General features: G+C 34.5%; 1 protein-coding gene and 1 non-coding gene across 2 annotated transcripts; both read right to left on the reverse strand.

Moving 5' to 3' along the window:
- Positions 1-351: 351 nt before the first annotated feature.
- On the reverse strand, positions 352-12,775 carry LOC116124130 (CSC1-like protein ERD4). Its single transcript, XM_031409838.1, is given in 7 exon segments — positions 352-919; positions 1,085-1,340; positions 1,680-2,524; positions 10,093-10,368; positions 10,518-10,684; positions 12,329-12,418; positions 12,421-12,775. Coding segments are annotated over 7 exon segments (2,187 nt in total). The 5' UTR covers positions 12,596-12,775; the 3' UTR covers positions 352-541.
- Positions 12,776-28,220: 15,445 nt separating this feature from the next.
- On the reverse strand, positions 28,221-28,327 carry LOC116124140. Its single transcript, XR_004127170.1, has one exon. It is a non-coding gene; the product is annotated as a small nucleolar RNA R71 (small nucleolar RNA).
- Between the last annotated feature and the right edge of the window lie 43,762 nt (positions 28,328-72,089).

Below are 72,089 nucleotides of genomic sequence, written 5' to 3' on the forward strand. Positions count from 1 at the left end.
GAAGAAAAAAGTACTTTCTGCTCTGATACCATGAACGAATAGAGGAAGAAAAAGTTTCTAAATAATGCTCTTAACTTTCATTTATTTACAAGAGAGTTTATATACAAAGCTTAGCTCATTAATTACTGACTAACTAACTACTTAAGTAACTAATCCAACTAATTAAACCTGACTAATTAACAACTTAACAAACCAGCTAAAAACGTGTGTTAAAACTGATAACTGTTGAATTACATAAATACCCCTTCCAGTTAATTCCTAAAAATCATAGCTACTACATCCATAATTTACTATTGATAAAGATAAAAAATTATCAACTTGCTGATTAATTAATTAGGTAGCTGGGCCTGGTTGGCAATAATTAGGTAAGGCAATTAATATTTAGGAAATGACACTATACAAGCCAATAATTTGTATAGAAATCAAAGTTGTTCGTAGCATTCCCCCAACACAAAATAATATTACAAACAACTCAGCGACATGGTCTCTATCAACAAATAATTAATCTAAAGTTCTCACAAGTTCAGCTACTACCTTTACATCAAACAAACGACCCTGACCGTGAAACTTGAGATAATGCGTCTTCAAACTGCTCATCATCAGCCTTTTCATAGCTCAAGCTTGGTGGAATGTAGGACCTGAACACCTGCTCCATGTTAGGCGTTTCCTTCAGTTCGTGGCAAGCAACTTCAAGGGCCGTGTTGCTGAAAGATCTATAGAATTTCTTGCTACAAACATAGGCAAAGAGCAAGGACAATATCGGAAGTGGAATTATAAGTGGAGTAAAATGGAATTTCTTCACCCCAAAGTAACCGAACATGGTAACCTGGTAGAGTAGCAGCGAGGCAACAACTCGCGCAAAAATGTGTGGCCAAATCCTTCCATAGCTCTCATATGATGGAACATATACTTTGAGTGCCTGTTTGTTAAACAACAAAAATAGATAGAAAGATTTCAGTGTGATTGTTTAGGTGGGAAAAGGAGAACTAGAATTCATCGTTTTCCCTTCGACAAGGAAACAAGTATGACAAACAAGAACAAGAAACTAGAAAAATAAAACTAAGTAACAGAGAATGAGAATTACCTGATTCCTAAGGATAAGCCATCCCAGGGCAAAGTACACAACACCAAATGGGATAATCATAGGAGCTATGACAGAGTAGCAGAGGACAAGTGTGACGACAAGCATGTCCTTAGGAATTCTAGTTCCATAACTAAGATCTCCGGGAAGCCAAGCTTCTTTCACCTCAGCTTCAGTCTTGCAAAGATACTTCCTTTTCAGATGAAATATAATGAGAGGAACTATTCGAGATAATTCATGCCCATGGCCAACAAAAAACCTGGGATCCGTTGCACATGGAAAAGTTAAAAAAAAATTCCTAGTAAATAAAATTAATGCAAAAATACTCTAGTACTAGAAAAGATGACACGTGCAAGAAATAAGATTGATCATAAGTTATACAAAAGATGAAAAAAATCAAGAAAAGAAGAAACAGAACATGAAGAGAAATTTTTTTATTTAAACTAACTGGCGTTGCAGGATTGAAGTGCTATATGGTTCTTGGAGGTCAGTGCGTTAAAAAGTAACCTAACTTGATTTTCCATGTCTTTCGAAAAATCTAAAAGGAAAAAGATGCACTTAAAAAAATAAAATGATAATATATAAGATTTAATCTTACTTCAGAGCCACAAAGGTCAGAAAGAAGGTTGCATTCACAGGAAGGCCATTTGCTAGTACGTCGATGATGGAGTTCGGATCCCCCTCAAGGTTCTTGAGAGTACTGAAAAGTGTCCCACCCACAGTGACGCCGATAAAAGCATTAAGCACATCAAAATAGAAATATTTTCCTGATGCAGCCCTTACTGCATGACTCTCGGAAGGAATCCCCTCAGCCTTTGATAGAAACAATAGAAACTTGGGTAACAGAGCCAAAAACACTATAAGTGCAATCTGGGGGAGATAAGCTTCCAAAACTGTCTTAATTGCATGTAATTTCACAACTGGCTTTACAAATGGAAGAATTTTCTTTAGATTATCCAGGGTTGTCAATGCAGAAATAAACCCAATTGGAATCATCTAAAACAGAATGGTCAGGGCCACGATAAAGTAAATCAAAGATTGCCTTGTCTGCCTTTCAAAATACTTGGTTTTTAGGTTAGTCCACAATATTTCGCGGGCTTCAGGTGCATCCGTCACAGTCCATGTGTCAACTATTTGGGCATGAAGACTCTGAGCTGCAGAGGCTGCAGACACCCTACTGGTGAAGAAGACTAGAGCAGCACCTAGCTGCTTCTCTCGGAGAGTGACCTTTTGTTCGGCTTCCAGTTTTGGAGTTAATTCACTTATCTTCTCCTTATAGTATTCTATTGCATCAACCTTTTTACCAGTGAGACCAAAGCAGCCTGTTCTGGTGGTCGGTCTTGTTCCTTCTAGCTTGCCAGTTTTTTTCGACTCTGCATATATTGCTTCTGTACGTGCAAGCTTCTTTTTGTATCCTTCCAACTCCTCATAAATTTTGTTAACCTAAGTGGAACCAACCAATGTAAACTTAAAATGAGCAACAGAAAAGAGAACAACATATAGTACAGTTCACATTACTAAGGGAAATAATCATCTAATCTACAGAAAAGAGAACAACAATTAGTACAGTTCACATGACTAAGGGAAATAATCATCTAATCTACAAAATCAACATTTTTTTCTTTTATGGCATCTAGAATATTATTTCCTGTAAAAACGTTATTATATTCATATCCTAGACTTGAATATAGTAATTCAAAAGACTGAAAACTATGAAACAACAATAAAGAAGTAAATCCAATGGTAGAAATACGAAAAAATCACATACAAAACAAACTTGATTCAAGCACATGTATGGAAACTTGAAATGATGCTCATATAAAAACAGTACGAAAGCAGATGTATTTGAGAGTTTTCAAAGGATGAAGAAAGAAAGAGTAAAAGAAAGCTTTGTAAAATCTTGTAAGTCTGGTATATTCGACTTAACACTGTACAAGGGATTAGCTTCTCTTTTATATTAAGAGAAAGAGAGATGAGCTGAGCTGAGCTTTAGTAAAGATAAACAGTGACAGCAAAGGAGAGAACATCAAAACGACACCACTTTGATGATTCCTAAAAGCTGAAATTACACAAATGACCTTTGACTAATATTCCCCCTTAAACCATACTATCTCTTCTTAGAACAATTAATTCTGATCATCTTGTGGCTAACATTCCCCCGCAATCCATACTATCTCTTCTTGGATTAATTTCAGCTCTCGCAATGCTGCAAAACAATTCTGGACAGCAACCAGTTGCAAAACAATTCTGGACAGCAGTAAACAACCAACTCTTGGATTAAACTAAACTCAGCTCTTCCAAGCAAATTCTGCAATTCTGCAAACAATTCCGCATTTCAACAGCAAACAATTCTACAATTGTGTAGACAATTCTGCATTTCAACAGCAAACAATTCTGCAATTTGTGCAGACAAATCTGCATTTCAACAGCAAACAATTCTGCAATTTATGCAGACAATTCTGCACAGCAAACAATTCTGCAATTCTGCAAACAAACAATTCTGCATTTCTGCACAGCAAACAATTCTGCAATTCTGCAATGCAACTGCAAACAATTCTGCATTCAACAATCAATCAACCCTTCAACAGCAAGCAAACAATTCTGCATTCACCAATCAATCAACCCTTCAACAGCAAATAAACAATTCTGCAATTCTGCAATGCAACAGCAAACAATTCTGCATTCAACAATCAATCAACTCTGAACAAAACACTTATAAACTGCCAACTCTGAAACCTATCATACTGTAGTTAATTCTTTCTTTCTTCTACTGATCTGATCATATTTAATTTCATTTTCAATTCTTGAAACTGAGCAGCAGATAGTGGCTTGGTTAAAATGTCAGCAATCTGAAGTTTTGAAGGCACATATTGCACCGAAAGTTTCTTAGCTAGCACTTGATCCCTTAAGTAGTGAGCATCAATCTCAATATGCTTTGTGCGTGCATGAAATACAGGATTGGCTACCAATGCTCCAGCACTGATGTTATCACACCAGATTACTGGTGAAGAGCTCAAGACAACTCCTAATTCAGAGAACAAGTTGTCTAGCCAGGCTAGTTCAGTAGCTGTGTGTGCAAGTGCTCTGTACTCAGCTTCTGTTGAGGATAAAGCCATCACTTTTTGCTTCCGAGAACTCCATTGAATCAGGTTGGGACCTAAGAAAACATAGTACCCACTTGTGGATCTCCGATCATCTAAGTTACTTCCTCAATCAGCATCGGCATAACACTCTATGCTTATAAAAGTAGCTGGTCTGAAATGTAACCCATGAAACTGAGTGCCTTTGATGTATCTTAGCACTCTTTTACATGCCTGCCACTGAAGTTCAGAAGGTGCTTAAAGATATTGACTAAGCTTATTTACCGTAAAGCTTATGTCTGGCCGAGTTAAAGTCAAATATTGTAAAGCTCCGATGGTGCTTCTATAGAGACTAGGATCCGAAAATAACTCACTGTCACCTATAAACAACTTGTTTCCAATAGTCATATGTGTTGGACAAGGATGAGCATCTTGCATTTTTGTTTTAACAAGAAAATCAGTGATATATTTAGTTTGTTTTAGGTGAAGCCCTTTTGAATTTCTTGTTGCTTCCAATCCCAAGAAATAAGAAACTGATCCAAGACTTTTTAATGCAAACTGGTGATTCAATCCTTCAATAAGTTGCTGAATTGATGATGTGTTTGAATCAGTAACAAGTATGTCATCCACATAAATAAGGACATACAAAAATTGAGAATTATCCTTGTAGATGAACAAACTTGAGTCAGAAATCGAGTTCACAAATTTTCTGTCTAGCAAGGCTTGCTTAAGTTTTTCAAACCAAGCCCTTGAGGCTTGTTTAAGACCATAAAGAGCCTTTCTAAGCTTGTACGCATGAAAGGGATACTGAAAACTCTCAAAACCTTCAGGTTGTTTCATAAAGACTGTTTCACTTAGAGAGTCATTGAGGAAAGCATTATTTATATCAATTTGTTGTATATCCCATCCTTTGGAGACAGCAAGAGAAAAAATAAAGCGGATAGTTGAAGGTTTAATAACAGGGCTGAAGGTTTCAAAGTAATTCAATCCTAGAGTTTGTTGGAATCCTTTGGCTACTAATCTAGCCTTATATTTTTGTAAACTCCCATCAGCATGAAACTTGGTTCTAAAGACCCATTTGTTGCCAACACTATTCATATTTGATGTTTTAGGAACTAATACCCAAGATTCATTGGCCATAAAAGCATTAAACTCTGTCTGCATTGCCTTATTCTAGTCAGGATGAGCTAGTGCTTTTGTTACTATGGAAGGTTCTGAATGAGCAGGTAGTGGAGGAGAAGGTTTTGAAATGATAAGTGCAGTGGTATTTTAAGATGGTGGCTGAAGAGCATCAGTGTGTTGGGAGGCTATAGGTTCAGTATTAATGAGGTGATCATCAGTGTTTTGGGAGGCTGTAGGTTTAGTATTAATGAGGTGAGCATCAATGTTTTTGGAGGCTGTAGGTTCAAGATTAATAAAGTGGGGGAAAGGGTGAGGTACTAAGGGCTTGTTGGGAGGCTGTCTTGGCTCTAGTTTGCATGGGATGTGTATTGGTGGAAGAGATGTTCAATGGGTGTTTTTCAGTAGGGAACTGTGATGAGTGCAAGTCAATAACAAGTGGGTAACTAGGTGAACTCCTTTGTGTCTGACCTGTGTGTGTCAAATGAGAGAAAGAGGTGAGATCAACGACTAAAGGACAATTTAATAGAGTTGAAGAAGATGTAGTGGGCATGCATAATGAGGTGCTAGGATTAGGATTATGATTAGGATTAGTATTCAGAATAGGATTAGGTGCACGAGTGGGACTGTCACCAAAGAAAACAGGTGATATTAATGAGTGTATAGGATTAGGATGGTGTAAGGATGAATTGGAACAAGGAGATAAAGTCGTTGAAGGATGAAACAAAGGAGAAAAAGATGACTTACCAACTATTGAAGAAGGATTTGGTGGAGACCAATCCTCTGCAAGAGCAACTTGTGGCCTATTATCAGTTACTGATTGAATTGAAACAAAAGGAAAACTGGAGACTAAAGACTTAAGACATGAAGAAATGGAAGATGCTGAAGAATTTTGAAGGTTTTAAGGAGTGGAAGGCTTGGACACATCAGAACAGAAACCGAAAGCAAAGGGAATTTTTGTTTCATTAAATTGAACACTAGGTGTAATAAAAACTTTACCATCAGAGTTGAGACATTTATAACCCTTGTTCAAGACTATAACCAACAAAAACACACTTGGAAGAATGAAAACTAAACTTGTGTTTTTGAAAATCTCTTAAGTATGGAAAACAAGCACACCCAAAAACTTTAAGAGTTGAGTAAAGAGGCTCACGGCAAAACAAAGTTTGATATGGAGAGATAAAATTCAGAATTGATGTAGGCAGTCTATTTATGAGAAATACAGCAGAATCAAAAGCTAACCACAAAAAATGTAAAGGCATGAATGCATGTGCAAGAAGTGTAAGGCCAGTTTCAGCAATATGTCTATGTTTTCTTTCACTGCTACCATTTTGTTGGTGAACATAAGCACAAGAGTGCCTAAAAAGTATGCCAGCATTAGTTAGGTAAGGGATTAAACCCTTGTATTCAGCTCCCTGATCAGATTGTAAACATTTCAACTTATAATTGAATTTTCTTTCAACAAAATGATGAAACTTAATAAAAACAGAGTGAACTTCAACCTTAGTTCTTAAAGGAAACATCCATGTGTATCTAATATAATCATCAATGAAGTGTGTATAGTATTTAAAATCTTCTAACGAAGCGACAGGGGCTAGACCCCAAATATCACTATGAACAATTTCAAGTGGTTGAGTTGCTCTATTATGTGAATTAGGAAAAGGATTTTTGTGTATCTTGCCCAATTTGCAAGCATCACAAAAACCTAATGAAGAGTTGAAATTAGCTTTGTTTGAAGTTTTAAGTATCTTAACCAGAATTTTGTTTAAGATTTCTGCATAAGGATGACCAAGTCTATTGTGCCAAAGTATTAAAGAATTATCCTTAGTATTGGTGACTTGAAAAGTTGAAGGTGTGTGAGATGTTATGCCATGGATATGATCTAAATTTGTTGAGTGTGAGTTTAATTGCTCCATTGTTGGTAAAACAGTAGACTAAGTATGTAGAATAGTGGAGTAAGAGTTATTAGTAAGTTGTGTACTCAAAGGTAAACTTTCAAATGAAGAAGTGGGTTGTGTGTGAAATGTAGCAGTATCAAAACTAATTGCTGGTGTGATTAAACAATCAGAACTGAGAAACTCAGTGGGTTGTGAACTCTAGAAAACTGAACCCAAACTAAGTGGCTGTGTGTTATGAGAAACTAAACCAGAATTAGATGACTGTATGACTGAATGAAGAGAATGCAAATGATGTCTATCAAGAGAATGCGAATGACAATTTTCAGCATGCAAAGAACAATTTTCAACAACTTTGTCTGGAGTTGAATGTAAAACAGTTGAATGAAGATTATGTAAAACAAAACAAGAATTAGCAGATGCATTTCTTTTATTCATATCAAAGGAATTCTTCTTACAAGTACAGAATCAACAACCATGGCATTAGAGTTGACAGACTTCAATTGTGAAGAATTACATGGATTATGTTCAGATACATTGGATTGACAATCAACAGCACCTAAGTTGACAAACTTATTACCAACAATAGTAACTTGCAACTCAATTTTATTGTTCTTACAAGCCTTTAAGTTGACAGACTTATCACCTAGGGAAGTAACAACTGATTTGGGAGCTAAGAAAACAGAGGACTTAAGCTGAGAATGAGCAAACTCAGGACTAAATGGTTGACTAGTAGGAACATGTAACTAATATAGGCCTGTTTTAAGTCCTCCCTGCAGAAGCACTGCCCTAGTAGCCTTGTCCTTAACAGTGCAACAGTTAGAGTCAAATTCAACAACAACACTATTATCTTGAGTGAGTTTAGAAATACTAAGAAGATTTTTGGTTATCCTAGGCACACAAAACATTTTTTAAGAAAATGCATTTAGATTGAAGAGAACTAGGTAAAAGAGAGAAACCAACATGAGATATATTTAAGGACTCACCACTGCCTACTTGCAATTGATCACTCCCATCATAGCTCTTACTGATAGCAAGCTGGTTAAGATCTGAGGTAACATGGTTAGTAGCACCTGAATCCATGTACTAGGCTGGATCAGGTGGAGTTGTTGAGTTAATGATCATAGGTGTGAGAGTAGAGGACTAAGGAAAGGAAGATGAATGTGTAGTGTAATAGGCTTGGTTTGGTGAGTTAAATTGTTGTTGGGAACAGTGAGTGCTGGCTGTTGTTGGGGAAAAAGTGGTGAGTTTTGTAGGTTGGGCTGTGAAGACTGATTAAACTGTGAAGAAGGATGGGTATGTTGAGAAAAGTGTTGTCAATTCAGTCCATAGGGGTTAGTTGTCGGATGAGATGGTTGAAAGCTATTGGAAGGTTTGTTATTGTATTGGGGAAAAACAGGATCAAAACCAAATTGGTGATTGGGTGAACTAAGTTGGTGAGGTGGAACTCCATTGTAAGTTGAGTTACGTTACTGGTAGCACCGCACTATAGTATGACCTATTTTGCTGCAAACTTGACAGACTGGTTTGCCTTTATTGGTTGCTCGGCCTCTGCCTCTATTCATTGTGTTAAAGCCGGGTGGTTGATAAGTAGAAAAAGAACCATACTGACCAAATAAGTTCACCTGTTTAGGTAAAATGTAGTGAAGAAGGGGTGGATTGGGGAAACTAGCAGGAGAGTATAAAAGGGAAGTTGTGAGATTTGTGGTAAAGGTGTTGGTAACTGATTTGTGTGAGACGGTGAGATAGGGAAGCTAGATGATACTGTCCCTGTGGTGACAGATAAAGGTTTATTGGTGGAGGTGTTTAGTAAGGCAACATGTGTTGAACTTAGTGGAAAATCAGGGGAGTTGAACTTCTCTAATCTCATCTCATACTTCTGTAATAGGTACTGATCGCTTCCTGTAGAATGACTGAGTCAAATTTTGACTCAATTCTAGAAGTCAGATTAACAACGACAGCATGAAACTCCGGACCTAAACCATCTAATACATGTTGAAGCAACTCATCATCTGTGATTATGTGACCACTGGCCGATAGGCTCTCAGCAATACTTCTCATTTTCTTAATGTAATCACTAACACTAAGATTTCTTTTTTGTGTATTTTGAATCAAGTTCTTCAAATTTAGAGCTCTAGCTTTAGATTCAGTTAAGAATTCATGTTCTAATGCAAATCAAATCTTAGTAGCAGATTTACATTTAGAAACATTACTGAATATACACTCTGAAATTGAAGCTAAAAGCCAAGTAACAAGGAACTTATCTGTTTTCTTCCAAGCAACGTAGGCTGGATTGATCTTTTCTTTGGCTAGGGTTTCCTTCAAATTATTCACACTCAAATCAGATGAGGACTCTCCATTAGAGCCAATCAAAGGTTCGGGACAAGGATCAAGACCGGTCAAGTGTTCCTCAAGTTCGTGAGCTCCTACAGTAGATAACGCTTGAGATTGCCAAAATTGATAGTTATCTCTGTAATTGTCCCTTGTCAATTTTGGACTAATCACTTGGAAACTTGATGAAAAGGCAGAAGAGTGAAAACCAGTGGAATTGCTAATCAATTTCTCCATATTATTAGAGGATTGGAATTTTCCAAGAATCTTAGACATAGACGTGTGTCTTTGGCTTTGATACCATGAGAGTTTTCAAAGGATGAAGAAAGAAAGAGTAAAAGAAAGCTTTGTAAAATCTTGTAAGTCTGGTATATTCAACTTAACATTGTACAAGGGATTAGCTTCTCTTTTATATTAAGAGAAAGAGAGCTGAGCTGAGCTTTAATAAAGATAAACAGTGACAGCAAAAGAGAGAACATCAAAACGACACCACTTTGATATTTCTTAAAAGCTGAAATTGCACAAATGACCTTTGACTAACAGTATTCAAGCAGATGTTGGGACGATGAGGAAGTTAATAACACACCTCTTTGTTGTTTGTGACCACCATTGATCTGTAAAATGTATCAGGATAGATAGCTTTAAAATACGAATCAACCTGTTCCTTTATGGATTGACCTTTAGGAACAGGAGGTAAGTCTCTAAAAAGAACAGCAAATTGCTGAGGTCTCACTTCAGGGGACATCAAAGCGTTCGCTCTCAGAACAGAAACATGTTTGTATGCTTTCCATAACAGGTAATAGGAAACAAAAGAAACCCAGTAAACAGATAAAAGGAATCCCCACAACCTTGAACTATTCTCCTGCACATAAAACAAGAAACACAATTTTGAGTACCAATATCATTCTCAGTTAATAATGATCTTAGCCACATTATGTCAATAACTCACAAAAAAACAACAAAGAGAAGAAACCAATTAACACTAGCTCATGAAGAAGTTGTAAAGCTTACTTGGACATTTCCCATGGACAACTTGTCAAGATTGCTAAAAGTCCCGTTGCTTGTGGTAGTCCCATTGCTTTTAGCTGCGGCCGTCTTCCTTATACTGTCATCAGTTGCAGCAACTGGTAGAAGAACTGGTAGCAGAATAATGCCAGACAAAACAAATATCCCCAACACTGACACATGAAATAAGAAATTAGAATGCTACCTATCTGAATGTATATCTTCTTGTAAAGTTCATAGTCAAACAATGCAATTTCATAACTGATGACTTTACTGTTCGACTAATTACATCAAAAGTTTCATGAATATACCGTATGGCAATTTTTTTTTTTCTTTTTTGGGAGAGTATAGCGCACTATGTACATTTAGTTGAACACTTCTTGATTGGATTTAATAGCGATTCTCATAAATGGACAACGCATTTATCTATCTATCCTCCACAAACTTGTTGAAAAAAATAAACAACTCATTCCAAAAATGGATTCCAAATATGCAAGGTTAAGACTATTCCAAATATGCAAGGGGTGTTTAGTAAATTAACAAATCTAAGAGAGTATTTTTGTTAATTTTCAAATTCTACTATAGTAAAACCTCTCTATAATTATAACGGTGAGATTAACTAAATTTATTACTACGAGAAGGTTACAACTTAATAGATATGTAATTACAAAAAAAATTTATTTCATAATTCATTTTTTAGTAATACAACATTAGGATTTCAATTCATATTTTAATAGCATTAGGGTTTCAATTCAGCATTTCAATTGGCTACTTTTGAAATTGATAGAAGATTTTGTCCTAGAACCAACAAAGATAAGTAACCTTGATGAAATTGTAAATATAATTGCTACATGGTCAATTGATGTGAAGCTATAAACAATTGCCAATTGTTTTAAGCATTGCAAAATTAGGACCTTTGATATCGATGAATTGCAAGTTATAAATAACTGGATGAGGAAAATCAATGTCATTGTAAAATTAAGTAATCAGGTTCGACAACTTCACTACACTAATTGAATGGATATTAATGTTGTTATCAATCATCTAAATGAGCAACAAGTCATGTATGCTTTAACTGAAGAAGAAATTATTTTTATAATTAGACAAGAAGAGAAAGGAAATAATCATGAGGATGATAGTATGGAAATACAAAAAGTTTAGTGCCAAGAAGCTCTAAACATACTTAAAAAGCTAGAATATTTTGGCTTCAACAAGAAAATATTTATGCTAGCGAGTAATGTACCCACAAGTTAAAAGATGTAGTAACAACTCTAAAGAATAACTCATTGTTTCAAATAACTTTAGATAAATATTTTATTTCATTTTAAACTTTTAATGTAACATATCATTTTTTTTTTGCAATGTGGAGTTTATTTTTATTTATAACTATCTCAAATTGAGAATATAATTTTTTATTATTATGCAGAGTTTATTCCCATATAGAGTATCACTATAGAGAGGTTTTACTGTAATAACCACTCAACTCTTATTTTTTCAAAAATTTGATCCAAAATAATAAAACAAACAAAATTTCCTTGGCCTAAGGACTCCTTTTCTCATCTTCAAGCTAAGCATTTTCACAGATGTTTATAACTGCTTTTGTATAGCAAAGGGAGAGGAAGACCAAATAAAATAGACTAATTCACGAAATACAGACAATAAAACCCCTGAAAAATTCAAATTTCCATTCCGTAAATCATGAAACACAGTGAAATAGTCAAATTTTCCTCCCAAAGTAAACAAAAACCTTAAAAAAATCACAAAATTAAAAAATAAAAAATTAATTTAAAAGAGAGAGAGAGAGAGAAGAGACAAACCAGTGCTCATAAAAACAAAGTAAACAGCAGTGTCAAAGCCAGATATGTCAATAACATCTTGCTCGGAAGAAGACATGACCTCCCGGATCAAGCGAAGGGATTCCGGGAAGCGGAACCCTCCCATGGATCCAAACCTTTCAAGATCCGATTGGGATAATAAACGACGACGTTTCCTGGTTTCCTGGAGAGCCACGTGAAAAGGAGCATCAAAATTACGAAAATTATAAAGGAAGTCCCCAAGGACGTCAAGAACGAACCGAAATCCATCTCTCTCCTTCAGCTCTCTGCTCAGTGACTTTGCTTTGCTTAGCTTAGCTTTGAGTTATTTGTTTGGAAAGAGCAGTCAAAGTAGCCGTTGAGGAGACATTGAAGAAGGTAAATTAAAATGGTGATGGTTACAGGGATTTAAACAAATGAAAATGAATTGGGGGGGCCTGGTTCTTGCTTTAAATGTGACAATGCCAACACTGAAGAAACACGCACGAAATATCTCAAGTGTTTGATTATTTATTAGCTGTATTTTTTTTTTTTTTTTTTTCTATTTTCTTTGGTTCTGATTTTATTTTTTCTGAGTTTTTCAGAGTGACCAAGAAAGCCGATTTTAAGGGAGAGAGAAAAGGTGATGAGCTTGAGGGCTAAAGTGGAGATTCCCCAGACACCCCTGAGTTTTAGAATTAAACACTTACACCCTTATAATCGAAATATATTTTTCTAAACAGTTGCACTATAATAAAAATTAAAGTAGACAACAAATAAAATACAAGTTTTGGGAAACTGTTAAAGTTTAATATTTTTAAATCATTTAGGGTGCGTTTGGTTTATTATTTTGGATATGATTTTGGGAATAATATTGGATAGTTGGATAAGGGAGTATTACGAGATAAAATTTAAAAATTTAAGAAAAAGCCCCAAGGTTTGCTAATTTAATTAAATACCCTAATATATAAAATGACAAAAACACCCCCACCACCTGCAATGCCAGATTCCGGCCACCGCCTTCGGAATCTGGCCAGAAAATCGTGTTACGACACAGACTGGTCGGATCTGTGTCGTAACACGTCGTTATGGCCTTTTTCGGCCAGATCCACCACGGATCTGGCCGAAAAAGGTTAGATCTACGGCCTGTTGTGCCCTCGACGGCCGAAAAAGGCCAAAACAACGGCCATCTTTGGCCGTCATTTTCGGTCAACGATGGTCATTTCTTTGGCCGTCGTTCACGGCTAGATCTGGCCTTTTTCGGCCGGATCCATGGTGGATCTGGTCGGAAAAGGCCAAATCGGTGAACTTCCTGCCATTTCTGGTCGGCAAGTAGACCGTTGTACAGATTCCAGCTACCATCGACGGTGGTTGCCGGAATCTAGCAAGTATGGGTCGCGGGGGTGTTTTTGATAATTTTTAAACTTTTTTCAAGGTGTATTTGATGAAATTAATAACCTTATGGGGTCTAAAAGTAATTAAAAGAATAAGGTAATATTTCTGGAATAATGTACCAAACATTATTTGGAGAATAGGATTAGGAATATGGATAAAAATAATAAGCTAAACGTGCCCTTAATATATTTACTATTTTGACCATGTGACAAATGTCATATATCAACTTTTATAAAAGACAAAATAAGGGTGTATTAATCATTATACCCAAGATTTTATGTAGAATTTTTCTCAAATATTTGTCAATCATAAGGGTATAAATTTTTTATTTCGAAAATTATGGGTTTTCTGGTTCGTTCACTAAACTTCAGGGGTTCACAGAAAGCCTCAGCTAAAGTGAGTGAACTTACGTACTGTGAGGGAGCACCACATTTTTTTTACGTCATTCCACTTTAATACAAAAAACAAAACACCATTTCACTTATTTAAGCCACATTTTTTATTTTAAAGTTTTTTAATTTAATGTTAACAGGAATTTTGCAACTGTTCAGGACAATAATGTTGCAATTTGTCAGGACAATAAATTAACAAGTCTGAATTTTTAACAGATTTTTTACTTTCGTTTTATTCTTCATTTGATTTGTGTTTCTACCAGAATTGTTTCTAAATGAGTAATTAATTTTAATTTCTTAAATTTACTCGCAATCAAGACTGGATGCAGCAAATTTATATTGAGGGTCGATGTGCATATAATCAAATAAAAATAATATTAGATAATTGAATTGATTTGATCTGTGCTTTTGATGTGTCAAATCTGACTGGATCTTATTCTTTATACATAATAAGAGTTAAGAGCCACGAATGTGATGATAGTCCTCTTGCTACAATAATATATGTATAGCCTACAAATGGAACATATTACAAATGTCAAATCCCATAATACCATATACAATAAATGAATTATTATTATTTTGAAAAACTAGCCAACTTCAAGTTGGTTTTTTTTTTTTTTTTAGCCGGGATTATCCAGACCAACTTATGCACACCTCAGTTAATCTTTTAAGGCTTTGAAGTTAACAACCGGATAAGCTTCTAATGGCCTTTCTTATTAGGGGTTGAAGTAAACGAATTCAACCTCTTGAATAATACACCTAAAAATTTTAGTTGATCGTTTAATTACCAAATGGTGGTTTTTAGAAAAGAAAAATATAACAAGGGAAAATGAAATTGGGTAATGTTATATTGCAATTGGCTAACAATATTAAGTATCATAGAATGTTAACAAGATTATAGCTAAATAGCAAGAAAAATGGAATCCATGTTTCTAAGCCAAACCTTAAATCTTCATAAAGAAAGAAAAATATATGATACATATTAGGGCTGCAAAAAAAAAAACCAAAAACTAAACCGAAAAGGAAAATCGGACCAAATCGAATCGAAAAATCAGTTTTCCGGATTAATGGGTTTGGTTTCCAAAAATAACTCAAAAAAATTTCTGATTGGACTAACAGTTTAAAGGCAATATTAAACCGGTTAACCGAAACCGGTTTTAAAAACTAGTTTTGAAAAAAATATATATATATCCCTACTTTTTTCCCCCCACTTTTTCTTGGGTCTCCTTGCACATTTTCTTAGGTCTGCTTCTCAACTCAATTATTTTTCTTTTCGTCTTCTTCTCCTTTCACTGCTTCCTCTTTCTTTTCCAGACTTTTGCTTTTTCTTCATCGTCTTTTTCTCTTCCGCTCCTTCACCAATTTTCTTTTTCTTTTTCGTCTTTTTCTCTTCCTCTCCTTCTCCACTTTTCCTTTTCTTTTTTGTCTTCTTCTCCTTTCACTTTCACTTTCCTATTTCTTTTTCTTTTTCGTCTTCTCCTTCACTACTTTTCTATTTGGATTTGGATAAGAGAATGCCATGATTGGACTTCAGCATTCTTCTTCTTCGATGGTTTGGTATATTTTTAGCTTTAGGGTTTGTTTGGAAGCTTTGCGTCTGCATTTTTGTTTATGAGATGTCTCAAGCTGTGAGACTGATTCTGTGCATCTCAAGTGTTGGTTTGTTTATTATGTAAGCGTTGGATTGTGATTTGGGGTATTTGAAATCGACAGCTGTGAGGTGGCCATTTGGTGTCCTTGCTATTCTAAGAATCTAAAGAGTCCAACTTCAATTTTTTTTTTTTTAAATTGGTTTATAAACCGGTTAATTGATAACTGAAGCGATAATTCGGTTCGGTTAATAAGCGATTTAAAGGATAATCCGGTTTGGTTTTGGTTCAGATTATCCTTTAAACCGAAAAACCGATTTGGTTTAAAAAGTGTCCGATCTGATTCGGTTAACAGATTCCACACCCCTAGGTCCCCCTAGCGGACGAGTTTTAGTCTTGTGAGGGTTTACAGCGATGTTACCCACAAATATCCTACAAAACCTAACTAATACACCGTGAAGCACACCAAAAATTAAAACAATAGTTTCCAGATTAATCCATAGAAATGTCTTAGAAATTGCATACACGCACAGCAAAGAAAATAATCAAACATCACTTCAATTCCAAGAATATCCTAAACATCAATTTCACCTTTGCTCTCAACTCTCTAATCATCCATCAATCCACAGTCTGTCGATCCTAACACCAGAAATAATTTCATATGCAACATCCATAGACTTAAACTTGATCCCATTAATTATGAAATAAGAGTAAAACTCTATAAGGACAAACTCAATATGCCTATCTTTCAAACCGCTCTCCACTAATGTAGAACAATCACACAAGTTTAGATCAGTAGGACTTTATTAATCTTATAATGTTTAGGCTAAGATATTGGGTTATAAAAGAACGAAAAAGAATCAAACAAAATAAAAGGATAATCTCACTTGTTCGTTACATAAACACTCCAAGCATATCACATTCTCTCCAAACATCCCAAACCTTTGCTGCATCTCTCTTCCTAACCACATTTGCATTTACACACTTTCCATACTTCCTTGATTTATTCATTTTTTATCATTTGCCTCAATAGCCTCAAAAAAATTTGTTAGAGATCAAACTTCAAAGGGATCGATGGTTTTAACCCTTTTTTTTTTAGTATTTTTTTGTTGATTATTATTTATTTTCCTTTAAAAAAAGAGTGGATATTTACCATAGCAGGTTGATTAGGAAGAAGATGATATATGAGGTCCATTTTATTGTTGAAAGTTTTAAAGAAGTTGTCACATATATTGCCTTTTGTGACTCGACAACCGAAAGCAAACCATAAATTTGATCATTCTGGGGATGATAATATACTCTTTAATTTAATATATTTGACGGTTCTAAAATCTTCAATATAGATATTTTACATTTGGAAGTCCTAAGATCTTCAATATAGATTTTGGTAAAATTTAGGTGAGAGTCTATGATGTTTGGTAGGAGAGAAAATGATCAGGGAAAATGAGAGAAAGTTGAAGAAACACACAACGAGAGAAAAATCTTACTTCTAGTAATTAAACCTAAGCCTACTGTGAAGTTACAATTTGCATGTATCCCTATTAACACCATAGCATATGTTAGAAACGTTATTAATTTGCTAAGAAAATAACGGAAAACCAACCCATCTGAAAAAAAAAAAAAAAAAAAAATTAAATATCCCTATATCAAAATGAAGTGAAATAAAAAAAGTGAAATTACTTTTTTGATTTTATGTTTTTAAATTTAAAAATAAAAATAGTTATTCTTTCTTTCATGTAAAAATAAAAATTCATTTTTTAAAATTTAAAACCGGTTTTTCTCCTTTTTATTTAAATTGTTTTATTATGTTTAGTTTTTCTTATTTTATTATTATTTTTAATATTTAAACTTTAAAATTAAACAATTTTTTTTCAATATTCCACGTAATTATTTTTTTAGTTTTTAAATTTAAAATTGAAAGATAAAACCAAAAAACTAAGGGTATCTAAGTCTTTTTATTGTTTTCATTTGAAATTAACATCTAGTGTCCCCAAATCGAACAAAGTTACTATTTAGTACCCCTACATTGTGCAAATTTGAATTAGTGTCTCTTTTGTCCCTAATTTGAACAAAGTTACTATTTATTGTATTTAGTATCCCTAAATTTTGGGAATAATATTGGATAGTTGGATAGATGAGTATTACGAGGTAAAATTTAAAAATTTAAGAAAAAGCCCCTAGGTTTGCTAATTTAATTAAATACCCTAATATATAAAATGACAAAAACACCCCCACCACTTGCAATGCCAGATTCCAGCCACCACCGTCGGAATCTGGCCAGAAAATCGTGTTACGACACAGACCAGTCGGATCTGTATCGTAACGCATCGGTATGGCCTTTTTTGGCCAGATCCACCACGGATCTGGCCGAAAAAGGTCAGATCTACGGCCTATTGTGCCCGTGACAGCTGAAAAAGGCCAAAACGACGGCCATCTTTGGCCGTCAGTGACGGCCAAAGATATGACCGTCATTTTCGGTCAACGATGGCCAAGATTTGGCCGTCGTTGACCTCAACGACGGCCAACGACGGCCAAAGAAATGGCCGTCGTTCACGGCCAGATTTAAAGGTGGAAAAGTAACCTGCCCGGCCCGGCCGCCGGCAGGTTACTTTGTTTGGCGGGCCAGGCCAACCCGCCCCCCAGCAAAGGCAGGCCGGGTTAGGCCCGCCATTTTCTCCAAAATAGTTGGCCCGCCCGGCCCGTTAGCCCTAACCCGCCGGGTTAGCCCGATTTTCCTTTTTTTTTTTTTTGTTTTTTTATTTAACTTTTCAAATAAATAATTATAAATATAATTGTTTTTAATTAACTTTTCAAATATCAATAATTCAATTCAATTTTTTTGTTTGTTAACATTTCAAATATTAATTCAATTTTGATACAATAAAATTATAATATAAGAAAAATTATTCATTTATCAAAAAATAAAATAAGAAATTATAACAATTATTGCCTCGTTAAAAACCTCACCAAGAAAAACCCAATGGGAGAAAAACTTGGTAAAGAAAAAAGAGTGCAATAATTGACAATTAATTTACAAATTACATTTTACAAAACAACTAAATTGGGGGTGGTTCACTAGGACCTCCCTCATCTGTATCATCTATATTACAAAATTGAAATGATTCTACTAAAGTATTGTCGATAACCTCGTATTGATCTTGATGGCGCGATCGTTCCCAATCTCGAAGACATGTGAGGACTTCAATCATTTTTGGAGCAAGTTTAGTCCTCCTTTCATTTAAAATCCTTCCACTTGCACTAAATGTTTGTTCGGATGAGACGGTTGAGACAGGAACAGCGAAAACATCCAAGGCAAGTCTTGATAATACCGGAAAAATACATTTTCTGGCTCTCCAATACTCTAAGATATCAAAGTGACCTGTTGAAAACATTTCGGGGGTTGCCAAATATTGTTGAAGTTCATTACTCTGCGACTCCATGGAGGACAGTATATTAGTAGTTGTTATTGTTGTTGTTGTTGATGGTGCTTCTGAAGAGGAGGTTGCGGCTGTGCTTCGGATTCAGGTCCTCTTCGGCCTATTCAGTGCATTCCAAGAGTATAAGTCTTCATTTGTTGTTTCTTCTGCTACAGCTTCTCTGGATATTTCGCCTCTTTGCGACTGCGGGTTCCCATACCTGTTTTCATATTGGAAATATACTTCGAAAAGACTATTTTTTACCTCTCCTATTTGATTGACATATGATTCGGTTTGTAAATTTTCACTTAAATTGTCAAAACCATTTTCTAAACGTGCTAATTTAATTCTAGGATCAAATATAGCACCTAAACAATAAAGAAAAGGAATGGGTTTCCAATATTTCAAAAAAAAAAATTTCATTGCCTTTATTGGTGCATGTAAAATTTCATTGTCTTTGTTTTTTGTAAATAACTCGGAAATTTTTATAATTGTATGTATTACCAATGGACTAGTAGGATAATACACACCAGAAAGTTGTAAAGTGGATTGGTAAAAACATTTGAGAAAAGAATGAAATACTTTAGCTATCTTCCAATCATTTTCTACCAAATAATGAGGACCTCTATTATTTGCTACAAAATAACTAATTATATTAGCATAAGGTAAACATGAATCAAGCATTAAATAAGTACTATTCCATCTAACAGGCATATCTAATGCAAAAGTTCTAGGAGACATATTTGATTTTATACAAGCTTCTTGAAATTCAGCATTTCTTTTATTACTATCAGTAATCCAAGCTAAAGATTCCCTAATTCTATCAATATTTTTTTTTAATTGTTTTCATACCACTTTTCACAATTAAATTAATAACATGACATGCACAACATTGGTGAAAAAACTTCAAATTGTTATATAAAGGATAATTAGTTTGAAAAAAATATATAGCTTTACTATTAGAACTTGTATTATCTAAAGTTAAACTTATCACTTTATCAATAATATCATAATCTTCTAAAACTTCAATAATTTTATTATAGATTTCTAAACCACCCAGATCTGGCCTTTTCCGGCCGGATCCATGGTGGATCTGGCCGGAAAAGGCCAGATCGATGAACTTCCGGCCATTTCTGGTCAGCAAGTAGACCGTTGTACAGATTCCGGCAACCATTGACGGTGATTGCAGGAATCTAGCAAGTATGGGTTACGGGGGTGTTTTTGATAATTTTTAAACTTTTTTTTCAGGGTGTATTTGATGAAATTAATAACCTTATGAGGTCTAAAAGTAATTAAAAGAACAGGGTAATATTTCTGGAATAATGTGCCAAATATTATTTGGAGAATAGGATTAGGAATATGGATAAAAATAATAATCTAAATGTGCCCTTAATATATTTACTACTTTGACCATGTGACAAATGTCATATATCAACTTTTATAAAAGACAAAATAAGGGTGTATTAATCATTATACCCAAGATTTTATGTAGAATTTTTCTCAAATATTTGTCAATCATAAGGGTATAAATTTTTTATTTCGAAAACTATGGGTTTTCTGGTTCGGTCACTAAACTTCAGGGGTTTACAGAAAGCCTCAGCTAAAGTGAGTGAACCTACGTACTGTGAGTCTGTGAGGGAGCACCACATTTGTTTTACCTCATTCCACTTTAATACAAAAAACAAAACACCATTTCACTTATTTAAGCCACATTTTTTATTTTAAAGTTTTTTAATTTAATGTTAACAGGGATTTTGCAACTGTTCAGGACAATAATGTTGCAATTTGTCAGGACAATAAACTAACAAGTCTGAATTTTTAACAGATTTTTTACTTTCGTTTTATTCTTCGTTTGATTTGTGTGTCTACCAGAATTGTTTATAAATGAGTAACTAATTTTAATTTCTTAAATTTACCCGCAATCAAGAGTGGATGCAGCAAATTTATATTGAGGGTCCATGTTCATATAATCAAATAAAAATAATATTAGATAATGGAATTGATGTGAGCTGTGCTTTTGATGTGTCAAATGTGACTGGATCTTATTCTTTATAAATTATAAGAGTTAAGAGCCACGAATGTGATGATAGTCCTCTTGCCACAATAATTTATGTATAGCCTACAAATGGAACATATTACAAATGTCAAATGTCGAATCCCATAATACCATATACAATAAATGAATTATTATTATTTTGGAAAACTAGCCAACTTCAAGTTATTATTTTTTTTTTTTCCAATTGGAAGTACCCAAGCTAACTTATACACATTTCAATTAATTTCTTAAGACTTTAAAGTTAACAATCGGATAAACTTCTAGTGACCCGTCTTATTAGGGGTTGAGGTAAACGAACTCAACATCTTGAATAATATATTCAAAAATTTTAATTGATCGTTCAATCACCAAATGATGGTTTTTAGAAAAGAAAAATATAACAAGGAAAAATGAAATTCGGTAATGTTATATTGTAATTGGCTAACAATATTAAGGATCATAGAATGTTAAAAAGATTATAGCTAAATAGTAAGAAAAATGGAATCCATGTTTTCAAGCCAAACCTTAAATCTTCGTAAAGGAAGGAAAATATATGATACATATTAGAGCTGCCAAAAAAAAAAAAAAAAAAAAACAAACAAACTGAACCGAACATGAAAATCGGTTTTTTGGATTGTTTCGATTTTCAAAAATAACTAACCGAATTTTTGATTTGACTAACGGTTTAAGGGTAATGTTAAACCTGTTAACTGAAAACCAGTTTTGAAAAAAAAATATATTATCTCTGCTTTTTCCCCCCACTTTTTCTTGGGTATGCAGACTCCAATCTGCTTCTCCTGCACATTTTCTTAGGTCTACTTCTCCACTCAATTATTGTTCTTTTCGTCTCTTCTTCTTTCACTGCTTCCTCTTTCTTTTCAAGACTTTTGTTTTTCTTTATCGTCTTTTTCTCATCCTCTCCTTCACCAATTTCCTTTTTCCTTTTCGTCTTTTCCTCTTCCTGCCCTTCTCCACTTTTCCTTTTCATTTTTGTCTTCTTGCCCTTTCACTTTCCTGTTTCTTTTTCTTTATCGTCTTTTTCTCTTCCTCTCCTTCACCAACTTCCTTTTCCTTTTTCGTCTTTTTCTCTTCCTCTCCTTCTCCACTTTTCCTTTCCTTTTTGGTCTTCTTCTCCTTTCACTTTCACTTTCCTGTTTCTTTTTCTTTTTCGTCTTCTCTATTTCTTCTCCTTCATTACTTTTCTGTTTGGATTTAGATAAGAAGCGAGAAGAGAACGCCATGATTGGCCTTCAACATTCTTATTCTTCGATAGTTTGGTATATTTTTAGTTTTAGAGTTTGTTTAAAAGCTCTGCATTTGCATTTTTATTTATGAGATGTCTCAATCTGTGAGATTGATTCTGTGCATCTCAAGTGTTGGTTTGTTTGTTATGTAAGCATTGAATTGTGATTTGGGGTATTTGAAATCGACGGCTGTGAAATGGCCATTTGGTGTCCTTGCTATTCTAAGAATCTAAAGAGTCCAGCTTCAACTTTTTGTAAAATCGGTTTATAAACCGGTTAACCGATAACTGAAGAAATAATTCGGTTATGTTAATAAGCGATTCAAAGGATAATTCGGTTTGGATTATCCTTAGAACCGAAAGACCGGTTCGGTTAAAAAGGTGTGCAATCCAGTTCGGTTAACCGGATTTCCACACCCCTATGTCCCCTTAGTGGATGAGTTTTAGTCTTGTGAGGGTTTACAGCGATGTTACCCACAAATATCCTACAAAACCTATCTAACTCATCTTGAAGCACACCGAAAATTAAAACAATAGTTTCCAGATTAATCCATACAAATGTCTTAGAAATTGCATACACACATAGCAAAGAAAATAATCAAACATCACTTCAATTCTAAGAACATCCTAAATATTAATTTCACCTTTGCTCTCAACTCTCTAATCATTCATCAATCCATAGTCTGTCGATCCTAACACCAGAAATAATTTCATATGCAACATCTATAGACATAAACTTGATCCCATTAATTATGAAATAAAAGTAAAACTCTATAAGGACAAACTCAATATGCCTATCTTTCAAACCACTCTCCACTAATGTAGAACAATCACACAACTTTAGATCAGTAGGACTCTATTAATCTTATAATGTTTAGGCTAGGGTATTGAGTTATAAAAGAACGAAAAAAAAAATCAAACAAAATAAAAGGATTAGTCTCACTTGTTCATTACATAAACACTCCAAGCATATCACATTCTCTCTAAACATCCCAAAACTTTGCAGCATCTCTCTTCCTAACCACATTTGCATTTACACACTTTCCATTCTTCCTTGATTTATTCATTTTTTATCATTTGCCTCAATAGCCTCAAAAAATTTTGTTAGAGATCAAACTTCAAAGGAGAGAGATACACTACCTTCTTTCACAGTTCATCAAGAAATTACTCATGAAATCAGGTATGTATTACATCTTTCATAAATAGTGAAAACTCATCAAGTTTCAGATTATAAGATTTATGTTTATGTGATTTAGGGTATATAAATATAATTATATTATTGATTCTTTACTATTGATGAAATTGTAATTAAGTTTTACATGACTGCCACTTCCTCGATTCCTCCTCCTTTGCTTGTAAAGATAAATTTCAAACTGAAGCCGCTTTCTTTTTCTTCTCATCCTTCGCTCATTTATTCTGCATTTGTGTCATCTTTCAAAATTCAACTACTTAAACTGCCACTATTGATCCTATCGAAAGTATACTATTGATCCTATCAAAGGTACATTCTCTTACTTCTTTTAAGCAATATAATAATAATAAATTAATAAAAACACTTAGGAGAAAGTGATTCTCAAAAGTGCTTTTTGATTGCTGAGCAAGCTTAGTTAGCTGCATATCAAGAAACTGTTCCTTTTTTTAACCCCTTTTTTTTAGTATTTTTTTGTTGATTATTTATTTATTTTCCTTTAAAAAAAGAGTAGATATTTACCATAGCAGGTTGATTGGGAAGAAGATGATATATGAGGTCCATTTTATTGTTGAAAGTTTTAAAGAAGTTGCCACATATATTGCCCTGCATGACTTGACAACCGAAAGCAAACCATAAATTTGATCATTCTGGAGATAATAATATACTCTTTAATTTAATATATTTGACGGTTCTAAAATCTTCAATATAGATATTTTACATTTGGAAGTCCTAAGATCTTCAATATAGATTTTGGTAAAATTTAGGTGAGAGTCTATGATGTTTGGTAGGAGAGAAAATGATTAGGGAAAATGAGAGAAAGTTGAAGAAACACACAACGAGAGAAAAATGTTACTTCTATTAATTAAACCTAAGTCTACTGTGAAGTTACAATTTGCATGTACCCCTATTAACACCATAGCATATGCTAGAAACGTTATTAATTTGCTAAGAATATATATATATATCAAAATGAAGTGAAATAAAAAAAGTGAAATTACTTTTTTTACTTTATGTTTTTAATTTATTTTTAGTTTTTAAATCTAAAAATAAAAATAGTTGTTCTTTCCTTCATGTAAAAATAAAAATTCATTTTTTAAAATTTAAAACCGGTTTTTCTCCTTTTTACTTAAATTGTTTTATTATGTTTAGTTTTTCTTATTTTATTATTATTTTTAATATTTAAAATTTAAAAGTAAACAATTTTTGTTAAATATTTCACTTAATTATTTTTTTAGTTTTTAAATTTAAAATTGAAAGACTAAAACCAAAAAACTACGGGTATCTAAGTCTTTTTATTGTCTTCATTTAAAATTAACATCTAGTGTCCCTAAATCGAACAAAGTTACTATTTAGTACCCCTAAATTGTGCAAATTGGAATTAGTGTCCGTTTTGTCCCTAATTTGATTGAAGTTACTATTTAGTAACCCTGAATTGAACAAATTTTTTTATTTCTTAAAAAAGTTGTACCTAAATTGATAATATTCCTCCCTATAAATATAATTAACAAATTACAGCGACCAAAATGATGGGACAATAACAATTTCCTTCAGTAACACTTTAATCAAGTGTAGTTTTTAAATAATTTTGGTCCCTGAGATTTGCTTAAGTAACAATTTCATCATGAGATTTCCTAAAATCTAAAGATGGATTGGATTGGATTGATTTTTGTGGATAATGGATTGGATTAGGGATTATCCAATCCATAAATTTTAATATGTATGTTTAATCTAATTTTTGTATTTTAAGCTAAGTAATTAGTCAAAATACAAATTTTCCTTCATAGTAATTTGTATTTTAATAAGTATTTAAAAATATATTCTGATAATATTAATTATTAACAGCTATCGGGCAATTACTATCGTTGACCAATACTCAACCACCGTTGACCGATGGTCAAAAGCAGCACATTGGCACCACCTTTCGCCTAGTGTAGATCAGACTTCTCTGATCTATAGGAATCTGGTTTAATCACTGGATTTCGATACTTATTTTGGTCGTAGAAGGTGTTGAAATATTCCATCACCTTTTGTGGCCAAAATTGATGCCATAATCGGATTCCTATAAATCAGTTTGTTTCGATCTTAATGGAACTAGATTTGTTGCTAGTGGGCCACCTTTGACCTGCATTGACCGCTAGTCAACGATGGTTGAACTATCGTTGACTGGCAGTTTACCATGGCTAATGAAGCCAAAAACCATTGTTATTTCAAATTTTTTTAATTTATAAAAAAATTATGATGAATTGAATATTGAATATCTAGGATGCGTTTGTTTTAGTATTTTGAATAGTATTTTTGATAAAATAAGAGTTGGATAATAATAACGAGGTAGGATTTGAAAATTAACAAAAACACTCCCTAGGTTTGTTAATTTACTAAACATCTCTATAATAAAAAACATTAAAAATGATAAAAACACCCCCATCCACCCATTCAATACTGGCAGTCTGCCACCACTGCCGAAGGGTGGCCAGAGTCATCGCATCGACGTACGACCGACTAGATTTGGCCAGTCGTGCATCGACTATATATATATATTTTTTATACACATATTTTTATCTTGTAAGTCTTTGATTTCTTTATGACAGTGTTCAAGTAATTCTTTATTCATTTGCATGGGTCTAGTTTTTGTTGGTGATAATCCTAGGATTATACTATTTTATCCATGCTTTTTGGCTGGATTTTGGATACTTCTTCTTAAATTTGTGCCTGAATTGCAACTTAATTTCATATATTTTACGTTTCAGGCCAAAACGTGCAGTTAGAGCAAAACAAAGCAGAATCGAGTTTCTGGACCCAGAATCAAATGAATTTTAGAAATCGGGAAAATTTTGATTTGAATTGGAAGCACTATGAAGCTTGTTCCTATTGGGGATCACTAAGATTGAAGATTCAAGCAAAGAAGCAAGCGAAGGAAAGTTTCGTAATTTCAAAAAAGTTTAGAAAAGTTTGCTGCAGCAAGAAAGTCTCGGGTCAGATAGTTCAATAAAATCCAACTCGATGCCATGGCGAAGTTTATTCTTCACCGCGGCAAAAACTGCAAATTTTCAATTTATTAAAACTGTGAGTTATAATTGTATTAGGGGAGTCTTAGGGTTTTAGGGTCAACTATTTAAGGAGGATTTGTTCATTTTCTAAGGGGTTCGACACTGTTTGGAGAAAAGAAGAGAGAAATTGGAGATTGGAAGCCTTTGGGTTCATCAAATAGGGAAGATTTTATTCTTTTTCCGTTTTTCTAGCACATTGAACTTTGTTCTTACCTCTTTTCTTAGGATTTGTTTTATTTTTAGTATGAACTAAGTCACTTTTGGGTTAGGATTTTGAGGTAATTGGGATTTTAATATCTAATTTATAAATTGATGTTGTTTTCACATTCTATTGGTTTGGATTATGTATTTATTCTTTTTTAATTGCAATTAATTGTTGAGCATGTTAAGACTGAGAAGTGATTCATGTATTAGCTTCTTAGAGTAAATACCATTGACTGATTGAACGCTAGAGATAGGTTCGGAGATCCATGAAATCAAATTAGGATTCAACTTAGCTTAATGGACTTGGAACTATTAACCTTCAATTTGTAGAGTGCGGAAGCTTAGTAGGGACAAGTAGCAGAATATAGCTTGAGAACGTGTATTCTATAGATTAGGATGTCCGATTTATAATCCTTGCTTGTGAACTTAGAAGGAACAGAAATCGCAGACTAAACCAGAAAGTCCTAGTGAAGTCAAAACCCTAACCGCTTTGTCTTGAATTGATATTTTCTTGAATTGTTTTTGCCTTCATTAGTTAGATTTTAAATTACGTTGTTGATTTTGTTTTAACTTTAGCTTAGTTGTCTCCTGCAAATCCAACCATTTTTCATTTACTCCAACTTGATACAAATTAGGAAAATTAGTACTTGACACGCAATCCTCGTGGGAACGATACTTTACTCATCATTCTATTACTTGTTGCGACTAGTGCACTTGCTACACATTGCCTGTTGTACAAACACGCATCAAGTTTTTGGCATCGTTGCCGAGGATTGTTTTTATGTTAATATTGAATTTTTCTTTTTTTTTTAGCTAGATTGAAGTTTAATTTTAGTTTTAATTGTTTTCTAGTTTAATTTTGCTATTTCTTTTCTGTTCGCTTGTGATCTCACAGTCTCTTTCTTTCTGTGTAGTTTATGCGAAGAGCTAGATGTCATCCAGTGGTTCTTATTGATCCAAAGATTGAAAGAACTGGAAGAAGACTTAACAGAGAGAGAAGAGAACGAGAGGCGATAGTTATTGATATGGCTGAAAATAGAACGTTAAGGGAATTCTCAGTGCCCTCGGTTGATGGTAGTGGTCCAAGTATGACTAGACCACCGGTGCAAGCCAACAATTTTGAAATAAAGCCAGCAATCATCCAAATGATCCAACAATCGATACAATTTGGGGGAGATCCAAAGGAAGACCCAAATTTACACATTGCAAACTTCTTAGAGATTTGCGACACATTCAAGGCAAATGCAGTGTCGGATGATACCATCAGGTTAAGACTATTTCCATTCTCGTTAAGAGATAAAGCAAAGGGATAGTTAATGACACTACAAGCAAGAACAATCACCACCTCGAATGAATTGGCACAAAAGTTCCTGACTAAATATTTCCCACCAGCAAAATCTGCAAGAATGAGAAACGACATCAAATCATTTCTGCAAGAAGAGAATGAGTCACTTTATGAAGCTTGGGAAAGATATAAGGAACTGTTGAGAAAGTGTCCACACCATGGTTTTCCGGTTTGGATGCAAGTCCAAACGTTTTATAATGGGTTGAAGATAAATGTGTAAACAATGGTGGATGTAGCAGCTAGAGGAGCATTGCAAAACAAGACACCTGAAGAAGCTTATGAGTTACTTGAAGTCCTAGCAAGTAACAACTATCAGAGACATAATGAGAGAATGCATTAAAAGAAGTCTATGGGTATTCATGAAGTTGATGCTTACATGGCCATTTCAATCCAACTTACAACACTTCAAAAGCATTTAGGAGGTATGCAGGTAAATTATATTCAAACACCTCAAATGACAAGTGATTTTTGTGCAGGTAACCATGCTAGCAATGAATGCCAAGAGGGGAATACCTTTGCTTCAGCTTTATCATCATCAGAACAAGTCAACTATTTGGCAAGGAATCAGAGACAACAAAACAATCCTTTCTCCAACACGTACAATCCTAGTTGTAAAAATCATCCAAATCTATCTTGGGGCAATCAGAATAATCAATGGAACCAAAGAAATGCACCAAAAAATCAAGTTGGGGTAAATCATCAACCAGGGGATCAAAGATTGTCAAAATTGGAAGATATGTTCGAGAAGTTCATGCAAGAGACCACAGGTTTCATGAGTGAGACGAGGGCAAATTTCAGAAACCAGGGGGCTTCCATTCGAAACTTAGAGGTACAAATGGGGCAAATAGCCAAAAAGCTAAATGAGCGACCACAAGGTTCCCTACCAAGTAATACAGTGACAAATCCACGAGAACAAGCAAATGCAATAACTTTACGAAGTGGAACAATTTTGGAAGGTGTTGAACAAAAAGGGAAGGATGAGAACCCACCAAGTAAAGCAAAAGAAGAATCCGATGAAGAATTCGAGGAAGAAGTATGATTGAAAAGAAGCCAACGAGTCCCAGAGAAGAAGAACCGAAGAAGGAAGAGAGGCCAAAAAAAGAAAAATTGCCATTTCATGAGATACCATCGGAGTTGGCACATCATACCCGTCTTGTTCCTTTTCCTTAGAGACTCGGAAAGAAAAATCAGGATAAGTAGTTCATGAAATTCCTTGAGGTATTTAAAAAACTACAAATTAACATTCCTTTTACAGATGCCTTGCAGCAGATGCCGAGCTACGCAAAATTCCTCAAGGAAATTCTGTCAAACAAAAGGAAGTTGGAAGAGGAGGAAACAATGATGCTTTAGAGGAGTGCAGTGCCATTCTACAAAAGAAGCTGCCACCAAAACTCAAGGATCCAAGGAGCTTCACTATCCCTTGTGTTACAGGAGATATTACATTCAATAGAGTTTTATGTGATCTAGGTGCAAACATTAATCTAATGCATTTTTCTGTTTTCAAGAGACTAGGGATTGGTGAATGAAGCCTACAACCATGTCTTTGCAACTTGTAGGTAGATCCATCAAGCATCCAAGGGCCATAGTTGAAGATGTACGGGTTAAGGTGGACAAAGTCATCTTTCCTGCAAACTTTGTCGTGTTGGATATGGAAGAGGACAAGGAAATGCCTCCAATCTTGGGACGACCATTTCTTGCCACCGGAAGAGCCTTAATTGATGTACAAGAAGGAAAATTGCTCTTAAGGGTCCAAGATGAAATGGTGACATTCAATGTCTTTGAGGCCATGAAATTTCCATCAGAGTCAGATTCATGCTTTAGTGTAGACTTGGTGGATAGACTGCTAGCATATGCTATCGAAGAGAACACCTCTCAACTACCTTTAAAAACTTGCATTGCCCAATAAAAAACAACCGAGGTGGATGAGCCGGTGAAGAATGAATGTGCTAGGCTTTTGGAAACACTTCAACCGATGAATGCAAGCTAAGATGCAGAATTTGAAGATTTTGACATAGAAAAAAAAAAAGAAAAGGCAAGAACCGAAGAACCTCCAAAACTTGAATTAAAGCCTTTACCATCTCACCTTAAATATGTATATCTTGGTGAATCAGAATCCTTTCTAGTGATCATCAATGCAAAGTTGAGTAAACTAGAGGAAGAGAGGTTGATTCGGGTGTTAAGAGAGCATAGATCAGCAATTGGATGGACCATATCGGACATTAAAGGCATCTCTCCATCTTTTTGTATGCACAAGATACTCATGGAAGATGATGTCAAACCTAGGGTGCAACCGCAATGGAGATTGAATCCTTCCATGAAGGAAGTGGTGAAACTCTTAGATGCAGGCATCATCTACCCTATTTCAAATAGTCCTTGGGTGAGCCTGGTGCAAGTGGTTCCAAAGAAAGGAGGTATCACGATAATAAAGAATGACAACAATGAATTGATACCAACTAGGACAGTCATGGGTTGGAGGTTGTGCATCGACTACAAAAAACTGAATGAAGCAACAAGAAATGATCATTTTCCACTTCCTTTCATCGATCAAATGTGAGAAAGACTAGCGGGGCATGCTTATTATTGTTTCTTGGATGGCTTTTCAAGCTATAATCAGATTGTCATTGCTCCTGAAGATCAAGAGAAGACTACATTCACTTGTCCCTATGGTACATTTGCCTACAGAAGGATGCCTTTTGGGTTGTGCAATGCACCGACCACATTCCAACGATACATGATGTCAATTTTCAGTGACATGGTGGAGCGGTTCATAGAAGTCTTCATGGATGGCTTCTTTGTTTTTGGTTTTTCTTTCGATAATTGCTTGTCTAACCTTTCATTTGTTTTTCAGCGATGTCAAGATACAAATTTGGTGCTCAATTGGGAGAAGTGTCACTTCATGGTTCAAGAATGAATAGTACTCAGTCACCGAATTTCAAAGGATGACATTGAAGTGAATCGAGCCAAAACAGAAGTGATTGAGAAGCTGCATCACCTGCAAACGTCAAGGTAGTCCAGAGTTTCCTGGGGGATGCGAGGTTCTTGTAATACTTTCTTTCTAGCTAGTATACTCGTAAAATAATCAATAAAACTCATTAAAAAAATATATATGAAATTACACATATGAACGAGTAATAAAGTATGGGCCCATATTTAATTTTTCTTTATATACAAATATTTACAAAATATACTCAAAATAGAAACTTGATAGTGTAGCCCAATCCTTCCACTGTGTGATGTTTTGAGTGACTACAACTCACCTATTACCTGCAAAAACATCAAAAACAATGGAGTGAGCACTAATTGCTTAGTAAGTAAACCCACTATGCTATCATTCTCTCCGTTGCTTAAATCCTGAATTTTCTTTCCTTACAACCAATTCCCCGAGTATTCTTTATTCTTTCTCTGTTCTTTCTCTATTCTTTCTTGTTCTTTCTCTATTTTTCTCACTGTTTTTCTCTCAATTTTCTAATTTTTCACTACTCATGATAATGAGCATGGTATTATGCATTTTCATGATGCAAATGCACAAATGCGTAAATTATGCATTTTCTTTCTATTTTTCTTATTCTGTTTTCTGTTTCTTATTCTTTATTTCTTTCTTTCGTTTCTAGTCTTTCTTTCTTTTCTATTCTTTCTTTCTTTTCTTTTCTTTTCTTTCTTTTCTTTTCTATTCTTTCTTTTCTTGCCGATCGGACTCGGTTGAGGCATGGATTTGGAGCCTTGGCCATGTGACTAAATTCTCTAATTCTGGGTACAGTCTTCATCCACACACACTTCTAATGGACTGTACAATTCTTCTTTCTGAATTCTGAGGCTACTCACTAAAGGCAGCGTGCATGTGGGACTATGTCACTCACGGGCTCCCCATCGCAACAACCTTCTCTTCTTTTTATCTTTTTACACTTCTTTAGCTAAAAATTCAGATTTGAATATCTTTGATATTCTCATTTCTTTCTATTTTCTCATCAACATATTTTAGTGCTTTTTCATGCTTTTATGAAGATGTATACATATAGATGGTTTCATGCTTATAATTCTTTCTAAATGCAAATGTTTAAATGCAAGGATGCCATATAGCATAAAAATAAGTTTCTCTCTACCATCTACAACTCATATCAATTCATAAATGAATAAAACTCATGCATACACTTCTCTTGGACATTTCATCAAACATATTGCATGCATACAAACTCTAATTTGACTACAATTCTATCTCTTTCTCAAGCCACCAATATTTGGAGTAAAACTCCCTTAAACAATTACCAAACCTGTCCAAAACAATACACTCCCAAAAATTCTACTCAACTCTTTCCAACTTCAACCAAACTTCAATTAATCATCATATAACCAAAACTACTTCTCATGACTAAATTCTATTCATCAATAATCATCAGACTCATCAATAATTCATCAATTTCATCAACAATTCTCAAAATCATAAGCATATACATGTATGTAAAATCTCTACACACTAGATTTCTCAAATCATAACTTGGGTGGGATTTACTTACCTTTGATATGAGCAATCCAACCCTTTAAGAACCTTCTTTGATCAAACTCTCTTCCTCTTAAATCCTATAAGCGCAAACCATCAAAATTCAACACTTTAAAAATGAAAAATCACTTCTTAGTGCAAGGATCTTACCTAAAGTTGCTTGGGATTGAAAATCCACTCAAAAATACATAAAACCTATGAATTTCCTTTGAAGAAGAATTGAAGAATTTGAGAGAATATGGAGGTGAAAGTGGCGTGAAAATGGGTAAGAGTGGCTAGGGTTTCACTCTTCAATTTGATATAACATAAAAATATATATATTAGTTTCCCATTTTGCCCTTGCACTTTCTTTAAAATTCCATCTATGTCCCTTACTCAATTACCATAATGCCCTCATTTTTATTGCATTCTCCATGAAATTTTGTCTCTTTTCACTCCCCACTTTGTCAACTAATTTTGAGTGAAAAGACCATTTTACCCTTAATACAAGTTTAAGGCATTTTCTTCACATTTTCTCAAAATAACTTTAGCAAAAATCAACTAAAGGTATAAGAGCATAAATTAAATTACGTACCTCCATGTGGGCGTTACAGTTCTATAGATGGTTTATAAAGGATTTCTCCAAAACTTCTAAACCCCTTTGATATTTGTTGATTAAGGATGCCTCTTTTGATTTTGATGATGAATGCATACGTGCTTTTCAAACTCTTAAGAAATTATTAGTGTCTGCACCCATTATTACAGTTCCCAATTGGGAACTCCCCTTTGAATTGACGTGTGATGCTAGTAATTTTTCATTAGGAGTAGTTTTAGGACAAAGGAAGAACAAAGTTTTGCATGTAATTCAGTATGCTAGCAAGACACTAACCAATGCAATAGTTGAATTACACCACCACTGAAAAAGAGCTATTAGCCGTTGTTTTTGCATTTGACAAATTTCGTTCTTATTTGCTAGGTGCTAAGGTGATTGTCTACATGGACCACTCAACGCTCAAACATCTGTTGGCAAAGCAAAAGGAAAAACCAAGGCTAATAAGATGGATCCTACTACTGCAAAGTTTGAATTGGAGATCCGAGACAAAAAAGGGTCAGAAAATGTGGTGGCAGATCATCTATCAAAGATTGAACAACCGGCATAAGGAAGTGGTGAGGAAACTCAAATCAAGGAGACATTTTCGGATGAGCAATTGATGAGAGTTGAAGAAGCACCTTGGTATGTAGATGTTGCAAATCACTTATCATCAAGAGTGCTTCCAAGTAGCATGACTTTCCAGCAAAAGAAGAAATTCTTCTCTGACTTGAAATTTTATTTTTGGGAAGATCAGTTTTTGTATAAACACTGTGCAGATCATATGATACAAAGGTGTGTCCCTGAAGAGGAAATGGAAAGTATTCTAAGGCATTGTCATGAGAAGGAAGTCGGTTGTCACTTTGGAGGAACTAGAACAGTAGCCAAGGTCCTTCAATCTAGATTTTATTAGCCAACTCTATTCAAGGATGCTTTCCGGGTGGTTCAAGAATGTGAACAATGTCAACGCAGTGGAAATATTTCAAGGAGAGACGAGATGCAAACATATTAGTCATTAAACCTTTTGATGTTTGGGGGATAGACTTCATGGGCCCTTTTTCGAATTCAAATGGGAATTTGTACATCTTGGTGCTATTGACTATGTGTCAAAATGAGTGGAAGCAGTGGCATTACCATCCAATGATGCCAAAGTGGTGGTTAACTTGGTGAGGAAGAACATTTTCTCAAGATTTGGGGTACCACGGGCAATCATTAATGATGGTGGAACTCATTTTTGCAATAGGCAATTTGATGCTCTTCTGCGAAAATACAAAGTGACCCATAGAGTTGCTTCACCATACCGCCCTCAGTCTAGTGGGCAAGTAGAGCTTTCAAAGAGGGAACTGAAAAGAATTCTTGAAAAGACGGTTAATGCATCCAGGAAGGACTGGTCACGAAAGTTGGATGATGCATTAAGGGCATACCGTAATGCGTTTAAGACTCCAATTGGTATGTCCCTATTCTGTTTGGTGTATGGGAAGGCATGTCACTTGCCGGTGGAACTTGTCCATAAGGCATATTGGGCAGTTAAGCAGCTAAACATGGATTTACAAGCTGAGAAAGAATGCTGAAATTGAATGAACTTGATGAGTGTCGTCATGAAGCTTATGAAAATGCTCGAATTTACAAAGAAAAGACCAAGATGTGGCATGACAAACATATAAGGAAGATAACTTTGAAGTGGACCAAAAAGTACTGCTTTACAATTCTAGACTTAGGCTCTTTCCTGGAAACTTAAGTCTAGATGGTCCAAACCCTTCATAGTCACCCAAGTCCACCCATACGGAGCTATTGAGATCTCCCATGAGGAAAAGGGTACATTTAAGGTGAATGGGTAGTGCTTGAAGCCACACATTGATGGGGCGTTGAGTTGCAAGTCACTGCCCATCAAACTCGACATTCCAGAATGAGATTCCTCAAGAAAGTCGAGCTTCCGACTATAGACAAGCGCTTCTTGGGAGGCAACCCAATCATTCTGATTTTTAGTGCTTTTCATTTGTTTTTATGATTATTTGACTTAGGAAATAGCTTAATTTCATTTTCCTGTTATTTTTCAGGTGACTGATCGAAAATTGGAGTGAAGTAAAAATTTTCCAAATTTCGCCACGGCGAGGAAAAAACTTTGTCGTGGCAGTAAACTCACTACCAGATTCGTAATTGGAGACCTCAAGCCTTTGTCGCGGCAAAGAATAAACTTTGCCGTGGCGATAAACTCTCGATGATCTAAGTTCTAAAATTTTCCAAATTTCGCCGTGGTGAGAAAAAAAGTTCGCCGCAGCATTGAGCAAAATCAAGAACTTCACCACGACGAAGTCCAATTTCTATATAAACTCGTGTCACTCTCCCATTTTTTCACAAGCAAGCGAAAAGACTCCAAGAACTAAACACTTCCACCTTCAATCTAGATCGTTTCCAGTAAACATTCTTCTCACTACTCCACTCCTAAACTCTCATAAACACTAAATCATCTCAATTTTTCAAGGATTGTGCAAGAATTTGTGGAAACCCTCAGTTGACTAAAATTTGGGGATCTTCCAATTTGGGCAGAAATTGGCAAATCAAAGGTGAATCCGAGGTGGGCAAGGTACGAATTGATGTATCTAGCTTTGATATTCAATCAATTTCAGTTTATACTTCCTTTATATTTAAGAATTGATTGAAGTGTTAGAGTAGATGCCCCAGAGCCAATCAATTATTGTGGAATTGACTATTTGTAATGTTCATTAATCAATAAAAGGCATTTTATTCTATATCGCGTAAATCATTATTATTGCAATATGTATTGATATATGTCCTTAGAATGGTAGAACCGTGATGAGGGTATCAAGTGTTTCAAATCTTGAGTGAGAACCCTATGAGCACATATGGTGGCCATTCTAGAAACATCCGTAGCCCTAGTATTATTCTAAAGTAAGGGCACAAATAATACGGTAAGGCTATCATAGTGTTGAACGACCTTGTCGAAAGGCAGTGACTGATCTCACTTGTCAAGGTTGTTTGGTGAACAACCTAGTGCAACACATGGGTGCTTGCTATAGGCGATTATACCGCAGCAAGTTCACTGGACCGACCCACCAGAGAATTCCATATGGATGGTAACCCCAGTGTCTATGGAACAAATCCTCTAATGAATGGTGGTGCATGTGATCCTTAGACTTGAGATCACTGGAGCGCCTTGTGCACCAATTGGTGTAGTTTGACACTAGCCTAACGTAGTTCTTTTCAGAGCTGTCAATACAGTGGTGATTGGCTGCATCAAGGAGTGTATCAAGACTATGGTGGATTGACAAAGGATTCATCCCTCCCGAGTACGGGAGAAGTTATCTCACGGCGCAATTCAGTATATGGCAATGACACTAAAACTGTGGCCACAGTGGGATTGAGTTGTTGCTCTATCCAGTTTATAATACGGGTCATTGGTCCAGAAACTGAATACATAATATCGAGAGTAACCGAAGGTTGACACTATTTCTATGCCTTCGTCTCGTCAAGATAACGTATGATAAAAGGATCGAATTGCACGGTAACCATATCGTTGACAGGTAGCTACTTTGCTGAATCCGAATCTATTGGGTGGCCATGATGCCTGGCTAGGGGCTAATCTTGGTCTGTGTATTAGTGAAACGATTAATTGGTGTTAATCGCAATACTATACACTGCCAATATGATGAGGAGCCTATGGGTCACACACATAGAAGATAATTTAAGATCCAAGAAGAAAGAAGGGCATTTTCATCTTTTAAGGTGAAAGGGTATTTTGGTAATTTCACAGTGCAATTAAATTTGTTGAGGTCGTAGCCTTTATTTAATTTGTTAGAAAAATTAAATAAGTGAAATTACGTTTAAATATGTGTTCGCACATATTTAAATATATTATCATTATTGTTAAATGTTAATATATATTAAACATATATATTAATTGATTTTAATTGAAATAATGATGGAAAATAAAAATATCAAATTAGGAGTGTTTGGTAACATGGGGTGTTTGGGTTGGAGCCCAAGCCTATTCTATATGGGAATAGGGCAACTTGATTTACTATAAAAGAAAAGTGTGTGTTAATTGAAAAATTAATTGATTTCTTTTTGAAATTAAAACACACACAGCCCTTCTCTTTCACTCCCACGGCAGAAACACCTTTTGCCTAAAAAATCAATTCAATTGATTTCCTTTCTTTTTAATCTTGAAGCCAAAGAGGATCTAGCAAATCCCTATTTGGTTCTTTTGAGATTGTCTTCGTGTGGACTACATGGGTTCGATCCTACACTTGGATCGGTAGCAAAACATTCGTTGACAAATTTGGAGAAGCCTCCAATGTGCGTTTGTTTTTCTTAAACTCAGATTTATTTTTCTGCAGATTTTACTTTAATATGAATTGTAAAATTATACCCTTGATCTTGGCCCATGTAAACGATCCTTGTATTATTTTTTTTTTTGGTTCCGCTCTGTATACAAGACCGTTTACTAACATGAAGTGCTTGAGTTTGAATTGTTGCAAGTTGTGAGGTGAATTTGGGTTGAAAATTGTGGAGTTTGAGGAAGTGTGGTTTTGTAATTTCGAAGTTGATTGATTGCGTTTGAAAGATTGGTGATTTTTGGGTGTAAGTGTCAATTTCAAAAACTTAGGATGAAGTTAGGAAGTGATTTTGGGTTGAGAAATTATGCATTAGTGTTGAATTTTCGAATTGAATCGCTGAGTTTGGGGGTAGATTTTAGTGAACATTATTGAAAGACGAAATGCCACTCAAATCTGTTCCCCAAGGTAAGGGCAAACAAGTCGATAATAGATTTGCAAATGAGAAGGCTAGACAGCGTTACGAAGCAATAATTCAAAAAAAGGACAAAGGTTTTATTGTCGAGAGAGGATTGACCACTGTCAATGCAAAACCATGGAGTGAAGGGAGAGGTAGGGAAATCTTTCTGCGTGAATTGAAGCATTTAGCCATAAAGCCAATTGTAAGAGAGTTTTATGCAAACTTCTCTGAGTGTGAGCTTGGGCATGTATATGTGAGGGGTATTAAGGTGTCGTTTAGTGCAAAAATCATTAATGAATTATACCAAATTGATCCAATTGACCATGATGAGTATGTAGAATTCAAGGCTAAGGAGATTAACCATGATGAGATTCTTAGGGCTATTGAAAAGTCAGGTACCTCTTAGGAAATTTTGAAGAAGGGAAGAAGAAGCATAAAAGGGACCAATTTGATCCCCATGGCTAGAGTTTGGCAATACTTTGTCTGTGCGAGGGTGGTTCTAGAAACACACTACAGTTCAGTGGCTTATGAGTGAGCACTCTTACTTTATGCCATTACCACTAGAAAGAAGATGGATGTGGGGAATATCATAATGGAGAATATAAGGCATGCAGCCAAACCAAGGAGAGCGAGCTTTGCCTTCCCACATCTCATCACTGAGATTTGCACTCAAACGGGAGTAAAGAAGGCAGATGATTAACCACTTCTTCATCCTGCCCCAGTCCTCGACCAAGCCTATTATTTCAAGCTCCTAGAGTGTCCTACCAGTGGAGGAACCAGCTCTAGCTCGAAAAGACCAAGAACCACAACAATTGCCACAACACCTATTTCAACATCCACAACAAGGGAGTTGTTGCAACAAATCTTGGAAAAAGTGAACAGAATGGAACGACGTCAAGATTGGATGGCAAGTCAAACCCAAATGTTGTACGAGATGCAATACAACTGCTACACCAATCTAGGCATTGATCTATCAAATTTCCAATGGCAAGATTGGCAAGACTAGGGAGAAGATGATACCATGGAAGAAGATTATGATGTCGAAGAGGAAGAGGAAAATGAAGAATGAAGCCTAAAACACTTTTATTTGTAGTTTCTGTTTTCATTTCTTTTTGTTTTGTAAATTGGAACCAATTTTCTTTTGTTAGATCATTGATTGTTGTTGTTTGGATTTTTTGGTTTAGTTTGATAAGGTTGAGATTAGGTTATCATTTTTTCATATTAACCAGTGAAGATTTCTAACACAATGGGCACCATAGATTTTCATTTGTTTTACAGATGATGATGATGAGACGGCCAAGGAATGGATGTTAGGATGTTGAACAAATCAGCCTTCACAAATTAATCAGGGTAGTATCTAGTACCCTTTACTTTTGTTTTTCTATTCTTAAGATGTGTATGATGTGACATTGGGGACAATATCATTTTAAGTTTGGGGGTAGGAAAATTTGAAAAATTTTATGTTTAGTTTGTTTATGTGTTTCTTCTTATTTTTTGTTGTTTGTTATTTGTTTAGTATGTGGTGTGTTTTGTGTTGTGGTTGTCGAAGATGAGTTGCATAAGTCTATAATAAGAATAGGATTGTTGAGATTTTATTAATGGAAAATGTTAAGCACTGCTTCATGTTTAGGTTGGTTGATTAACTTTTCTTTTCTAGAGGTTTGTTGAGTGGCTCAACCACCTTTTTCATTCTTGCGGCATGCTTAGAAACTTTTTATGTGGTTAGGTGAAGTCTTGATAATGTTGGTGGACTCTAGAACCTAGTTGAGAAGTGCTTGATACGAAATTCTAGAAATAGACATTATTGAGGAAATGATTTAGGCATTTTTAGGAACATTTGAGCCTTTCCAGCTGACCATGAATAAATTTTTCTGTAGTCACCCATTTGAGCCTTATGAGATTATCACTGCCTTATTCTTCTTGTGCAACCAAAATACCCAAACCTTTCACCCTAAACAAGTTTCATACCCATTAGGAGAATTTCGAACTTCATGTATAACACAAAAGAGTTGAAAGGCATGTGAAGAAGTGTTGAATTAAAAAGTTCACAATAAAAAAAATAAAAAAATAAAAAAAACTCTGTTTATAATTGTCATCAAAATTACTGATTTCCTTATTGATTTCTAGCACAAAAATAAGAAATGTATAAGTTTGGGGGTTGTGAAAAAAAAAAAAAAAAAAACATTGATGAAGTTTGTTTGGATAATGAAATGAATGTGGTGTGGATTTTGCTCTTTGTGTTTACATGAGAAAACGAAGCTCTCTTACTTTGTTTTTCTTATCCTTTCTTTCGATCCACTCACCCAAGCCTGACGTTTCAAGCCAACAAAGACCTTTTGATCCTTAGTGATGTCTAGTCCTCATTAGTGGAGAGTAGTTCGATACTTAGGCTTATGGAGTCTACCACCATTTGATAAACTTCACATTTCTGCATAAAATAATCTGGGAAGTCAGAAAGTGGGGATTACCTACTTAGGGGGCTGATGGAGAAAGATAGTCAACCAACTTATAACTTCTTAGAGTGTTAAGCATTTTCTCGTAATAATGTTTCAACAATTTTTGAGACTTGTATCAATTCTAGGCATTTCGTTGTGTTTGATTTTGATTCTAAATTTTCCTTTGTCATTTTCAATTTGTTGTCATTTTCTGTCTGTTAGTTGTTCTTTTTTAGTCGAATTTTGTGCCTGATGCTCGAGGACAAGTATACCTTAAGTTTAGTGGTATTTGATAATCCAAGGATTATACTGTTTTATCTATGCTTTTCGCTAGATTTTGGATACTTCTTCTTAAATTTGTGCCTGAATTGCAACTTAATTTCATATATTTTACGTTTCAGGCCAAAACACGTAGTTAGAGAAAACTGAGTGGAATCAAGTTTCTAGACCTAGAATCAAGCGAATTTCAGAAATCGGGAAAATTCTGATTTGAATTGGAAGCACTATGAAGCTTGTTCCTATTAGGGATCAATAAGATTGAAGATTCAAGCAAAGAAGCAAGCGGAGGGCAGTTTCGTAATTTCAAAAAAGTTCACCGCAGCGAAGTTTATTCTTCGACGCGGCGAGAAACTCGTGGGTCAGATAGTTCAATAAAATCCAACTTGAACTGCAAATTTTCAGTTTATTAAAACTGTGCATTTTAATTGTATGGAATGAGTCTTAGGGTTTTAGGGTCAACTCTTTAAGGAGGATTTGTTCATTTTCTAAGGGGTTCGACACTGTTTGGAGAAAAGAAGAGAGAAATTGGAGATTGGAAGCCTTTGGGTTCATCAAATAGGGAAGATTTTATTCTTTTCCCATTTTTCCAGCATTTTGAACTCCGTTCTTACATCTTTCTTAGGATTTTCTTTATTTTTAGTATGAACTTACTCACTTTTGAGTTAGGGTTTTGATGTGATTGGGATTTTAATGTCTAGTATATAAATTGATGTTGCTTTCATATTCTATTGCTTGGATTATGTATTTATTCCTGTTTTAATTGCAATTAATTGTTGAGACTGAGAAGTGATTCATGTATTAGCTTCTTAGAGTAACTACCATTGATTGATTGAACACTAGAAATAAGTTCAGAGATCCATGAAATCAAATTAGGATTCCACTTAGCTTAATGGACTTGAAACTATTAACCTTCAATTTGTAGGATGCAGAAGCTTAGTAAGGACAAGTAGCAGAATATAGCCTGAGAGAGGGTATATTCTGCATATTAGAGTGTCCGATTTATAATCCTTGCATGTGAACTTAGAAGCAAAAGAAATCGTAGACTAAACCAGAAAGTCCTAGTGAAGTCAAAACCCTAACCGTTTTGTCTTGAATTGATATTTTCTTGAATTGTTTTGCCTTCATTAGTTAGATTTTAAATTACATTGTTGATTTTGTTTTAACTTCAGCTTAGTTGTCTCCCGCAAATCCAACCATTTTTCGTTTACTCCAACTTGATACAAATTAGGAAAATTAGTACTTAACACGTAATCCTCGTGGGAACGATACTTTACTCATCATTCTATTACTTGTTGCCACTAGTGCACTTGCTACACGTTGCATATTGTAAAAACATGAATTAGTTAGTATATTTTTCTCATCAAAATTCTTAATATAGGGAAGACAAACTACGTGTTGTTTTCTATTCCAAAAAGCATTTGGAATTGTTGAGCATATATCTTGTGAAAATCATTTTTCTAATTTTTTAATAATTTCTTGAATTTTTGGAGTTTCTAATTGTTGCTTTATTCTTTCATGTTTTAGTTCTTCTTTTAAAAAATTAATTTGTCCTTTCTTATTATTAACAAGATTTATTTTTGATATTGATAAGTCTTTTAAATTATTAATATCTTTCACTAATGGTGGATCAACAAATTCAAATGTTACATCTTGTCCTAAGATATTTGTTGTAATTCCTTTATCATTTACTGTGAAAGGGTAGATTTGAGTAATAAAAGGGGTGCCTAATATAACATCTTGATCTAAATCTCATGCCAGAATAAAAGAATTTTTAATACAAAAATTTTGTATACATACATGCGCATTAGATAATTTATAATTAATGTTTAATTGTTGACCATTAGCTCCATATAATCCTTCTTTTGTTTTTTCATAATATTTTGTTGGAATTAATCATTTTCTTATACAATTTTGATGTGCTCTTGTATCTATTAAGACTTGTGTGATAATATCTAACTCATGATGAATATTGATTCTAATATAAACATGCCATTTTTAAATTGAATTCAAGAGATTTCATTAATAAACGCTTCTTCAGTTTCTTCTATAATTTTTAATTCTGATTTTGAGGTTGATGGTTGTCCTATAATGTCTTTCGAAGCTTTCAAATATAATAAATCTATCTTGATTTCAAAATTATCTTTTTGTAGATCTTTAACTTGATTTTTCATAATATTGATTTCTTCTTGTATGCCACTTATAGTAACTTGTGTGGGTTTTTCAAATATTTTTAATATGTCTTTTAAATTATAAGCGTCTACATCTTTTTATTTTTCTTCTGATAAAATTAATTCTTTAAGTTTTAATAAATATTCTCTTTTAATATCTTCATCCTGAATTTTATCAATAATATCTAATAAAAATTCTTTAGATTTAGTGATAACAATTATTGTCTTAGGTCTAGAGATTGATATCATATTTATTGATTTCATTGCATAGTAGCAAGGCCTGCATGGGCCACTACTATTACAATTTTGTAGAGATTTATTCCTAATATCCAGAGAGTTTTCTACAAATGAATTATTGAAGTTCTTGTCAAAATTATCTTGACTTAGGCCTAATAATTGAGGGGTTGATCAAAATTGTATAAGAGAATGACTAATTCCGATAAAATATTATGAAAAAACAAAAGAAAGATTATATGGAGCTAACGGTCAACAATTAAACATTAATTATAAATTATCTAATGCACATGTATACAAAATTTTTGTATTAAAAATACTTTTATTCTAGCAAAAGACTTAGATCAAGATGTTATATTAGGTGCTCATTTTATCACTTAAATTTACCCTTTTAACGTAAACAATAAAGAAATTACAACAAATATTTTAGGACAATATATAACATTTGAATTTGTTAATCCACCATTAATAAAAGATATTAGTAATTTAAAAAATATTTCAATATCTAAGATAAATACTATTACTAAATTAGAGAGTCTAGAAATTGTCCCTACAAAAGAATAGCTCGATTCCAACAAAATTTTGGATGCTTGCATTACAAAAACGTGTTTTCAACTTTTTGCAATAAGTTTTAAAAATTTCAAAATTATGTTTTCAATGAAATGCAAAAGTCAAAAATTTTTTCTTCTAATAGTCTCTCTCATCATAATAACTTTTAGGGCACAAATTTTTTGACAGAAAGTGAGGAAAAGATGGGCACTCCCATCAAACCCAAAATAATCCAAAATCAAAATCATCGTATGCGATGCCACCACCTCAACAACCTATTACCCCACAATCAAAGCCTTCAAAACCCAATAAACAGAAAACCATTATTACCCAACCAAACCAGTTCACTCTTCCAGATAAAGAATCTGCTTCTTCATCATCACCAAAAAATTACCAACAAGCCCTTACAATATCAACATCTTATTCACCTTCTCCATCAAAACCTATTCACATTAATCCAACTTTTCAATACGTTGAAAAAGAAATAACTCAATTAATTTGCATTGTTGAACTCGAATTTTGGGGACAAGTTATGCAAGAAACCTTATCAAAAAATTTTCCTCCAGATTTTTATTTTATTCCTGATGATTTATTAAAAACAAGAATATTTTATGAATTTATTTTAGTTGATATTGATTCAATAGAAATTACCCACAATCCAGATAGAAATAATCCAAATAGAATTGCTCTTTTCAAAAATGCAAAATAAAAAAAGTCTTGAAACCCCAAGATTGGCGCATTGGAATTTACCAAAAACGCCCATTTTCTCAAACCTTTATTCCCCAAGAATTTTCATATAAAGATTATCAAAAAGTCTGTTTTTATACTTTCTGTTTAACACATACAACACACTCTTGGTTTTTTATATTTGACAAAACTTGTCCAAAAACTTTTTCAAAATGGTTTCAACAATGGTTCAATTTTTTCTGTTTAAATGAAAATTCTCCCACCTTCGGTTTGAGAAGGATATCAATTGTTTGCAAAAAATTTCAATAACAGTGAAGAACCTTTGCTAGCAATTTCTTAATTGCTTGGATAATGAGTTGGCAATTTTTTATCACTACACCTCCTCCTCCTCCAAAATTCAGCGAATTACGAAGAAAATTCTTTATTAAATGGTGGCCTAGCTTTTCCATCCAAAATGTTAGCCCACCAGCAGTGCAAATATGGATATCTCAACACCCTCATCTATGTTAACCTCAACAACAATCAACATTTCTGACATAAAAATCAAAGCTCCTGGTTGAGTTGGCTCAATGCCAAACTACTGAAGAAATGGACAAAATTATTATGGCCATTGGATCTTCCACATCTCAAAAAGTAGATTCGGACAATACCAGGTCACCAAGCGATCAAGATGAAGATAACTATTTTGCAATATTCCAAAATCAAATAGGACAATGACTCAGCACCGCCTTTATCACATGTTCAAAAATTTTCGGTGAGGATCAAGATTCTCTTTTACTTTATTAGACACCTTGTACAGAAATCAAGACTTTTGAAGATTCCTTTTTAGCAATATCATTTGGTCGGTCCAATATCAAGACAAGTTCTGAAAAGTTCTCAATAATTCAAGAAACGTTTCAAGACAACTCATCAACTTTTCAATTATGTTATGTATTGTAATAATGAAGTCGGATTCAAATGTCTTTGAAATTTGGTCTATTGTAGTATAAATCTATACCACTTTCTCTGTAAGCGGTAGAGTTTCAAGAGTGTAGAATTAAGAATCAAAAATTTGTGAGAGAGCAAAACTTTATAGTGTCCTTTGTAAAAGTCATCAAGTAATAAACGTTTGTTTCTTCATCAAATTTCTTCCTGTATGTTATCATTATTTATTTGATTTGTTTTCAAGTCTTTTACATTATTCCAAGTCTTTTACTAGTCATTGTCAATATATTTGTTTCTTTGACTTTTAATACTTGATTTTTCATTACATCCCTCAAGATTTTAACGATCCTGCATCATATGGTATCAGAGCCAAGTAATGTCAATAGAAGTAAGGGATTAGGAATTAAAAACTGCACAAATTAACATCTATTACCATAGTTACTGTATACTGTTCACAATCACTGTTCATTTTGAAATTTTGTAATGCATAAAACAATTGATAAAACTTATTTTTTGATGGTTGAATAATTTTTTTGAGCACCGAGCCAGAATCCAGAATGGAACCTAACTAAACTCTCTTTACTATCTAATTTTTGTTTGAATATTCCACCATAACCTATATCAAAGGCATCAGTTTCTATAATAGGATAGGCTAATGGATCCAATATAGTAAGGCAAGGAAGGAATTTAATTTTGGATTTAATTTCTCTAACTATTTGGGTATGAGACTCAGACCATGTGGGAGGATTTTTTCTAAGTCTTTGATATAACGGTTCACATAGTTTTCCAAGGTCTTGGAAAAAATCTGCTCAATAATTTAGACATCCTAAAAGTCTTTGTAATTGAGTTTTGTCTCTTAATTCATCAAGAAAATTATTTGCGAATTCTATTGACCTATCACTTGGTTTAATAGTTCCTTTATAAATTTCATGACCTAAAAATATGATCTTTGTTTGAAATAATTTCATTTTTGTAGCTGAAACGACTAATCCAGTTCTTTTAATAATTTCTTCAAATATTTTTAAATATTTTAAATGTTGATCTATTGATACTGAATAAACTAAGACATCATCAATATATACTATTGTAAAGTGTATATAGGGATTAAAGATATCATTCATAATATTTTGAAATTCTGAAGGTACATTTTTTAATCCAAAAGGCATAACATTCCATTCATATTAACCAAAAGGAACATTAAATGTCATTTTGTATCTATCTAATTCATCTATTTGAGCTTGCCAAAATCCTGATTTCATATCAAATTTTGAAAATATTATAGCATTATATAATCTATTAATTAAATCTTTTTTGTTAGGTATTGGATATCTAATCCATTGTAATACCTTATTTAATGGTTTATAATTGATTACTAATCTTGGGACTTCTCTTTCCTTTTCTGCTGCATTAGTAACATAAAAGGCAAAATAGTTCCATGAAGATTTACTTGGTCTAATTAATTTTTTATCTAGTAAGTCTTTGATTTCTTTATGACAGCGCTCAAGTAATTCTTTATTCATTTATATGGGTCTAGCTTTTGTTAGTATATTTTTCCATCAAAATTCTTAATATAGGGAAGACAAACTACGTGTTGCTTTCTATTCCAAAAGGCATTTGGAATTGTTGAGCATATATCTTGTGAAAATCGTTTTTCTAAACTTTTAATAATTTCTTAAATTTTTGGAGTTTCTAATTGTTGCTTTATTCTTTCATGTTTTAGTTCTTCTTTTAAAAAAATAATTTGTCTTTTCTTATTATTAATAAGATTTTTTTTATTTTGATAAGTCTTTTAAATTATTAATATCTTTTACTAATGGGGGATCAATAAATTCAAATGTTACATCTTATCCTAAGACATTTGTTGTAATTCTTTTATCATTTACTATGAAAGGGTAGATTTGAGTAATAAAAAACGGGTGCCTAATATAACATCTTGATCTAAATCTCGTGCTAGAATAAAAGTACTTTTAATGCAAAAATTTTGTATACATACATGCGCATTAGATAATTTATAATTAATGTTTAATTATTGACCATTAGCTCCATATATTCTTTTTTTTTTTCTCATAATATTTTGTCAGAATTAATCCTTCTCTTATATAATTTTGATCTACTCTTGTATCTATTAAGGCTTGTGTATTAATATCAAACTCATGAATATTGATTCTAATATAAACATGCCATTTTTGAAATTGAATTCGAGAGATTTCGTTAATAAATGCTTCTTCAATTTCTTCTATAATTTTTAATTCTAATTTTGAGGTTGATGATTGTCTTATAATCTCTTTAGAAGTTTTTAAACATAATAAATCTGTCTTGATTTCAAAATTATCTTTTTGTAGATCTTTAACTTGTTTTTTCAGAATATTGATTTTTTCTTGTAGGTCACTTATAATAAATAGTGTGGGTTTTTCAAATCTTTTAAATTATAAGCGTCTACATCTTTTTGTTTTTCTTCTGATAAAATTAATTCTTTAAGTTTTAATAAATATTTGCTTTTAATATCTTCATCTTGAATTTTGTCAATAATATCTAATAAAAATTCTTTTGATTTAGTGATAACATCTATTTACTTAGGTCTAGAGATTGATATCATATTTATTGATTTCATTGCACAGTAGCAAGGCCTACACGGGTCACTACTATTACAATTTTGTAGAGATTTATTCCTAATATCCAGAGAGTTTTCTATATCTACGGATGAATTACTTGATTCTTTATTGGAATTATTTTGAATAAAGTTCAATGATGTTGTTTTCGTCTTTTTGTTGGACACATGAGAGCACCGTGTCCTTCTTGTTTACATTTCCAACATTTTTTTTATTTTTTGGTTTTTATTATTATAATAAGAAATTTTTCTTCTCCTATAATTTTGTTGTTTGATTGGGGTTAGTTTTGTACGGACATTAATGTTTGATTTTGAAGGTGCTAATTCATTAAGTTTTTTGCTAATATTTTCTAAAATAGTATTGTGATTATTAAATTTAACTATTTCTTCTTTTGGAATGTCAAAGGGTTCAAAAAATTATTTTACATATTTTTGTGAATAAAGGGGTGTTAAATTAGATGTTGAATTTCCTATTTCTACTATCTCCTTCCTGGGGGCGTTTGAAAATTTTCTGATTATGTGTGTAGTATTATCTTCTATCCTATTCATTTGTTGACTAATAGTGTGGAGAATTTGATTAGAGTAATTGTTTTGATGTTGAATATTTTTAATATCTCTTAAAGTTGGTTGTTTTTTATCATCATATATTTTATACATTTTTTTAAAAGGTGATGCAATTATTTCTGCTTGTTGATGTCCTATTTTAATTTTTTCTAAAGGTGGATGTACAGATGTAATAGTTTTATTTGCTGATGGTGCCAATTTTTTGTTGTATTAGTGGTTACAAAAATAGTTTTCTTTTCAGTTAAGTTTTGATAATATTTTCTATTTTCTAACCAATTAAAGAAATAAATATTTTGTTTCAATTTTTCTTATGTGTTGTACCATTCAGATCTAAGGGTATTTTGTTCTTCTGGTTTAAATGTTGTAAAGAAATATTTTCTTTTTTCTTTATTATAGTTTTGTAGGAATTCTTATTTTAATAATTCTTTGTTAATTTCAAAGGGTTTAGTTATTGTGTTAATTTGACTATAATTTCCTAATATTTCTTATTGTGTTGGAGAACTATGTGGACTTGATGTATTTTCATATGCAGGTTTTGGGACAGGAGGGGAATAATTTACTCCTACTAATTTACTTGTTGAACTTACTGATGAAGGCCTAGGTGTAGTAATTTCTTGAATTCTAGGGTTATGATGATTTTTATTAGTAATTGTAGGTTGGTTTTATTCTATGGGAGTTTCTCTAAATTTTAATCTTATTGTACCATCTGGTTCTTGTATTATTTGTTGTATTTCAGATTCATTTTGATCATGTAAAGGTTTTGGATGGCATAGTTTTTCTAATTTCCAATCTGTTTTTTAATAATTTCATCCGAAGCTAATCTTTTTGGTGTAAAAGTTTTATGTTTTGTTTTATCGGCTTCCATAATAACTGCGTGTCCTGGTGGGGACATCCTAATGGCTCTTGGACTAATGGTGGTATTCATAACTTTGTAATAAATCCTATATATTAATGTTACTGGTTGGGCTTTATCTTGATAAGTAAGATTAAAAGCTTTTAAAATAATTGTTAATGCAGACAATATTGTTGGATCATATAATCCTACTGTAAAGTTTGGATAACAATCAAAATATACTGGACCACTTTCTAAATTAGAATTTAATACAGCTAATAAAGAGTTATTGAAGTTTAAATTTTTTGCATCTCTTAACAGTACTAATATTGGAATGTTTTGTCCTAATCTAAATAATGGTTTTACTGCTACTTGTACTAATCCTATGTGTAAAAATTTATAATTGTTTTGTCTGTGTTTGTGTATTGCTTCTTTAGAAAGAAGTTGAATTTCTTCAACCCTTTCTTCGATTATCATTATTGTGTCTTCTGTTGTTTTAATAGAATAATCTGACATAAATTCAAAACTACCTATTTGATATATTGTGTCTTTTTTAACTGGTGGTATGTTCCAGTTATGTAAATGTTGATCGATTTTTGCTATATTAATTTCTTGAGTGTTAATAGACTTCATTAATTCTTGGTTATTGTTTGTACTTTGTTGTTGATTATTAATTCTAATAGCGTTACTGCTACAACTATCATCTCGCCTACTACTACTTCCTAATCTCCTTAAGAAATTAGACATCTCTAAAATAATTCTAACCTAAAAGTATGTAATATAAATCAAGTATTAAAAGTCAAGCAAACAAATATATTGACAATGAATAGTAAAAGACTTGGAATAATGTAAAAGACTTGAAAACAAAAGGAGGTAATATGTTTTTTATCTTTTTTGTATTTAACAAAAAGAGGTAATATTTTTTCATAACCATATTGACTGCAAAATCCACTTAATTCTATTTTCTTATGTTTTAATTCATTTTTTAATTTAGCTTTTAATTTTAAATCAATGCAAATTGTTAAAGCTCTATTGTTAATAAAACTAATTAAATCTCCATATGTTAATTCCTCATAAGGTATATTTCCATCATATTTTCTATATAATGCTTTTTTAACAGTTTGACTAAATAATCTAGGTAGAACGTCTAAGAACCTTTCTTTCCAATAGGGTTTCCTACAGTCTGTTATTGTGAATACTTTTTGTAAGAACATATCCTCATACCATCTAAAATATTCCATGGTTGGACATCTTAAGTTTGATAATATTTCTTATGATTTTTTTTGAAAGCTTGTTGGGTCTCTTACAAAGTTTTTGGTTATTACATAAATTAATGTAGCTATAAAATCTCCTTCTTCTTGTTCATACTCTATTTGACTAGTACCTTCTATTTTGACTTTCCTAGTCTTTTTTGTTGCGTGTAATATGTGATATTTATGTGATTCTAGTAAATCATTATCCCACCAATTTTTTAACATTCCCGTAAATCCTGATACTAATATTTTTGCTATTTGATGATCAGTGCTGTCATGAGATTTATGAGCTAATGCTGACATAATCATTTCTTGTAGAAAATTTAATATTTGGTGTTCAGTTAATCCATCTATATTCCATTCGTCAATTCCTGTTCCACTATAGGAAGATCTTGCCATTTGTGTTACATCTTCAAATTACATATCTGGTAAAGAAGGTCTTGGGTAATAGTTTCGAGTTTTAGGATATTTCATATTGTTTCTCATTTTATTAATAGATAAGTTTTGAAATTTTTGATTTAATTCTTCTATAGGGTCGGATTCTATAAGAACATTAATGTTTGATTTAGAGGATGATAATTCACTAAGTTTTTTACTAATAGTTTCTAAAGTAGTGTTGTGATTATTAAATTTAACAATTTCTTCTTTTGGAATGTCAAAGGGTTCAAAAATTGGTTTTACATATTTTTGTAAATAAAGGGGTGTTGAATTAGATGTTAAATTTGATGTTGAATTTCCTATTTCTACTATCTCCTTCCCGAGGACGTTTGAAAATTTTGTGATTATGTGTAGTATTATCTTCTATCCTATTAATTTGTTGACTAATAGTGTGAAGAATTTGATTAGAGTAATTGTTTTGATGTTGAATATTTTTAATATCTCTTAAAGTTGGTTGTTTTTTATCATCATTTATTCTATTAATTTTTTTAAAGGGTGATGCTCTTATTTCTGCTTGTTGATATTCTATTTTAATTTTTTCTAGAGGTGGATGTACAGATGTAATAGTTTTATTTGTTAATGTTTGCCAATTTTTTGTCGTATTAGTGGTTACAAAAATAGTTTTCCTTTCAATTAAGTTTTGATAATATTTTCTATTTTCTAACCAATTAAAGAAATAAATATTTTGTTTCAATTTTTCTTGTGTGTTTTACCATTCAGATCTAAGAGTATTTTGTTCTTCTGGTTTAAATGTTGCAAAGAAAATTTTTCTTTTTTCTTTATTATAGTTTTGTAGGAATTCTTGTTTTAATAATTCTTTGTTAATTTCAAAGGGTTTAGTTATTATGTTAGTTTGACTATAATTTTCTAATACTTCTTATTGTGTTGGTGAACTATATGGACTTGATGTATTTTCATATGTAGGTTTTTTGGACAAGAGGGGAATAATTTACTCCTACTAATTTACTTGTTGAACTTACCGATGAAGGCCTAGGTGTAGTAATTTCTTCAATTCTAGGGTTATGATGATTTTTTATTAGTAATTATAGGTTGATTTTGTTCTAAAGGAGTTTCTCTAAATTTTAATCTTATTGTACCATCTAGTTCTTGTATTATTCATTGTATTTTAGATTCATTTTGATCATGTAAAGGTTTTGGAGGGCATAGTTTTTCTAATTTCCAATCTGTTCGTTTAATAATTTCATCCCAAGCTAATCTTTTTAGTGTAAAAGTTTTATGTTTTGTTTTATCGGCTTCCATAATAACTGTCTGTCTTGGTGGGGACATCCTAATGGCTCTTAGACTTCATTAATTCTTGATTATTGTTTGTACTTTATTATTGATTGTTAATTCTAATAGCGTTACTGCTGCTATCATCTCGCCTACTGCTATTTCCTAATCTCTTTAAGAAATTAGACATATCTAAAATAATTCTAACCTAAAAGTTCTAGTTTTTCTCCTTGATCACGGGACCACCAAGGTACGGGACTACCACCGGGACCACCTAAACACACACGGCTGACCAACGGTTATAAGCTGACCAAGCGTACCCTCCAGGCTGACCAAGCGTATCCTAGAATCAATTCTAGAGTTCTTCTAGATTAAAACCTTCTAGATTTATCTAACCCTTAATTCAATCAAGGAATGAACAGTGCTATGGATGAACAGTACTGAACAGTAAATTACTACAGTATATGAGCAGTACAGTGAACAGTAAATTTGAACAGCGTTTTGCTACAGTAACTACGGTAATGGATGTTAATTTGTGCAGTTTTTAATTCCTAATCCCTTACTTCTATTGACACTACTTGGTTGTGATACCATATGTGCAAGATCATTAAAATCTTGAGGGATGTAATGAAAAATCAAGTATTAAAAGTATGTAATATAAATCAAGTATTAAAAGTCAAAGAAACAAATATATTGACAATGAATAGTAAAAGACTTGGAATAATGTAAAAGACTAGAAAACAAATCAAATAAATAATGATAAACAAAATTTCCAACAAACTATACTCTTGTAGTGAAAATGATGGTAAAGAAACGCTATGGCACCAACTTCACGAGACAGCATGATAGTTTATGTTTCCTGAAAATGAAAGGAAAGACTACGATGTAAGACCTTGAAAACATCCTGACTTCCTATGTTTCTTTTTATGAAGTAATTAATTATTATAGCGTGAAGTAGACCTGAAGTTGGCAATTGAACAGGAAATTACAAAGGTTTTCCACCTGCAATGCAGTTAGCATTGCATCAATACAGGGGAGTACCAAGAAAAAATTATATGGGACAGTTGTTGGTTTCAGCCGGAGAACATTAAAAGAGAGAGAGAGAGAGAGAGATGAAAAACAGAGCACCCTAAAAACATTTGCAAAAGGTTATATCTTTTTATTAAAAAAGACCATATATAACTCATATCCACTCTCTGCTAATTACACCAACTACTGTAGAAGTTACAGCTTTCAAATTCAAATTTCAACACAACATTACAATAATATTACTCCTAATGAACTTTACTTAAATACCCTTTAAACACAAAGCAACCAATAACTTGAAAACTCTCCCATGCACGATAAGTCACAGCTGCATGAAGCCTTCTGCATTCTTCAAAAACACAATCCTGCAGACTTGAGCATTTGATGCATTTCCAGCAAGGCATCACTACATCAACACTCCCTCTTGATGTATTTGCTGGAAACACCAAGTTTGAGTCTAAGTTCCTCAAAATTGGCTTTAGGCAAACTCTTAGTCATGATATTTGCAATCTGATCCACACTGTGGCAGTGCATCAAAGTCACTTCCCCATCATTTTCAGCCTTCCTTACTGCATGAAATTTAATCTTAATATGTTTGGTCCTACCGTGGAGAACTGGATTTTTTGCCATTGCCACTGCTGATTGATTATCACACAATATTGTGCTGGCCTAACTTGTTCCTGCTTCAAATCAGACAGGATTTTTCTGAATCAAGCAGCTTGGTTCACTGCTGCTATGACAGAAATATACTTTGCCTCTGCAGTGGACTAAGCCACTGAGTCTTGCTTCTTCGACAACCAACCAATGGCACATTCATTTATGTAAATCATATACCCAGAGGTACTTTTCATGTCGTCTAAGGAACCTCCCCAGTCACTGTATGTGTATCCCTGCAGAACCAATTTTTCTGCTCTCTTAAACCAAATGCCCAAGTTTGAAGTTCCTTTCACATACCTTAACACCCTCTTTGCTTCCCTATAGTGAGATTCACTTGGACAACTCATAAATCTAGAGAGATAACTCGCTGCAAACATCAGGTCTGGACATGTGGTTGTTAAGTACAACAAGCATCCTGCCAGACCTCTAAACATACTCTCATCCACTCTTTTCTCACCATTATTTTTGCTCAGCTTCAGGTTAGAGACTAAAGGTGTATCTGCAAATTTGCAATTCTCCATCTCAAACTTTATGAGGATTTCATTTGCATACTTTTCTTGATACACAAATATTCCATTTTTGGACTGAAAAATTTGCATACCAAGAAAATATGACATCTCCCCCAAATCTGTCATCTCAAATTCAGATTGCATGGATTGTTTGAACATCCTCAACTGGTCCGGATTGCTCCCTATCATCAGCAGGTCATCCACATACAATGACACAATAATTAAATCACCTTCAGCTTCTTTAACATAAAAGGTATGTTTGTTTGGACTTCTTAGATAGCCTATGCTGTTAAGATAATCGTTTATGCGGCTATACCAGGCCCTAGGTGCCTGTTTTAGACCATACAATGCCTCCTCTAGCATGTACACCTTGCTTTCTTCACCCTTCACTTGGTAGCCTTTGGGTTGGTCCACAAAAATATCCTCTTCCAAGCAGCCATTTAGGAAGGCAGATTTGACATCGAGTTTCAAAATTTTCCAACTAAATTAGGCTGCCATGGCTATGATCATCCTTATAGTGTCATGTCTTGCTTCTGGAGCAAATGTATCAGTGTAATCCACCTCTTGCTACTATGAAAATCCTCTTGCCATGAGCCTAGCCTTGTGTTTGTGGATTGTACCATCCGGATGGAGCTTTAATTTATAGATCCATTTTACCTGAATTATTCTTCTGTTTTCAGGTCTTTCAACTAACCTCCATGTGTTGTTCTTCTCAATCATGGAAATCTCCTCCTGCATAGCATTCTTCCAAGCATCTGATCCAGCAGCTTCAACATACGTTTTAGGTTCTAACACAACCACATTGCACCTTGCATAAACATCAGTCAAGGTCATGGTTCTACGAACTACTAGTTCGTCATCTGCTGGTGCTTCATCTTTTTCAGTTTCAAGTTCATCTAAAGCAGCTCCAGTTGGTTGTTGTGTGTTATAGTCAGCAACAATCTTCTTACTCTTCGAACACCAAACCACATTCTCATCAATTCTCACATCCCTAATTATCACAACTCTTTTGGTCTCTGGAATGAACACTCTGAATCCTTTTGATTGTTTGCTGTAACCAATGAAAATACCAACCTCGGCTTTGTTATCCGGCTTAGTCCTCTTCACTGCTGGAACCATCACATAGCACACACTTCCAAACACTCTTAAATATTCAATTGCAGGTTTAGTTCCTGTCCATGCCTTAGCTGGTGTTTGCCCCTTGACTGCTTTGGTTGGCAGCCTATTCAGGAGATAAACTCCCGTATTTACAGCTTCAGCCCAGAATTTCTTAGGGAGATGTTTTTTCTGCCAACATGCACCTAGCCATCTCCATGATGGTCCTATTTCTTCTTTCACTTACTCTATTTTGTTGTGGAGTGTATGGAGTAGTGAATTGATGCCTAATACCAGCTTCTAAACAGAGAGAACTAAATTCCATTGAAATGTACTCTGATCCGTTGTCACTTCGCAATGTTTTGATCTTTGTTCCAGCTTCATTTTCTACTAACAATTTGAATTTTCTAAACACTGCAGGAACTCACTTTTCTACTGTAAAAAAATACACCCATGTCATCCGTGTATAATCATCTATAAAGAGTATGTAATACCTATTTCCACTCAAGGATTCTGTTTGCATGGGACCACAAACATCTAAATGAATCAGTTGAAGCTTCATTGTTGCTCTCCAGGTCTGATCCGAAGGAAACGCGGGTCTGATCCAAAGGAAACGCAGGTCTGATCAATTTTCCAATTTGGCATGCACTGCACAATGTGCTTTTCTCCTCAATTTCTGGCAGGTCACTAACCATGTTTGCATTCTTCAACTCCTTGAGGCCATAATAGTGGTAATGTCCAAGCCGTTTGTGCCAAATTTCTGACTCCTCCAGTCTAGTTAACAGGGCAGAATCATTGGTGGTTTTCCACTCAACTAGGAAGCTTTTCCTTAGCATCTTTACCCTCATCAATTCGGCCCCTTTAGGATCCAGTATGGTACATGCTTGGTTTTCAAAGTGTAAGGAATAACCTCTCTCTAGCATTTGCCCCACACTCAATAGATTTTGGCTAATTCTAGGAACATACAACACATGAGAGATTATTTTTGTACCTAACCAAGTTTGGACAGCAACATCCCTTATGCCTTTGACCTCCATGAATTCACCATTCCCAATCTTGACTCCGGAGCTATACCATCTATCCAAGCTAACAAAATTTTGTAGGTCTGCAGCCATGTGATTGGTGCAGCCACTATCAATTAACCAAGCATCATTGCTGGTTTGTGCAGTGTAAAAGGTGGCCACAAAGAGTTGTTCTGCCTCTTGACATTGTTGCTGATCCTCCCCAACTTTTGCTTGTTGTATTGGTTGGTTTACTTTGTTCTTACACACCCTTTCAATATGCCTGAATTGCTTACAACTTCTGCACTGTATATTAGGCATGAACCAGCTTCTTCTCTCTGAATGCCCTTTCTTTTTACAGTGGGTGCAAGCTGGAAATTCTTTCGCTCCACCAGGTCTCTCCCACTGGTTATTACTCTTCTCTTTCCTTTTTCTATCTCCAGCATACTTTCTTGTTTGTGTCTGTGTAGGTTTGCCTTTGAAGCTTGCAACCAATGCACCCTCACTTGTATCTTCTTGCCTCAAGAGCCTTCTTTGCTCTTGAGCTTGGAGAGCATGGATAAGCTCAGTCAATGTGATCTGAGTCATGTTTTTAAAGTCCTCTAAAGAAGAGATTTTGGACTCAAATCTCTCCGGAAGACTCACCAAAACCTTTTCCATAACCCCTACGATCTGTCAACTCCACTCCCATAAGCCTGATTTTGTTGACAACATTCATTAGTCTATCAACATAATCCTTTACTTTTTCAGTTTCCTGCATTCTTTGCATCTCAAATTCCCTCCTTAGATTAAGAACCTGCATATTCCTCGTTGTAGTGCTCCCCGTGCACTCCTCTCTCAATTTATCCTATGCTTCCTTGGGGTTTTCGTATGCCATGATTCTTGTAAAAACAAGACCAGTCATAGCAGCATGTACGTGAGAGAGAGCTCTCGGAGCTTTGGCTGATTCTTCCTCATGTAGCCTCATTTGGTTCAATGTAGGATTCTGTCTAAGAGGAGGTGGCTGTCGGTTTTCTTCCACATACTGCCACAATCCCTGACCACGAAGAAAGGCTTTCATCTTTACTGCCCAGATGTGGTAATGTTCTCCATTGAATACCGGTGGAGCCATCAAGGCAGATTGCATTGCCATGTCCCTGTTTTTCGTGTCTGTCGCAAGAAGAAGGAAGAACAACTGTAGGTCTATCGCTTTGAGACGAAGAGTATTTTGGAGGTGTGATCGAAGGTTTACAATGATAAGTTTCTGGTTTTTTGTGGTGGCTCTGATACCATTTGTTGGTTTCAGCCGGAGAACATTAAGAGAGAGAGAGATGAAAAACATATCACCCCAAAAACATTTGCAAAAGGTTATATCTTTTTATTAAAAAAGACCATATATAACTCATATCCACTCTCTGCTAATTACACCAACTACTGCAGAAGTTACAGCTTTCAAATTCAGATTTCAACTCAACATTACAGTAATATTACTCCTAATGAACTTTACTTAAATACCCTTTAAACACAAAGCAACCAATAACTTAAAAACTCTCCCATGCACGATAAGTCACAGCTGCATGAAGCCTTCTGCATTTTCCAAAAACACAATCCTGCAGACTTCCATCATCATTCATCAGTCACATACTGTGATTTATGAATAACTATCCATCATCATTCATCAGTCACCACCACAAAAACCTAAAATCAATATTAGGTTTTATCAATCGTGTATTGTGAAGCCACTTGACTGGAAAAGCCTTATCTTTACTCAGTAAAAAGCTACTCAGTGGAATAGGAAAGTGAAACCCCGCCTGCTAACTGGTGAGAATAGTGGGCAAAGGAAATTAGAAGTCAATAGCCGAAAATTATTGGATGGAAACATAAAAAAAGGCAAGAAACATGATGAACGAAGTGTTTCAGATCTGAAACCTTTGCAAAGCCACAATTTATTATAGAAAGTTATCCGGTGCTACATGCACGATTATCATATATTCAATAACTCAAAAGAATTGTTTAGAATTTCTAGGTCAAAGTAGTACCTCATGAAGTACTCTAAATACTTCTTTAATTTCATAAATGTTTTTTGTCATATCTCGCTTCACTTGTGAAAGAGAACTTACCGTCGGTTTATATATATGCTTCAAATCTATTAATTTAGTAAATGGGCTTTTACTTGGAGGACTATACAATGTGCGAAGTCTAAAAGTAAATATGTGTACGCTAGATTAATAGAAGGATATCTCCTCGGACCCAATTAGAATTATGATAGATATCACAAAAACTCGCGATTAAATGGTGAGATATAATGAATTCATGATAGCTTCACGCAACTGCGTGTAACTTGTTTACTTGGTTAGAATTTGTATTTATCTCATGTCACCAAGTTGTTGCACCATTAGATATTAGTGTAGGTTTAAACGTGGTTTAGACACTGGAACCAGCTTTTCAGCCTAATATTTTATGTTTTTGAAATTGAAAGGAAAGACAACGATGTAAGGGCCTTGGAAGAGATCTCGACTTCCTATGTTTCTTTCAGGTTGCATGACCCCAAATGCGGAAGTACTTAATTAGATAGCGTGAAGTAGACTTGAAGTTGCACTTGAACAGAAAATTAAAAAGGTTTCGCCAATTGCTTTGCAACACTGCATGATTAATGGGGAATGCTGCTGCCCTAACAACTGATTGGACCCCTTCCCCTCGTCACTAAACATTTTCTGTCTTGGATTTTACTACTGAGCAAAGGGTTCTGGAATTCCTGGAGGGTAATTTGACTTCGAATCATGAATTATAGGAAAAAATTAGAATATTATCAAATATCACATCATCCATATTACAATAATGAATTTTTACAATTTCATAAATTTTATTTTTCTCTCACTCATCTTTATATTGAATTAATGTTTATTGATAGTTACTAAATAAGATAACTATGTATTACTCATACACTAACTAAATGTGGTACCATATAAACATATAACCGCAATACCAGAGGCGTAGCCAGGATTTTTAGTGAGTGGGTTCAAAATATCTGAGGTGATAAATTTACAATAAAATATATATTAAAGTCTCAAATCTTATAACTTAGGCTTTTCAACATTTAGAAATTTAATTTTCCAATTTCAAACCCATTTTATTAAGCTCAACAAAAACATATTAATGATCTTTCATTAATAAAGAAAGCGAAAAAAAAAAAAAAAAAGCCCCAAACCTTAACTTTGGTTTTTCAAAAAATTTCTACTAACCCAATAAAATTCAACTCATAAACCAATAAAAACTCATCAAGTCTAACTCTAAATATCAAACAATTAACCAATATATAAAAAATTAAACCAAATCCCCAAATCTCTACAACTTAGGGTTTTATCAATTCTTTAAACCCATTTAAAATTAACTTAATAACTAACCAAAATTTATCAAACCCAATTTAAAACAACAATTAATTAACCCACTTCTCAACATAAACAAGATGACATCAAAACCCACATCAAAATCCAGGAATTTAATCTTCCAATTTCAAACTCATTTATTAAACTCAATAAAAACTCATAGCTCATGATCTTTCATCAATTAAGAAAGTTAAAAAAAAAAAAAAAAAATTTAAGCAAAATAAAGAAACATGAGCATCATCTTATCTTGTAACCTTCAAAGGAATAGTTTTTCTTGAGAAATCCAATGAACAGAGAAGAAAATATGAGAGAGAATAAGAGGAAATGAAAAGAGAGAAAAGGTAAAAAAATGTTAATTGATTCAAATTTTTGTGGGGTCAAAATTGTAAATTCCATAATATATAAGGGTTGTCTTGATTTTTTCCAAAAGTTGAGTGGGTTCAGTTGAACCCACAATTATGTACGAGGCTGCGTGCCTGCGTTATATTTTAGGCTTTCTCTAAATTACAATGTCAATGTTCATGCCTTCTTCAATGTAATTTTGTAGCACAACCTATGGGGCACTTGCCCTGAATTTGAGTTGATTTAACACTTTTTTAATATCTTTTCTTGAGGAGTCTTCGATGTAAAATCAGCAACAAAGTCAGTCATTGTATTAATAATAAAAGATATATATTTGTTTCCTCCCACATCAAGTCAAGTGAACTCATTGAAATAGAACATTATAATCACTCTAACCAATATTTAATTATTAGATTTGTTAAAGGAGAACAATTGGCATCATATAAACACATAACCATAATATTGTAGGCTTTCTCTAAATTATAATGTTAATGTCTATGCCTTCTTCAATGTAATTTCTAGCACCAACTACGGGGGACTTGCCTTGAATTTGGGTTGATTTCCCACTTTCTTTTATGTCTTTTCTTGAGAGTCGTCGATGTCAAATCAATAACAAAATCAGTCATCGTATTATTAACAAAAGATATATATTTGTTTCCTCTTGCATCAATACAAGTGAACTCATCGAAACAAAATGTTATAATCACTTTAACCAAGATTTAATTATTGTGGAGGTCAAATCACTTAGGCCCCTATTAGGCCTAGGCCAACATCTTCTATCACTAAGACCCAAGGACAGGGTCCAACTCTGGTTGGGCCAGTATCGAACTTCGTGACGTGAGCCTGGATCTAGCATCCTTCTAGAATGGACTTCATCAATAGCCCACCAAAGGTCAAGCCTCCGAAACAAGGTAAATAGGATTCTTCCTGCCTGGTTCTATCCTGATCCATCCAAGATTCTGTATCTTGGATGAATTAGGACTCTTTCTGCTAATGAGGCAAGTGAATCAAGGTTTTCCTTATTCACTAGATCTCCTCCTATGTGGATTCCAAATCCTACTGGGATACGAACATCCCATAACTACTATATAAACAGAGGTCATCCCACGGTTTAGGCATTCAACATTACACCTTTTAACCCCATAGTTCTCATTCCTAAGAGCTACATTTCTTCTACATGGTCTCAGTTCCCTACTAAGCTACTGGTAACCTTTCTTTCCCTTAATCCTCACTAAAAAGACTTCATTATCCTTGCTGACTAGAGTGTCGGAGTGCCTATGGCAAACACCACCTCAGTGTTTATCGTTTGCTTCACATTGGTTCCTTTGTGTGTGCGTGTGTGTGTGTAGATGCAGTAGATTGCCAGTGGCCTCAACCTCATGGGATTCGTCCTTCCTTTCATAACCATAGATTTTGATGTCTACAATTTGGTGCCCACCGTGGGGCCTCTGGCAATCAACATTCTGCTCCACAAGGGAATCAATCATGATTGAAACAATAAACAATGCTCCTATAGATCTCTCGGCAAAAATCGACGCTTTAATGGCCATGATGTAGCAAAATTCAGATAAGGTGGCAGCACTGGAGGTCGAGAACGCAAACATCCAAGTTGAAAATTAAACTTTGCGAGAGTAGGTAAACCAGTTCTATTCACTTGACTTCACTCATGACCAAGTGCCTAGGAATTGCTTTCGCGTCCTAGTAAGCTCCATGCAAAACCTGTTAACCCCTGACCCCAAAAGCTCAAATAGAGATCCACAATCATCCCACATTCAATCATCCTTAATGGATGGCTCAGCCTTAAACACAATTGATCCATCCTTATAAACACCGTCCCTAACTGATCCACCACTCACACTCAACCCCATTACTCAGACAATTCCAAACCAGCATTTGTAAACATCAACCACCATCAGTAATCCTACCCAATCTACCATGACCGATAACCCGTATCAGTGAACCCCACTAGGCTTGGCTCTCCCTCATGGGTTGAACGGACAACACCATGCCCAACAAACCCACCCCGGTATAACTCATCCCCATAGCTCGAGTCATCCTTCAAGTACACCCCTGATCATCCATGCTGGCCGAAATAGCAGTTGGGTCACACTAGGACGAACTTAACTTGAAAGGGCGATTGAGTACCCCAGCCCCCTAACCAAACTAGCATAGAACACATCTCTAATCCACACACTATGACATGACTCGTTCAGGAGGATCAGCTAGATCATAGGCACATAAACAGAGCGTTGACGCTCAACTATTGGCCACGGGCACCCCTCTCGAGCAGATATTGGCAAAGAAACTGGCAGATATGTAGGCATGATAAGGTGCAAACCAAGAGTGCCCACCTATTAGTAAATGTTAGTGTATGCCCTAGAAACTATTCATGTTGTCGGTTTCAGAGCATTTTGTCTTGTATCAATATATCATAAATAATAGAAGAAAGAGTTCTTCAATTCATATATATAAATTGCTTCCTTTATTTAGTCATGCATTTAAAATAAAGTATGTATATGAATTGTCCAGATGATTCATTTAATCGGTAAATGAATTTATTAAAAGGTTTCCTATAGAAGTAATATAATTTGGGCAACTATATTGCATAGTAGGCATACTAGATGCTTCTGAAAGATATCATAGTTGATATAAGTACGGATGATGATGATAGTCATGTCACTAGGGCATTAGTATGGATTAGTGGTTGGTGAACTGTTTTTCGAACATGATCGAATAACAAAAAATCACTTGGAAAGCATGTAGTCAATGATTTATTGTTTGGTTATATCAGTGTACGATGTAGTTCTTTGACTTGAGACATTGTGGTCAGATCCAATATGGATGCCTATGGTTTATACGATGTATAAGTACAAGACTAGTCATGTTTCATATGATAAAGCCTATTTGGTTATACGTTGTTCATATGTGGAAACGAACGATGGTCAAGATGGGATCCATTGACTTGAAAATATAGGATTAAGAGTACCGATGACTCCATTCGGATCCAGGTTCTTGGACAAACATCAATAAATGTCAAAAATCAAAATCTTTAGCCATAGTCTATTATTAGTCATACGAAAGTAAGCTTGTGATGACAAGTTCCGGACATATTGATCGACGATTCGGTAGAAGATTGAGTTTAGGATTTTGACGTTCCATGAATCTGTACTCGATCAAGATATATCAATGGAGGCACTTTACTTGCATGGTACATATGATCTGAAAAGGGTTCAATGAAGTATTTCTTCATCATGGTCTAAGGACTATGGCACATTGTTAGATGTTTACCATAGTTTTTGGGCCTTTGGATAATTTTTGGATTTATCTGAAACCGGCTCACCGCTAATCCACAGTGGACCTACACGGTCACACCAATAACCTTGAGAAGTTAGAGAGGGATAAGAGAGAGAAATGATTATTCGAAGAGGGCTAGCACCTTCCGAGGGTAATGACAGAATTTCTATGGTAATTGTTACATAGAAAAATATTCGTGACATTTTAAAGGTTAAAATGGTCAAGCAATAATTAATTGTATTTAATTATTATATCTTGAAGCGTTGAGATAAATGATATGAGCTAAAATGACCTTTTAATAGTTAAAGGGCAAAAGGGTAAACTTATGGGTTGTTAATGTAAACTAGTGTAGTTTACATGGGCCCTTGAATAATATTGATTATTCAAAGGCCAAATTAATAAATGCTTGGGCTTTTTTCAGAATAAGATTTTATTAGGAAATACAAGTGAAAAGAAGGAATTACAAAATGACCCATGTATATATAAATGCAAATGGGTTCTTTTTAGGTCAAGTTGTTCATTGTTCGCTCAAAAAGAAAAACACAAGCTCTCTCTTAGGTTCGGCCACCCTCTCTTTCCCTCAAGGTGGTGTTAAAGTGTGGAGGGTTCATAGCTTTGAATCTTGGCTTCATCAAACCTAAGCTTTAAGGAGAAGGCATAATGTTAATTTATGCTTTATTTAAAGTTTTGAATCCTATAATCCATATCTTAGCTTTCATGTCTTGTTTACATGCTTTCCATCATTTTTCCGCTACTCTTCATAGTTTTTCACTAGCCCTACCAAAAAGAGCCTGCCCTACAGCCAAGCAGATTCACCCTTTGTGGATTCAATAGCCTTAGCCAAGATGCCACCTAAATTCACCATTCCCCACGTTAAATCGTATGATGGGACGACCGACCTTGTATTTGTAGCGGATGTTCGCCACCTCCATACCAAGGGATCTTAGGGAAACCTGCATGTGCAAGAGCTTTGATTCTAGCCTCTCGAGATCGGCCTTACAGTGGTACACTAACCTCCCCAACAATACCATAAGTTCCTTTGTTCAACTAGTCAACACCTTTGTCGAACAATTTGCCAGTAGCAAGAAGCTAGAGAAGCTGTCTGCTGATTTGTATTAGGTGTACCAAAAGAGAGGCAAGCCATTGCAAGAATATGTCAGCCGTTTCAATAAGGAGAAGATTTCAATCCTTTCTTACAATCCTGAGACTACAGTAGTCGTATTCAAGAAAAGGCTCCTCTTTGACGGAAAACTATAGAAGGACCTCACTAAGCTAGGCTATAACACTATGGAAGATGCACTGGCCTAGGCAGTGATCCATATTAGATGGGAAGGAGATGAAGCCAACTGGATACAGCACAATTACTATGATGGTCACCACAACAAGCGCGACGACAAGCTCCTAGAAGCTCGCTCTTATGAGCTACACTATCCCACTCAGTCATGCAGTTCCAACTCTCACAACAAGAAACCATATGACAGGTAGCCAACCTACCAGAATAAGCACCCATCCAGTTCCACCCTGTTTAAAGTCCCAGAGTACAACCTCAATGTTTAGCCCACCTAGCTAGTCGTAATCTTGAAAAGTATGGGGCCAACTATCAAGTGCCTAGCGAAGTTAGACCTGGATGCTAAGAAAGACACCTCCAAGCAGTGTAAGATCCACAATCATCATGGACACAATACAGCTAATTGTATCACTCTTAACACTGGAGGTCGTAACATTACTAAAGAAATGGCACCTGAGAGATCTACAGACTAATAAAGGGAAGCAAACCATGAATCAAAGAAACAACAAAGAGCAGTCTCCCCCTCCCAAAGATCCAAAACCTAAGGGCTTTTGTGACATCATATCCGAGAGTTCAGTAATTAGAGGGGTTAGTTATTCATCAGGAAAAAGACATGCCCAAGCCAGTCACCACCAAGAAGTTTGTTCGACTCATCCACTCATCCAAACGCCATCAAAACAAGTGATCCAGTTTGAAGATGATGACTCTGTCACCCTGACCACCATGCATCATGATGCCCTGGTGATTATCTTGTAGATTGCCAATATCCTCATCAGGAGAATTTTTATAGATGGAAGATCCTTAGCAAACATACTCTTTCTTGAAGTAGTGAAGGTGATGGGATTAGACGAAGCTGACATAAACAGGTGCCTAACCATCTTGTTTGGCTTCAGTTTAGAGCAGAAGTACACTATTGGAGAGATTCTTCTATCAGTCTATGCATGCGGTGTGAATCGCCAGACAGTCTTTCTAGTCCTTGATTGTTTTCTCCCTCTACAATGTCGTCATGGGCCAACCTTAGATCCATGATATTAGAGCTCTTCCATCAACATTCCACTAGACAATCAGGTTCCCCACCAAATGGGGGGTGAGTGAAATCAGGGGCGATGCCAAGGCTTCCAAAGAGTGCTACAAGAATGCCTTCAAAGGTAAGTCTCAAACTTTATAGCAATTACAGTTAGGTCCAAGTTCCCGAGCTAAGATTGACGAACCATCAATGAAGGAGTTGCATGAGGTACAGATACATCTAGACTATCCCAAGAGGAAGACTTAAATTGGGTCTCGACTGAGTCCCGCCATTAAGAACGACTCATTGAATTCCTACGGCAGAACAATGACTCTTTTGTCTAGTCTCATTTAAATATGATGGGGATCAGTCCTGACGCAATCATCCACTAACTCTAGGTGGACCCCAATCATCCCCTGGTAAAATACAAAGAAGAAAGTTTGCCCCAAAGAGGAACCGAGTCATCAATGAGGAGGTTGAGAACCTGTTGGCCAATGGGTTGGTACGAGAGGTTCATTATCTAGAGTGGCTGGCAAATGTAGTGGTGGTCAAGAAGAAGAATGGAAAATGGAGGGTCTGTATAGACTTCACTGACTTGAATAAAGCATGCCAAAATGATTCATTCCCATTTCCCCATATAGACATGTTAGTGGATGCTATAAGGGGACACAAACTGCTCAACTTCATGGATGCCTTCTCAGGCTACAACCAGATCTTAATGCATCCGAATGACCAAGAGAAGACAGGCTTTATCACCAAAAGAGGCACTTACTGCTACAAAGTGATGCCTTTCAGACTCAAGAACGCAAGGGCAACTTATTAGCAGCTAGTAAATAAGATGTTCATTGAGCAATTGGGAGACACGGTGGAGGTATACATAGATGACATGCTCGTCAAATCCTTGATGGCCGAGCAACACCTAGATCACTTGAGCCAAGCATTCTCAGTACTCAGGAAGTAAAACATGAAGCTAAACTTGCTAAGTATTCATTCAAGGCTCATCCGGGAAGTTCTTAGGCTACATGGTAACTGAACGTGGGATAGAAGCAAACCTTGATCAAATCCAAGCCAGGTTGAACATACCCTCTCTCACTAGCATTAAAGACATTCAGCACCTTGCTAGGCAAGTGGCCGCCTTATGTAGATTCATCTCTCGGTTAGCCAACAAATGCTGCCTATTCTTCGCCACACTAAAGAAGTCCAAGGACTTTGAATGGACCCTAGCTTGTAAAAAAGCCTGCAATAGCTAAAAAGGTACTTAACTTCACCTCCTCTTCTCTCCAAACCCCTCACAAGGGAGACACTTTACACATACTTGGTCATCTCTGAAACGGCAGTCTTAGCTGTCCTAGTCAGGGAGGACAATGGGAAGCAGTTGCTTGTGTATTATATGAGTAAGTCACTCCTTGATGCTGAGACCTGGAACAGCTAGTTGGAGAAGTTGGCCTTGCCACTCATCCACGCCTCTAGAAAGCTTCGCCCATACTTCCAATGTCATTCCATAGTTATCCTTAGCACTTTCCCATTGAAGAAGATCCTACACAAACCAGAGCTATCAAGACAACTCACCTAGTGGACGGTTAAGCTGAGCAAATTTGATGTGTCATACCAACCTCGAAGAACTGTCAAGTCTCAAGCATTAGCTAATTTCATAGCCGACTTCACACCTAACACATCCGTCCAGGTAGAGAAAGAGTTGTTGTGCATGACAGATGTCGGATCAAGTAAATGGACTCTTTGTTAACAAATCTAGCAATTCAAATGGAAGCGGTCTGGGCAAGGTGCTAATCACACTAGAGGGAGACATCATCCAAAGGGTTATCAGATGCGCCTTCAAGTGCACCAACAATGAGGCTAAGTAAAAGGCACTGATAGCTAGGCTCACCCTGGCAAAAGACAAAGGAGTAAGTAAACTAGAGGTCAAGTTTGACTCCAGTTAGTGGTTAATCAACTCTAAGGAACATACCAAGCTCAGGATTCAAAGATGAACACATACCTTAGCATAGTGAAAGAGCTCCAATCTTCTTTCGAAGAATTTACAATCACACAGGTATCGAGAATGCCCATGCAGATGCCCTAACCAACCTCGGATCAACTCTTCAAGGGTTATCCTCAACAACCATCCTATTTCTGTTTCTGTAGTGGCTAACAGATTGGAAGATCCCCAGTCAAAAGACACTTACACCCCTAGAGAGATGTCAGAAGTGTTAGACGTCAGCTTGGTTGACTCATGGATGACATCGATCATCTGGTATCTAGTAAATGATAAACTTCCTCTTGACAAGAACGAAGCCCATTGACTTAGAGCCAAGGCTTCCAGATTCATAATCTATGAAGGTCAATTGCTGAAGAAGTCATTTTTTGTCTCTTATCTCAAGTGCATAACTCTGAAACAAGCCAAATATGTCCTCACTGAGATACACGAAGGCAAGTACAGAAACCATGCTAGGGGACGTACACTACAAGAAAAATGACATTCTGCAACCATTTTTTTAGCAACTAACCAGAATTAGTTGCAAAAAGGCTACATTTACCAACTGAATTGCCATTAGTCGGGCAAAGAGCAACTCAATTTTGGGGTCCACATGTTCCAACTTTTGGCGTCTAAATGTAATGTTCTGCGACTATTTTGTTAGTTGCAGAACAAGTTGCTTTAGTGACTAATAAATTTAGTTACAATTTTTGGTTGACCATTTTTCCCTCCATAATTTGACAATTTGCATCTAAAATATTTTATTTTGCATCTACATTATTGGTTACAAAAAAACCTTTTTTTGCAACTATCCTTTAGTTGCTAAATTAGTTGCAATTAATTGAGAATGTATTAGTAACTATTATGATTAGTTACAGAAAAATTAAATTACCAAAATATCCCATATTTGGACAATAATTACAAGGGCCCTGAGGCATTTTTAGCGACAAATGTTTGTGTTAGTTGCAAAAAATTATATACAGCAACTAAATTCGGTTTAGTTGCCAATTTAAGTTGAAAAATTCATCTTCCCCCCAAATTATTTGTTCCCGCCAGACTTGCAACTATAACTAATTTTTTGCTGACTAAAAATTTAGTTACAAATTGATTTGTTTGCAAAATATAATTATATTTAAAAATTAAACAACTAATTACTAGTCATTCTTTTCAAGTTATTTACAAAAAACCCTAACCTATATAAAGCAAACCTTTCCCCAAATTCCCCAAATTCCCAATCTTCTCCACGCACGCAAATCCCTACCCTATTTCCCCAAATTCCCAATCTCATAACCTTACCTACCTCTTCTCTTCTCCACGCAAATCCCTCCCTGTTTCCCCAAATTCCGAATTTCTTCTCCACGCAAATCCCTGGCGATTACCCCAATAGAAGAAGTTTCAGTTGCTGCTCATTTGATGGATTGATGCACCACGTCAGACTTGGTATGTATTGTGTTAGGAAACTGTTATCTGATTTCAGCTCTACTGGGTTCTAAATCTTTGTACATTCTGTGCGCAAAATACAAACTCCCTTTTGTAGCTTATTTAATTTCTTCTATGAATATCCCCAATTTATTTTACATCTAAAGTCATTTGTGCCATGCTTTTCTTTTTCTTGGATCATTCTAGTGTTTGCTTATAATATTCTATTAAAAATACATTGGTGCTGCTTGTTGATCATTATGAAGATAAAATAAGCTAATTATGGGTTGTAGAACTAGAACCAACGACAGTAGCTTCTATTCGGGTTTACTGAAGAATATGCCACAATAAACTTCTTGATTTGAAGTCTAAATTGTCATACATCCATTTCTATATATATATATTTAGTATGCTCTGAGGTTGATGATTTTACCAAATACTGTAATTTGCCTTGAAAATGAACCGAGCATCCTTGTAAGTTATACTAAATTGCAAATCAAGGGCAGTTTTAGTTATATGCTATTTTATTTTATCCATCAAATCAGAGGGTTTGCTCCTCCAAGAGGTTAATGCTTGCTCATTCCTGACTAAAGTGATCTGACTTTAGTCAAATGTGCATTGTAATTGTATATGATAATTATCTTACTTTCATTAATTGTTGTTGTCGTTCTTGTATAACCATAATCAGAACCCAGCTGCTTGGTTCTCTCTTCTTTCACATGTGCTCAATGAAATTGCAATTACCTGCAATTATGATATATGTAGATATCATGTCATAGAGTGCGGTGAGTCTTATTATGCTGTGAGTCTTTTTTGTTGGTGACTGACTGAACATGGTCTGGACATGCTATTTCTGGATGTAATGTTCTGTTGATATCAATATAGAGAATTACTTCATTCTAGTTCTGGATTTGATTGTGGATTGTTGGACAGATTCTTAATGTGTTAAGTAATTTGCAGGTCAGGTTCTATCAGAATGTGAATGTGATGGAACCTGACCTCTGTCTTTGTTACTCTTAGTTTCTTTTATTGTTTTACCCTTAATCTAACTAGATAGGGCCACGACAACATATTCAAAATATTCTAATTTAGTTCTCCCTTCAATGGTGATTAATTTAAATTAAGCATAATTTGCAGGTCAGGTTCCTTTGACTTTAATTTTAGCCATTGCTTGCTGATTCATTTAATTTAGAGTGTGGTGTTTATTTTCATATAAGGAAAATGACATATTCTTGATAAATTATAAAATTATAACCCAATTATTTTGTTGTAAAAGGTATTTAAGAATCTTAAAGTTGACTTGAAGACCGAGGCTAAGAAGAGTGCGGGCACCACTACTACTAAAACCATAAAACAAAGGTATAAGTTACGTAAATTGATAAGTAAGTTAATGATTGATCGTTTATACCCATTTACATTAGTACTAGTACTATATTCTTTGTATGGATGAATGGGGTTTATTTGGGGTGAGTATTGTCTGTGATAGACATATTATGATACTGAAACTATGCCCCCGTAAGAGTGCTTACTTGGAAGAAAGTTCCGTACGATGTCGAAAAACAAATGATTGCTCGGATCAGGTAATGTAGTTATCATTATCCATATTGTCAATACTTCCTTAACAAATAATATATAATACCATATAAGTTTAATGCATGTACATTATTGATGAATTTAGACCAAGTTTGACATTGATGTCACGAGCCCCATGTACTGAAATGGCTGAAGCACAAATTGTGTAAGAGATTCAAAGCTTCCGGAGTGCCCTACACAAGAAATTCAAAGCATATGCTACTAAGGAGGAGCATTACAGAATAGACCAGAAGAAATTAAAGATCCTGATGATGGATATATCTTTGTGACCTTTTTTCGAGTAAAAGTTTTAGGTAAGGTCAACATGCTTTTATGCTGTTATATATGTATTGTATTTTAATTTCCTGATTTGTGGTGGTAGGCAGGTCAAAAACTTACACTGAGAACGGTCGAAGATGAGGTGTAACCACGCCGGTGGTTCCAAGAAACTTTATCCAGCACAAAAAGGAAAGGTATTAATATGATTCACCTATACAAATATACACATTGTTGTCCTGTTTATAAATTTATTTCAATTTATGGTCAATGACGATATGAACTGTTAAGGCGCAACAAGTTGGGGAATCTGTCGGTCCTATACAATTATTTCAGACACTCGTTGAGCGCGGAGAAAGGGTGGATTAATGAACAAGCAAGAGAGCTATATGTAAGTTGATCATTTTTCGTAACTGTTCCATATTGCCATGCTGGATTATTGTTTTTATTGAGTCTCATGCATTTCTCTGTATCTTTTGATCACCTGTAATTTGGTGCTATGCATTTGTGATATTGGATTTAGTTTTCCTGAGTGTTACCAAACTTTTATAACTTTGCTGTGGTTGGCTAGTAGGAAAAACTTGTATCATGGTTTATAATCTGTTTGGATTGAACTTAACAGTCTGGATTTAATGATGTAGATAAATTAGAGCAAAAAATAAATTAATAAGGTTCAGAGTAGACGGTTTTATAATAAATCATTGGGTGGAATTTGAATTTTCTAGACTTGAAAGATGATGAAGATAGTTAACATCCCTTCTGCCTCAAATAGAGAACATCATCTAGATGATATGAAAGAGGAACATAAAGCATGAAATCTAGAAACCAAGGGTATTTACTTTGAACATACTTATTTGGTCAATCAATGATGCTCTTGCTTAATTCCACTTTAGTAGACTTGTATACAGTCCGGACATAATACATTGTTCAACTTTTAAAGGTTCATACTTGTCTAGAAAGTCATTCTGCATGTTTGTAAACTTGATATCTGCTTAACTTATAGAGAAAGCAAATTAATGAATTCAAAATATAGCAAGTTTTATGTCTTCAATTATGAAACTCCAAAACTGGTTAATGAAACATTTT

The sequence above is a fragment of the Pistacia vera genome, unplaced genomic scaffold (genome assembly GCF_008641045.1).
Source record: "Pistacia vera cultivar Batoury unplaced genomic scaffold, PisVer_v2 Contig15, whole genome shotgun sequence".
Classification (NCBI taxonomy): domain Eukaryota; kingdom Viridiplantae; phylum Streptophyta; class Magnoliopsida; order Sapindales; family Anacardiaceae; genus Pistacia; species Pistacia vera.